Source organism: Dromiciops gliroides, chromosome 2 (genome assembly GCF_019393635.1).
Source record: "Dromiciops gliroides isolate mDroGli1 chromosome 2, mDroGli1.pri, whole genome shotgun sequence".
Taxonomy (NCBI): domain Eukaryota; kingdom Metazoa; phylum Chordata; class Mammalia; order Microbiotheria; family Microbiotheriidae; genus Dromiciops; species Dromiciops gliroides.
The window spans coordinates 636,491,991-636,557,200 of record NC_057862.1 but is presented as its reverse complement, the minus strand read 5'-3'; the positions used below and the strand labels follow the sequence as shown (position 1 = coordinate 636,557,200).

The following is a 65,210-nucleotide window of genomic DNA, read 5'->3' as shown; positions in this document are numbered from 1 at the left end:
TAAGTTAATAAATAAGCAAATAAGAAATTACTTTTGTTCTATGTCCATTACAGATTGATCTGCTACCTTGCCTTTTCCTTTTCCTTTTTTCTTTCCTTCCTTCCTTTCTCTCTTTCTTTCTTTCCTTCCTTCCTTCTTTCATTCATTCATTCTTTCTTCCTTTCTTCCTTCCTTCCTTCCTCTCTCACTTTTTACCTTTCTTTTTGCCTTTCCTTCCTTCCTTCCTTCCTTCCTTCCTTCCTTCCTTCCTTCCTTCCTTCCTTCCCTCCTTTCCTCCTTTCTTTCTGTCTTTCATTCTTCCTTCTTCCCTTCCCCCATCTCCTTTTCACCTTCTTTCCTTTCCCCTCTGGTTTATTACTATTATGATAATTATAGTGGTTATAAGCATTTACATTGTGTTTTAAGATGTGCAAAGTGCTTTACATAGGTAATTTCACTTGATCCTCACAAACACTTTGTGTACTATTATTATTTCCACTTTACAGCTAAGGAAACTGAGTCTCAAAGAGGTTAAATGACTTGTTCAGAGCCACACAACTGGTAAGAGTATGAGGCAGAACTTGAACATATGTCTCCTTGACTCTAAGTCCTATACTCTATCCACTATAGTATTTAGCTGCCTAACACAAATGATGCATTGAGACTCAGAGTATAGTAGTAGTGAAGCAGTACTGTACTACCAGTACCCAAGATCCCTTCTCTCTTCATGGAGTCCTCATGATCCTCCTCTTGGATGTAGCTCTTTTAATTATTATAGCTAGGATTCCAGGTCTGCTCTTTTCTCCATCTTGACTCTTGATTGCCAATGTTAGTTCCCTCTTGCCTTGAAAATAGTATTTTGCATATTATGAATTTAAATTTAGTGAAACTGAACATTTCCATATAAAAGAACAAAAAATAAGAATTATATGTGAAATTGTGAATCTCTGTTATATATAGCTTATTTTTAAAAGTAGATAACAAATTCAGTATTGCTTCCAAAGCCATCTTACTTGCCTGTCTCCCCAAATTTCCTTCTATACTCCTCTAAGTTGTTCTGTATATTCCTTTTTTGAAAAATGTGACATTATTTAAAAATTTTTTTTTTAATTTTTTGCGGGGCTATGGGGCTTAAGTGACTTGCCCAGGGTCACACAGCTAGAAAGTGTCAAGTGTCTGAGGCCAGATTTGAACTCAGGTATGCCAGAATCCAGGGCTGGTGCTTTATCCACTGTGCCACCTAGCCACCCCTGTACATTCTTATAAACCTCTTTTCTGTATTTCTTTTTTTGTTTTTAATAACCACCATAGTGATTGTAAAGTTATTCTCTCGGCTATTTTCCATCCTATAAAACTCCTCCCTTATAACAAATTAACTTAGTTAAGGAAAATAACTTGAAACAGTGACCATCCCCTGCTTTACCTCTGTCAGAAAATAGGCAGCATACTTTGCCGGTCCTCTAAAATCATGATTGGGCATTGCATTGATCAGAGTTCAAAATGGTTTGTCTTTATAACATTGTGGTTTTTATGTTAACTGTTCTTCTGTCTGCTCATTTCACTTTGCATTAATTCATACATTTCTCCTCATGTCTAAATCCTTCCCTTTTATTAGTTCTTATGGTATAATGATGGTAATGATTCCATTACAATTACATACCTTAATTTTTCAAACATTCCCTAGTGGATGGCCATCCCCTTCGTATCCAATTATTTACTATAACAAAAAGTATTGCTATGAATACTTTTGGATATATGGGTCTTTTTTCTATTTCTTTTATCTCTTTGAGGCATATGTGTAGCATTGATATAATGGGTCCAAGAAAATATAGTTGAGTGACTTTTAGTAACTACACAGTTACACCTATGAATAGGTCTCTTTGAATATGCAGAGGAGAACAATGCAAAATGTCATGCCAGCTATCAAAACAGCTTACCAAACCTTCCTACAAGATAGAAACCACTTCCGGGTTCCACTTTGCCAAAGAGAAGGTGAATTTACTCTTTTATCCCTACTTTGGGAAGTTATGGAATATGAAACAAAAAGATTGTTTTCCTATCACTTCAGAGTTCCTAGCTTGAAAGATTCCAGTTTTTCCCAATAGTAAATCTATTTTCTCTCACTCATTTTGTTTTAATCTATAGTATATGGTATAGTATAGTAGTATAATCTATAGTATAGATTACTATAGTAATCTACTGTTTGATAAACCCAGTTTCAGAAACCCAGTTTGATAAACTCCAGCATCTGGGATAAGAACTCATTATTTGACAAAAACTGCTGGGAAAACTGGATAATAGTGCGACAGAAACTAGGCATAGATCAACACCTTACACCATATACCAAAAGAAGGTCAAAATGGGTTCATGATTTAGACATAAAGGGTGATACCATAGGCAAATTAGGGGAGGAAGGAATAGTTTACCTGTCAGATCTATGGAGAGGGGAAGAATTTATGACCAAACAAGAGATAGAGAACATTATGAAATGCAAAAAGGATAAATTTGATTACATTAAATTAAAAAGCTTTAACGCAAGCAGAAGAAATGCAGTAAATATTAGAACGAAAGCAGAAAGCTGGGAAACAATTTTTATAGCCAATGTTTCTGATAAAACCCTCCTTTCTAAAATACATAGAGGACTAAATCAAATTCATAAGAATACAAGTCATTCCCCAATTGAGAAATGGTCTAGGGGTATGAACAGATAGTTTTCAGAAGAAGAAACTAGCTATTGCCATATGAGAAAATGTTCTGAATCATTATTGATTATTGAAATGCAAATTAAAACAACTCTAAGTAAGGTACCATCTCATACTATCAGATTGGTTAGTGTGACAAGAAAAGGAAAATGCTAGATGTTGGAGAAGATGTTTATTTGTCCCAAGAAGAAGCAAGCATGACTCATGTGGAGACCCCTTCCTAACAAGAAGCTTGAAGACTCCCTCTTTCTGAGGGTATATAAGGGTTTTTTTGTTCACTGGTTACAGGATGTTTTCAGTTTCATTAGCATGATACAAATCAAACCAAAAGCAAATACAGTAACAAGAATGCATGTAATGCAAAGCAGTTTTAACAATTTCAGTTATAACAATTATGGAGGAAATATAGAAGCACCATGATAAGATTACAGGATTCTTAAAAGGAGTTTGTCAAGGATGAGGATGCCCAGATATCCCCACAAGATAGGGACTTACTATCCTGGGGAAAGAAGTTACCAGGTAGACTTATCTGCTAGCAATCTGGTTTCAGGTGAAGGACATTTTGCTCCTATTAATCCAGGGTTTCATAAAAAATACTTTAGGGAAGATGATAAGGCACCTCCATCAAATCCAGGTGATCAATACATTGATATGAATGGTTGGATCTGTTCAGAACTCCAGCAGTAGTGGGTTAGCATCCCAGTTTTCTCACATCCCCTCCAACATCCAACATTTTCCTTTTTTGTTAAGCATATTGGATTTTAGGTGCAGCTGATTCAGGAATTTGTTTTGCTTAGCTGTATATATTCCTCACAGGGTTTTCTTTTCCTTGCTTTCTCAATGGGTGGGGGAGAGGAGACAGGAGAGAGAATTAAAAAATTAAAATACAATAAAATAGAATTTTAAAAAAGGAACCTACCTTCTGCTTACCTCCGCTATGCCAGCCTCATCACAACTAGTGCTTTCCCTCTGAAATAACTTCCAATTTATCTAATCTATGTCTTGTATGTGTATATATTATTGTTTGCATACTCCCCCACCCCCATTGGCATGAGAGCTCCTTGAGGGAAGAGCCTGTGTTTGCTTTTCTTTGTATCCCCAGTTCTAAGAACAATATTTCCATCATAGTGAGTGATTAATTAAAGAAAGTCCCAGATTCTGTTTGATTCTGTTCTTAGTAGTAGGTATGAAAAACATAGAATAAATGGCTCATTCAAATATTCCTTCAGGTGGTCTTCTTGACCACCAAGCCAGGATGTGGGGGTCCTAGTTTGAGAGAGGGGCAACATATGGATAATTTTCAAAAAGGATGATACATTGATAAGTAACTGGAGGTTGCCTGTGCATATGTATCTCCTCTGTGATTTTTCTCTTTGGTGGATTGCCCCACTAATATTTATAGCAGGAAAAGGCAATTAGCTAATTTGTGAATTATGCTTCTATTTATACATTTCAAATGACAATTTTTCCAAAAGTTACAATCTACTTGGATTGGTAGGCTCTATGTCCATTACAGAGGTGTTTCCAATTTTTTAAAAAAAGACAACATTTGGTCAATTTGATTCAACAAATAATTTATAAAATTGTTATAGAGAAACAATTATGATCAAATAAATATATGATAAACAAAAGATAATAAAACAGGCATATGTTTTATGAAATTTTTACCTGAGTATTGTTGGCCTGTTTTATTTGTTGAAGACCACAAAAACCTTTTTATGATTCTAACAATCTGTTGAGTAAAGAAGAGTCAAAAGGAGGTAAATTAAACAGACTGGGCAGAATGAACACCTTAAGCCTTGATATGGGGTTGGGACATATCAAGGAATTTGGGACTGTTAAAGTTTAAACTGGTCTGCTAGCTAAAAGACAAACACACCTTTGGAGGTAAGAGAGATGAGCCTATTAGGTGTGGCAGCTGCCTGCTTGGTGCCAGGGGACAGAGATAACTCCAGAAGTCAGGACCACCACCTCTCACTCAAGCTTTCCCCCACCTCCCAAAGGGAACTTTCCATTGTCAGGTGGTGATCACCCCATCTACCATCTTTAAAAACTTTTGCCTTTCTCCTGTTTGAGGACATAGGTATATCAGAGAATCACATCTTGGTGCCATCTCCCCTTGAGAGAAGTTTTTTATTTCTCTCTTGGTTATTTTCTCTAGAGCCTTAATAAAAGATTATTTTATTTAATTGGATTTGTGTGTGAGAGAGCGTAATTCTTTAAAGAGGAATAACTGAGGACTCCCACCATCACCAATTCCCTTGCGACAGCCTTGAATTTGTCTTAAATGTGAGAGGCATCTAACATTTTTCTTTTCCTGAGGTCTGTTATCAGTTTGGCATTAAGATGACCATGATTTTTCTCATCAAATCTCTTAGTGCCAACTGAATTTCACCTTTACTTTTATCTTAAAGCCAAGTCTCTTGGTCTCAGATTCAGCCTTCTTTCCAACTATATCATTATTTGTTGTCTCTTACGGGGTTAATTCTGGGTAGAAAGCTACTCTGATTCCACTGATTCTATCAGAACATCGATGCAGGGGCAAGGTCAGGAGAAGGGTATTGTCTCAGCAACCACTTACCAGATAAGCTCCCAGGGTACCCTGTCTCTTTGTCCAAAGCAATCAACAGCTCCATCTTTCATCCTCTTTATCCCACTAGTGAGTTTCACTCTGCACTCTCATTATAACCTGCCCTTTTAGACAATCACAGCTCACATTTCTGTATGCTTTAAGATTTACAAAGCACCCTCCTCAAAGAAGTCCTGGGAGGTCGAACACATAGGATCACAGATTTAGAACTTGAAAGAATCCCATCTAGTCCTATTCCTTCATTTTACCCAGGAGAAAGTTGAAACCTGATAGAAGAAGGAAGTTGTCCAAGGTCACTTGGGTAGTCAGAACTTGAACTCCAAATCTAGTGTTTTTTCTACTATACCGTATTTTTCTTGCCCATTTTATAGATGTGGAAACTGAGAGGTTCCCAAATGGAATCATCTTCCCATGGTTGTACAGTGAATTAGAGGTCTCCTCAGAAAGGGGATAATAACCTTGAAATGGCCAAGAAAGATGACCTTGGAAAGAGGAAGCCAAGGGATAACCCAGAGCTTGGATATCCTGTCTTAAGAAACAAGGAAGTTAGTATGTGGTCACTAAGTTCATAACTTTATGGACTGATTCTTTTTTGCTCACATTGCTCAATGATGGACATGTCACCCAATGGATAATATGGGTCAGGGTGAGGTAGACAGCGACCTTTCAAAGTGGCTTTTGGACCTGACGACTGTTTTTCACCTAAAAAAAGTCAATAGATTCTCTAGTGTTTTTATAACACCTACATTTCTCAATATCACTTTTATAGTTAATCTACCCTTGGGTTGAAAGTCTGGGTCTTTTTTTTTCCCAAGGGGATAAGTTTCTGTAATTCTCATCCTTATTTTACTACAGACTCTGTGAGATTTAAGAAGTAGGGCCACACCACATGCCCAGTCTAAGTATGCATGGATTAATCCCTTGCCACTTACTTGCGTAGGAACAGAAGAAAGATGAGGACCACAGAATCATAGTTGGGTGGGACCTCAGAAATCATCTGATGGAATTGATACCTGGGCAAGTATCTCTGCTATAATATACCAGAGAAGTGGCCATCTAATTTCTGCTGAAACAGTTACAGAGCCAGGGAACTTAGTATCTCCAGAAGTAGCTATTGTATTATAGGATAACAAGAATTATTGAGGTCATACGCAGTCCTAGAGCTGGAAGGGAAGTTAGAGGCTACTTAGTCCAATGCCCTCATTTTAAAAATGAGAAAATCCAATCTCAGAAGGTCAAGTGATTTGCCCAAGCTAACAGAGGTAGTAAACTTTAGAGTCTGGATTTGAACCCAAGACTTCTGACTCCAAAACCAGTACTCTTTCCATTGTAATGATCTGGTTTTTAAGGTCTTTCCTATAATGAGTTGCTATTTCCCTCCCTCTAACTTCCACCCATTGGTTGTAGTTCTGCTTTCTAGTTCTGCCAAGCAAAACAAGACATTAGGATCACACTATTTATTGTGCATAACAGCCCTTTGAATACTTGAAGACTGGAATCAAGTTTCCTCTGAATCTTCTCTTATCCAGACTAAATAGCTCTAATTCTTTTGGCTAGTCTTGAGTCTTCTTAGAGGCAGTGAGGTGGTATAGTGGATAGAACACTGCCCCAAGAATCAAGGAAATGTGAGTTTGAATCTGGCCTCAGATACTTGGTATGTGAACCTGGGCAAAATCACTTCACCCCTGCCTCAGTTTCCCCCTCTGTAAAATGGGAGGTAATAATAGTATAAACAACCTCTCAGGGTTGTTGTGAGGATCAAATGATATAAAATTTGCTATAATAAATGCTCATCCCTTCTCTTCTTTTGGTTAATTGTGAATCTTTTCCCCATCTTAGCTACTTTTCCTGAGACAAGGAGCTGATTTTGTAAATTTGTCAGAATCCGTTGTTCTTTGTATAATATGGTGCCCAGATCTGTATTTACTAACACCACAGAAGGAGTCTGCCTCAGGCAGAAGACAGTGAGATATTTATTTGTTGTGTTTGGGGTTAAATATCTCTATTGATTTAGCCTAAAAGAACATTAAAGTCTTTGGCAACCAAGCTTCACTAATCACCCATAATGAACTATTACCTAAACACCCCAAGGCCATTTCGTAGGATCTCTTGTCTAAGTCACATCTTCTCCAAATAGGAACAAAATGTGTTGGTTCCTCCCTTCTCCTCCTCTTTTTTCCTCTTTGGGAACAAAATAAAATAAAAACCACACATACAAAAACAAAGACTACTTTGGAATGATCCCTTTTGGCTTCTAAGAAACTAAATCCCACCAAACCAAGTGCAAGAACTGGAGTCAAAGGATCTGAGTTTGAATCCTGGCTTTATAACCCTTTCTACCTGTGTGTCCTTGGACGTACTGCCTTTCCCTTCTCTCTGACATAAGAGGATCCAGACATCTTTTTTTCCTCTCAAGGTGTCTTCATGCTGCTCCTCATGAATAGAATTATCTGCCATGTGTTTTGCTCTACTAGGCTCCCTGGATTTGTTCCTCTTTGCCCTTCAACTCAGCGCTGCAGCTGAAGTCTGGACCTGTTTAATGCTGACTGTGATGATTCTTGTTGTTGTTTGTTTGTTTTTTTATGGTGGGCAATGGGGGTTAATTGTCTTGCCCAGGGTCACACAGCTAGTAAGTGTCAAGTGTCTGAGGCTGGATTTGAACTCAGGTATTCCTGAATCCAGGGCTGGTGCTTTATCCACTGCACCACTTAGCTTGCCCCTGTGATAACTCTTAATAGGTAGAATGCTCTATTTCTACTGCCTTTAAGGGGAGGGATAGAGAGAGAAATCCCCTCCTACTCACAACAGGATTCCAGAAGGGGTGCGAGGGAAAAGGCAAAGAGATTTTCCCTCTCAAGATCTGGTCTCCTCTGGCATAGCTGACTCTTCTTTCAACTGCTAGAGCTCTTCCTGTCTCAACTGATTCTAGAGCAGCTAAGACTGCTTTTCAAAAGGCTATCATGGATGTGGCTGATCCTTCAGCCAGCCAAGGAATAAAAAATCTATATTATTCCATTGGTTCTGATTGAGGACACAAAAACGCCAATTATTTATTTGACAAAGAACTCCCTATTTGACAAGAACAGCTTGGAAAAATTCATAGCAATATTATTTTGCAGCAGCAAAGAATTGGAAACAAAATTGATGCCTATGGATGGGAACTGGCCAAATTGTGACAATGAAAATAATGAATATTATTTATATTATTTTATTATATGTCATATATAATATTATTAGATATTATATTTATTTTATTTTTATAAATTTATATTTATAATATTAAAGCAATGAATAAAATAAATATATAGAATTATTGAAAGACTTTTGGCAACTGAGGAAAATGAAGGAAGCAGATCCAGGAAACCAGTACAAACAATGATGACAACAATGCAAATGGAAATGACAGAAGCATCAGGAGATGCTGTGGTTTGGGAGGAGGGAAGTAGGCATAGAAGAAAGAAATCAGTGTTAGTAAAGTGGCCTGACTCTCCCCATAGTGTCTAGAGAAGGCTCTCCACAAGATTCATTGAAATGTTAATTAAGTTTTTTCTCTGGGATTCTTTTTTTTCCCCCCTTTGGGGACTCTTTTTTTCTGGAGTACAAACTCCTTCGGAAAATTCCCAAGTATTAACTCTCTTCAAACAATATAATCATCTAGATTTTGAAATTGTGCAGTCCTTGGGTATAGTAAACAAGCACATGATTTAGAGTTCTAAAATTGGGTCCAAATCTTCATGCTACTGTTTAATAGCTTAATAATAAAATAATGATAATAATAGGAATAGCTTGGCTATCATTCTACCTCCCTGGTAGTTTTCTCATCTGTAAAATAAGAGAATTAGTTTAGATGCTTTTTAAGCTTATTTCTAGTTCTAAATCCTATTGTAATGGGGGAAAGTAACCAATGAGGTCCCAGTTTCTAGAGAATATACATTATGCTCTGCTACCAGCTCACATGGAAGCTTGTCAAACCTGCTTCCCATAAGGTATAATGGAGGAGCTTTTTTCCAATCTACTTCTGAGCATACACAAATATCCTCTCAACTTTCTTGTAGACTTACTGCATGATAATATAAAAACTATTAACTGACTGATGAACTGCAGCTTGTGTGGACACAAAAGGCTTGAACAGATGAACTCTCTCATTGATGGTGGTGAGTGAGTGAGGCAAAAACTGCTATAAGCCTCTTGGTGGGGGGCACCCTCATGTATTAGTGAATGTATGGTCCCTTTATTTCTTTTGTCTCCATCGTCTTTATATATATATATTTTGATCTTAACTGAATGAGTATCACAAATGACCTTGTGGGCTTTGAGAGGTCAAAAGAGCATCAGTCAGAGCTGGCAAAGACAGTAACTGGGTCTAATGAGGAGTCAGCCCTGAGGAGTAAGCTAGCCCAGCAGTCCAGCAATAGAAACAATATGTCTTGCAAGCAAAGGAGCAACTTGTCTGTTGGCTATGTCACTCCCCTAATTGAACTTGGTTGGGTGGGAATGTATTATAAACACAACTTTAAGAGACCAGTGTCTCTTACCAGTGTAGGGGACAGTTTAATCCCAATTTGTGATGTTTTTTATCTATCTTTTCTATGCCTTTTCAGGAAATATCCCTTTGTAAAAACTAACTGATGTGAACTAGTTAATTGATATTGAAGCAATATTAGCTAGAAATCAACAAGTGGGAATCACACTAAATGGGGGCTCATGGACAACAATACTAGAAAACCATGTCTACATCCTCAGGATTGCCCTCCTAGGATCCTGAGGGGAATTATAGCTATTTGATATCTGGGGATTTGACCTGCTGATGAGAATAGAATTTGGGAGAGTGAACTACATAGAATCTGTGATACATTATTATTTTACGAATATTATGAGGTAGGGAGGAAAGTAATTATTGTCCCCATTTTACAAATGAAAAAAACTGAGGCCCAAAGAGGGAATATGACTCAACACAGGACATGTAGCAAGTTAGTAGCCAGGCTGGAAGCCCATGCCTCCTAACTCCCAAACCAGGGATCCTTTCTATAGACCACATATACTTTAGGTAGGAAGTTTTTGTATTTCATTCTTTCAACAGACTTTTACCCTAAAATCCATTATTTTCTTTTGATATTTTATATTTATTTTTGTTACCATTGATTGGAAGGTCATGAATTACTTAAAACTTTTTAAAAATTATACACAATAGATGTTAACAAAGACAAATATTTCTAATAAGAGGTAAAAACCTTTATAGAAACTATAAACATTTAACAAACATTTAATAGAGGTAAAAGCATTTAACAATGTAAAAAGTAAGTAAGTTAATAAATAAGCAAATAAGAAATTACTTTTGTTCCATGTCCATTAAAGATTGATCTGCTACCTTTACGTTTACTCTTCCTTTTTTCTCTCTTTCTTTCTTTCTTTCTTTCTTTCTTTCTTTCTTTCTTTCTTTTCTCTTTCTTTCTTCCATTCTTCCTTCTTTCTTCCCTTCCCCCATCTGCTTTTCTCCTTCTTTCCTTTCCCCTCTGGTTTATTTCCCAAAATACTACTACCACTTTTGAGCAGGGTCCTCAGAGGGTAGCTGCCACTCCTAAGTTTTATAGAACCCTTTGAGTGTGTATTAATAAAACTATTGATCATGATCCCCTATTGATGTGCTTTGCATTAACAATCAGCTAGTAGATACAATTACCTAAAAAAACCAAACAACACAGTAACTATGAAAATAGAATGGTAAAAACAGTAGCCATAAAACATTTCCCCACGAACCTGTGATACATTCTCATAATAATTACAATAATAAGAAGAAGCATTACTGTTATTACTCTTATGATAATTATAGTGGTTATAAGCATTTATATTGTGTTTTAAGATGTACAAAGTGCTTTATATAGGTAATTTCACTTGATCCTCACAAAAACTTTATGTACTATTATTATTTCCACTTTACAGATAAGGAAACTGAGTCTCAAAGAGGTTAAATGACTTGTTCAGAGCCGCACAACTGGTAAGAGTATGAGGCAGAACTTGAACATATGTCTTCTTGACTCTTCTTGACTCTATACTCTATCCACTACACTATTTAGCTGCCTAACAGAAATGATTCACTGAGACTCAGAGTACAGTAGTAGTGAAGCAGTACTGTACTACCAGGACCCAAGATCCCTTCTCTCTTCATTGAGTCCTCATGATCCTCCCCTTGGATGTAGCACTTTTTATTATTATAGATAGCATCCCAGGTCTGCTCTTTTCTGCATCTTGGCTCTTGATTGCCAATGTTAGTTCCGTCATGCCTTGAAAATAGCATTTTGCATATTATGAACTTAACAAATTTAGTGAAACTGAAGATTTTCATATAAAAAGAACAAAAAAAGAGAATTATATGTGAAATTATGAATCTCTGTTATATATTGCTTTGTTTGGGGGACGGGGCAATGGGGGTTAAGTGACTTGCCCTGGGTCACATAGCTAGTAAGTGTCAAGTGTCTGAGACTGGATTTGATCTCAGGTACTCCTGAATCCTGGGATGGTGCTTTATCCACTGTGCCACCTAGATACCCCATATATAGCTTATTTTAAAAAATAGATAACAAATTCAATATTTCTTCCCAAGCCTTCTCAATTGCCTGTCTCCCCAAATTTCCTTCTATACTCCTCTGGGTTGTTCTGTACATCCTTATAAACCTCTTTACTATATTACTTTTTTTTTAAAAATAAGCACCATAGTGATTATAAAGTTACCCTCTCTTGGCTATTCTCCATCCTATAAAGCTCCTCCCTTATAACAAATTAACTTAGTTAAGGAAAACAATTAAAACAGTGACCATGCCCTTCTTTACCTCTATCAGAAAATAGGCAGCATGCTTTGCCATTCCTCTAAAAACATAATTGGGCATTGTATTGATCAGAGTTCAAAATAGTTTGACTTTACAACATTGTGGTTTTTATATTAACTGTTCTTCTGGTTCTGCTCACTTCACTTTGCATTAATTCATACATTTCTCCTCATGTCTAAATCCTTCCCTTGTTTAGTTCTTATGGTATAATGATATTCTATTATATTTACATACCTTAATTTTTCAACCATTCCCTAGTGGATGTGCATCCCCTTGGTATCCAGTTATTTGCTATAACAAAAAGTATTGCTATGAATAGTTTTGTACATATGGGCCCTTTTCCTCTTTCTTTTCTCTCTTTGAGGCATATGTCTAGCATTCATATAATGAGTCCAGGAAAATATAGAGTTAAGTGACTTTTGGTAAATATACAGTTACACCTATGAAAAGGTCTCTTTGAATATGCAGAGGAGAACAATGCGAAATGTCATGCCAACTATGAAAACAGCTCACCAAACCTTCATACAAGATAGAAACCACTTCCGGATTCAACGTTGCCAAGCAGAAAGTGAATTTACTCTTTTGTCCCTACTTTGGGAAGTTATGGAATATAAAACAATAAGATTCTTTTTCCTATCACTTCAGAGTTCCTAGCTGGAAAGATTCCAGTTATTCCCAATAGTAAATCTATTTTCTCTCACTCATTTTGTTTTAATCTCTGTCTTTCTGTGTCTCTCTCACTGTCTGTTTCTGACTCTCAGTTTCTGTATCTTTCATTGTCTGTTTCTCTCTACATTTATCCCTTTCTCCTTTTCTCTCCCTTTCTCCCTCCCTTCTTTCTCTTTTCCTCCCTCTTTTCTTCTCTCCCCCATCTCTCTTCCTCTCTCTGTCCCTCCCTACTTCCTTCTCTCCCTCTTTCTTCCTCTACTGCCCTTCCTTCCTCCTACCCTCCTTTCATCTTTTCCTCTAACTCCCTCTTTTCCTCTCTACCTCCTTCCCCCTTCTCTCTCTACTTTTCTCTCTCTTCTTCTCCCTCCCTCTCTTACTCTGTCTCTCTCTTTCTCTCTCTTTGTATCTGTCTCTGTCTGTCTCTCTCTCTCACAGCAGTCACTGCCCTTCACTTTCATCCATCCTGAGTAAATCAGCATGACTGTGAACAACCACATTTTCATCTATTGCCAGCTTTAAATACTAATTCAACAGAAATGTAAATAAGTGTTAGATAAGCCTCACACTTTGGATTTGACATCTCTTCTCCCAAGTTGGGACAGAAGGAAAAAGGAGCAGGGAAAATTATTGTTTGGCATCATCAGTTCTCCTGAATGGAAAGTTCCACAATAACTAGCCTGCCTAGAAAGGCCACTCATCTTGATGTCAGGCTGAACACCTGCTTGGGGTGGGCAAAGGCAGTGGTGGCAATGTCTAGGTGTTGTTGATGTGACAGCTGCCCCATTTACCTCCATACTCGCTCAATTCTCTCTCAAAATTCAAGTACAGGATGTCTGAGTTTGCCTTCCTGCCTATACACTTCTTGCCTCTCATAAGACTTCTCCTTCAAGACAAGGGGACAGTAACATTGGCTCATTATGACATAATTCCTTCTGGTCAATGGATAAAAGTGAACCAAAAGGGGGTGGCTAGGTGGTGCAGTGGATAAAGCACCAGCTCTGGATTCAGGAGTACCTGAGTTCAAATCTGGCCTCAGACACTTGACACTTATTAGCTGTGTGACCCTGGGCAAGTCACTTAACCCCCATTGCCCCGACAAAAAAAAAAATTAAATTAAAAAAAAAAAGTGAACCAAAGATTTCTGTCCATCCAACAGGGTTCTTCTCAGCTGCTTTAAATCCTTTGGTAGAGGGAGTGGCTATATCTTGGATATGTGATGAAATAATGGGATTAACAGATACTCAAAGACCCACCTGGAGATTAATCTATACTGATTGAATCAAGTGAGAGTGATTGACTGCTGATTAAGCCTACTTCAAGTTAATTGGATTGTAATCACACCTGGCTATCCCTTAAGAAGGTATTGTTATCAGAAGCTAGACTGTGAACTCAAGAACACCTTCAAAACCAATGGATTTGGATGATGCCAACCAATCAGCTTGAAGCAGTGTGTAAGGACCGCCTCTGTTCCAGACCTATAAAAAGCTTCCACAATCAGCTTGCTAGAGAGTTCCTGATTAAAGCAGGCTTGTGGAGGAGGACTTGAGGAAGAACCCAACCAGGCTGGAACTCTAGGCTAGGTAGGACTTCTTTTTCTTAACTTTCTGAACTCTTTGTAAATATCTGTATGCTTCAATAAGTATTTAATGTCCAAAGACTAGTGCTGGAAGCTTCTAATTTAAGGCGGCCACAATTTAGATTTTAAACATCACAGATATCAGATCTTATTAAAGATTTTCCCTGATGATTTGGTTCCCTTCTAATTTTAACTATATTGATTTTGTTTATGCAAAAATCATTAATTTCTTCTTTTTTTAGCAACAAACATTTATTTTATTTTCCAGTTATATGTAAGGGTACTTTTCAACATTCATTTTCATAAGATTTAGAGTTCCAAATTTTTCTCCCTCCCTCCCTTTCCTTCTGCCCTCCACAAGATCACAACCAGGTTATATTTGTATAATCCACAAGTGTTCTTTTTATCACTTTTTTCTATGGGGGTGGAGAATAAGCTTCCTCATTAGTTCCTTGGGATTGTCTTGGATCATTGCACTGCTGAGAGTAGTTAAGTCATTCACAATTGCTCATTGAACAATACTGCTGTCACTACACACAATGTCCTCTCTGCTCTGCTCACTTCACTATACATCGATGTTCATTAGTCTTTCCAGGTTTTTCCGGGATCATCCTGTTTGTCATTTCCTATAGCACAAGACCATTCCACTACAATCATATAACACAGCTTTTTCCATCGTTCCTCAATTGATGGACATTCCCTTGATTCTCAATTCTTAGCCTCCACCCAGAGTTGCTATAAATATTTTTTGTACAATTTTCCTGTTTCTTTCATGTAGGATTTGACCTCTGCCCTTCCCCCTCCCCCAGTGAGTTCCCTTCACCCCTCAATTTAACCCTAAAGATGTCATTATCTAGCTAAGTGGCACAGTGGACAAAGCATCACCCCTGGACCCAGGGGGAATCCTAGCCAAAACCCGGCCTCAGACACAAGACAGTCACCCAGTGTATGACCCCAGGCATGTCCCCCAGCTCCAGTTTTTTATGGTTCTCTAGGGTCTTGTATTTGAAAGTCAAATTTACCATTCAGTTCAGGTCTTTTCATCACAAATATCTGAAATATCTTTCATTAAAGTCCCACTTTTTCTGCTGAAAGATAATGCTGAGTTTTGCTGGGTAGGTGATTCTTGGTTGTAATCCCATTTCCTTTGCCCTTTGGAATATCATATTCCATGCCCTCTGGTCCTTTAATGTAGAAGCTGCTAGATCTCGTGCTATCCTGACTGGGACTCCACAGTACTTGAATTCTTTCTTTTTGGCAGCTTGCAATATTTTCTCCTTTACCTGAGAGCTCTGGAATTTGGCTATAATATTCCTAGGAGTTTTCCTTTTGGGGTCTCTTTCTGGAGGTGGTTTGCTTCTCTGGTGAGGCCTTCCTGGGACTGGATCTGTGTCAGGGTGACTGTGGAGTTGGGCTTGACCCCTGTATTGGCACAGCAGCTCCCTCCTTCTGACCTTCCAAGCCGTTCTTGGGTAGAAGATGATTTCAGCATATTCTTCCGTGAGTTTTGCTGCTCCAGGCATTTTCCTATGGCGTTATTTGGATGTTTTTGGAGCGATCGTGTCATGAGTTTGGGAGCTCACTGCCTTTCCTCAAAAATCATTAACTTCACATGATAAAAGTTGTCTAATCTCCTGTAACACTCTTTAACCCTTGTTTGGTAGAGAGCTCTTCAAATATCCATAATTATTGAGATCTCCTTTCTTATTCCTTTAATTTGTGATATAAACCTTTATGTTGATCCTGAATCATGGATCCATCTGGATCTTTTGGGGATTATGGTGTGAGATGCTCATCTAAACCTAATTACTACCAGATGGTTTTCTACTTTTTTTTCTAACAGTTTTTTTGTAGAATAATGAGCCCTTACCTCAGTAGTTGAAGTCCTTGAGTTTATTGAACACTAGAAGAAAGTGTCCATTTTCTTTTTGATCTTGTGTACCTAATCTGGTTCAACGGCCAACTTTCCTTTTTTTTTATACTATTGCCATATAGTTTTGATAATTACTGCTTCATAAGTAGCAATGTAGTCTGAGATTTGGTACTGGCAAGGCCCCTTTCCTTTCTACTTTTTGTTATGATTTCCCCTAAGATTTTCAACCTTATGCTAGTATCGTTAAAGGTTTTTAAGTTTACCTAGAGGTTCCCTTGTAAAAGCTCTTATAATTATTAAGTGCTATGTGGATGTGCAGGACAATGGATTGGTTCAGTAGATAGAACTCCATACCTGGTGTCAGGAGGACCTGAGTTCAAATCTGGTCCCACACACAATCTGTATAACCCTGAACAATTCATTTAACCCTATTTGCCTCAGTTTCCTCATCTACAAAATGAGCTGGAGAAAGAAATGGCAAACTACTCCAGTATCTCAGCCAAGAAAACACCAGATGAGTTCACAAAGAGACACAACTAAAACGCCCCCAAAACAACAACATATGAAGGCATATCACCATATAAATAATCTATCGTTCAATATATACCACTTAGCACTAAGCCTCAGGCTTCAGGAGAGATTGAATTAAATTACCTTAATTTACTGTTTAGTTTTCAGTAAAGTAGAAAAAAATTTTTTCAGGGCAATGAGGGTTAAGTGACTTGCCCAGGATCACACAGCTAGTAAGTGTCAAGTGTCTGAGGCTGGATTTGAACTCAGGTACTCCTGAATCCAGGGCTGGTGCTTTACCACTGTATGTGTATATATACTATATATGATTCTATGGTATTGTAAATTAAAAACAAAAAATAAAGGAGTTGTTAAATATTGAAACCTCTTGGTGATTTTTGGCCCACCCTATACAAATATGGAAAAAAGGTGAGGGAATGGGGCACCATAGATAGATAGATAGATAGATAGATAGATAGATAGATAGATAGATAGATAGATAGATAGATGGATGACAGATATATGATAGAAAGATGGATAGATGGATAGATATATGATAGTAGATAGTAGATAGATAGATGGATAGATGATAAACAGATAGATGATCTCTAGGTGATAGATTATAGATAGAAGATAGATAGATGGATCAATAGATGATAGATAGATATTGTTGTATGTATAGACATGTATATATCTAGCTTTATATAGCACTTGTAAGCTTTTCAAAGTGCTTTACATATATGACCTCATTTGATTCTCACAACAACCCTGTGAAGCAGGTGCTATTATTATCTACAATTTACAGTTGAGGAAACTGAGACTGGAAGGTTAAATGACTTGCTCAGGCTCACATAGCTAGCTTGTGTCTGAGGAACCATACACAGACGTATATGGAATAGGTCACATATATGCATATATATGCATGCAGATGCACATACATTTGTATGTCTGTATACATTATGTATACATATATTTATATGCATATATACATGTACACACACTATATCCACCTGTATGAATATATATGATTTATATACATATACCCCTATACAAATGGACATATAGATATCTATATGGACATATGCATGTCCATATATGGTTATATTCATTGTGTATTGGGCCTGCATATACATGTGTGCATGTATATGTATACAAATAACCTACAGGCCTGTCCACACACACATACACAAATACACAGACACAGAGGCCTATAATTGTCTACTCAACTGCATATCATAGTCTTAACTATAAGCATTCTTTAATCCATTTTTTTTCCTGTATGGGCACTTAGAGCAAACTTGTTGGAGTGATTATGAATAAATGAATAAAAAAGCCCTGATTAAGTGGATACACAAAACTACACACCCATAATGTGCTCATGAGGAGGTTGTAATATATTAGAGACAAGAAATCATGAACAAGTAGAAAAAAGTATCTCATAAAAGAAATAAGATTAAAACATGAGATGGGCTGATGGAGTGCTAAGCATAAGAGATAACTAATTGGCAGCCTGTGGATTTCACTGTTATCTTGTTGATGGATACAGTGCCATGCAGGGCAGCCTGCAATATTCTCAGTGGGTCCCAGAAAGGCAAACCTGTGGGATAACATGGACAAGAGTAGCACAAGATAGGCAGACATTGATGGTTGTGATTTGGTCCATTAAAGTTAATTATCCACATTGATGAAATTACAGATTCATTCAAAGACTTTGAGTATGAAAGTCTGGGCAGATCTTTTCTATCTTTCATCGATTTGTCATACATCTTTCCATTTCAATCTGTCTTGGGGCAGCCAAGATCAGCCAAGGTCTCCTTTGTGGTATTGGCCCAGTCTCTTTATCTCTGTAGACCTCAGTTTACATAAAAGAAATGTATGAGATTTAAATGTCCTCAAGAATATTTTGCTTAACTGGGTCTCTCAAAAAATTTGTTTATAAGGTTGTTTTTCCCTCTACCACTCACTGATTTTTATGAAATTATCCTTAGAATCATTGAAATGTATATTTAAAGCTGCACAGGACCTCAGGGGCCATCTAGTCCATTCACCTCCTTTTGTGGTTGAGGAAACTCAGGTCCGGGGATACTGAGTGACTTTGTCCATTGTAGCATAGATAATAAGCCTCAAAAGCAGCATTTGAACCTGAGTCCCCTGACTGCAGAATCAGTGCTCTTTCCCATGGAACACACTGACCATTTTTTTCTGATAACCTTCTACTATTCTTCTCTATAATATTTTGAAAAATAATTTCTCCTCTAAACCAATATTATTTTTAGCTACTAGCTTTCTCTCTTTCTCAAGTAAATCAAATATTTGTTGACTATACTGTTTTAAGATCTTTGTAATATTACAATATTGTACCATATTACATTGGCATTTAATTCACATTATTTTAACTCTAATAGGAAATAGTTGTAGTCAGTGTTGAGAATCTTCCTTCCTTCCTTCCTCCCTCCCTTCCTTCCTTCCTTCCTCCCTTCCTCCCTCCCTCCACCTACTCATTTTTTCATTCTATTTATTCATTGCTGAGACCTGGGAAAGGTCTTAAGAAGGCCAAGGTGTCCCATTGTATCTGGGTCCACCTCCAGTCATCCAGATTTATATCATGCCACTGGATCCAGAGGGCTCTAGAGCAGAGAGTTAGGTTGGTAACCTTGCACAGCCCTCCCTCCCTGAAATCCAATTCACTTGCAAGTAATGACATCACCTCCTGTGTCATGCTCCTCTTCAAGAATGAAGGACAATCAACAACAAGACAGGATAAATTTGGGATAGTCAGGGGGAAGGCACTAAGATTAAGGAGAATTGGGGATAGTTTCTTTGCTATTTAGAGCTTTAGCTGACACTTGAAGGAGACCAGGGAAGCTTGAGTTGGAGATGAGGAGAGACATAGCTCCACGCTGAGACTTGAAGGAACCTGGGGGAGCAAGAGGTAGAGAAGAGGAGGAAGAGTGTTACAGGCACTGGGGGGCAGCACTTACAACTAACATTTAGATAGCACCTACTAAGTGCCAACCACCATACTATGTACTTTACAATGATCATCTCATTTGATCCTCATCACAACCATGGGAGTCAGATGCCCATAAGGCAGAAACCGCCATCTCTTGAGGTCACCCATTCAACTTTGGGGCTGCTGTGATTGTTGGGATATTTTCCTGACAGCAAGCCCAAATGTGTCTTGTTGCAACTCCCCCCACCTCCATCCATCGTCCCAATGCCATTGCTCCTGGTTCTGTCCCTCTGGGTCCAAATAGGATAAAGTTCACTCCCACTCCCATGTGTTATTCTTCAAATACTCAGGCCAAGGCGTACTTACCCCCTATATCAAAGAAATAGGATCTGAGTTCCTAAGGGTGATGCCTTCTGTAAGGAGATTTGCGTTTTAACCTTATCAGTTATGACCAAGCTCACTTTCCTCATCTATAAAATGACCTAGAAAAGGAAATGGTAAACAAACCACTCCAGTACGTGTACCAAAAAAACCTCAAAATGTGGTCATGAAGAGTCAGACACAATGGAAAAATGACTGAACAACACCACGACTGCCAGATAACACCCCATATATATAAAAGAGTTGGATTAGATTATGCCTAGCATCCATTCTATTTCTAACTCTCTGATTCTATACCCTAAATTCCATAGACTATTCTATGGAATACACTAAGCCCAAGGATGAGACCATTTTTTCCAAGCTACTCTTTTTTTTTTTCTTGGTGAGGCAATTGGGATTAAGTGACTTGCCCAGGGTCACACAGCAAGTAAGTGTCAAGTGTCTGAGTCTGAATTTGAACTCAGGTCCTCTTGACTCCAGGACCAGTGCTTTATCCACTGCACCACCTAGCTGCCCCTCCAAGCTACACTTGAGCCCCATTGAAAGAACCAGCAGAATTCCTGTTCCTAAATCTGCTAGAAATGTCACCATTATATGGTGGCATCCCTTGGCTAATCACCTGTCATGTCAACTGTAGAATAGGATTTTGCTTTAGGTACAGGTTAGACTAGCAGTCTCTGCAGTCCCTTCCACTTCTGCAATACTATGACCCTGCTAGTAGTCAATGGAGAGTAGAAGCTGCCAAAAGGAGGCTCCAAGAAAACAAACATTATGGCTCTCAGAACCTTCCTTGGGTTGTTTGCTTTTCATTGCCATCATGCCAAGAATTGTTCCCCAGGCAGTGGGAACCTGTTTCAATAGCTGTTCCAGGAACTGGGACTACCCTTCAATGGATTCAGCTTAACTATATCCAGTTTCCACCAAGCTAGAATGCAGCTAGGACTGCATCTGAATGGAAAGAGTAAAGGGACCTTTCCAAGAGCATTCAAGTCCTGTGGGAGAGTTAATAGGGTGCTGAGGTTGGGATCAGGAAGACTGGAGTTCAAAGACTAACTCAAATGGTTGGTTGATTGGAGGAACAAGATGACCTCAGAATGTTGGGGTCAGGGTACAGCATATCCTATTGTGATTGATTAGACAAATACAAGCTTGGAAGGTTCTACCATGGGTCAGTCACAAATAGTTCATAGGAATATTAGGAGTGGACATGGTTCTAGATAAGCACATCTCATGTGTCTCTTGAGTTACTGCAATTCTGCATCACTCAGAGCACAGCCCTTTCTTTGATGTGAGCACACCTTGCTGGGTGGTCCTTTGCCAGTGTCTCCCATGTCACAAAATTGATTCCAAAGTTCTTCAGAGAGACCTTGAGAGTGTCCTCATCTTGTTTCTTCTGATCATCATGTGAGTACCTGCCTTACGTAACTTCTCTGTAAAAAGGTCTTTTAGGCAAACATACATCTGGCATTTGAGCAACATGGCCAGCTAGCTGCATGACTCTGGGCAATTTCAATTAACCTCTGTATACCTCAGTTACTTCATCTCTAAAAGGGAAATAATAATAGCCCTCCCCTCCCAGGGTTAGTGTGATGATCTAATGAGATCATTGTAAAGCACATAGTAGGGTGACTGGCACATAGTAGGTGCTATATAAATGCTAGTTATTGTTATGAACTGTAATTAATAAAGATTCGTTCAAACAGGATAAAAAAATAAAATTCTTCATAGTAAGCATTATGATTCTCTTTTCTCAGAAAACTATAGTGGCCTTGTAATTGCTTAAAACCAAGATGATATTTCACATACACACACACACACACACACACACACACACACACACACACACACACGGCAATCAAGATAAGTGACCTGCCAGACACAGCTAGTAAGTTTCTAAGGCTGGGTTTGAACTCAGATCCTTCAGATTTCAGGGCCAGTTCTCTATCCACTGCACCACCTAGCTGTTCCTAAATTAGACACTCTTTAAATTCTTGTCTAGCTTGGATACTCTCTGATACTCACCATAACACTGGGAGGTCAGTGGTGTCATTTTATTATTGAAACTGAGTTCATAGTAAAAAAAAGGCATTCTAACAGGCAAAGGGGCATTTAGCTAGTGGGTGACGAGTCAAGTATTTATGAAGGACACACCATCCATCAGGCACTCAAGCACTGGGGATAAAAAGAGAGGTTTAAAAACTGTCTTCCTGGAGCTCACAATCTAATGAAGGGAGATAACCTGCAAACACCTATGTAGATATAACATATCTACAAAGCAAATTGGAAATGATTAAAAACAAGAAGGCACCATCATTAAGGGGCACCCAGCAAAGGCTTCTTGCAAAAGGTGAGATTTTAGCTGACACTTGAAGGGAGCCCAGAGGTGCAAATGAGGAGGGAAGGCATTCCAGCCTGGGGAACTGCCAGAGAAAATGCCCAGAGTCCAGAGATGGTTTGTCTTGTTTCAGGAACACCAAAGAGGTAGCAATGACCAGATCAAAGAGTACACAAAAGGGAGTAAAGTGTAGGAAAAGGTGGGCAGGGTCCAAAATCTGAAGGTCTTTAAAAGCCAAACAAAGGTTATTCTATTTGAACCTAGATGTAATAGGGAACCACTAGAGTTTATCAACTAAGGGTTGACATTGTCAGATATGAGTGGAGGATGGGTTGGAGTGGAAAGAAAACTGAGGCAAGGGAAATTAAACCACAGGCTATTTTCAAGTTCCAGATATGAGATGACCTGTCCACTTAGCCGCACTTAGGATCTATATCACCTGTATCCTGCCTTATTCCTCTGAATACAACATCAATTATGTCTTGTTTTCTTAAGCAGAAGCTTCTTAATGACAAAAGAGGTTTTAACAGCCCAGTATTTCTTAACAAAGGGAATGTTTTATTCTCCCTGTATCCCTGTATCCAGGGATGTGCTGGAGCCAATTTGTACCAGAGCTGGTTGTTAAACTTTCAGCAGGGGAAGTTACACCTTAGAAATTGGCATGCATTATAAATTAGAGCTTGGGTCATTGTTTTGTTGATTTCTAGATTTAACGAAGTTATGGAAAAATGTGAATAATATAACTTAAAAGTGTATCTTGTGGGGCAGCTAGGTGGTGCAGTGGATAGAGCACTGGCCCTGGAGTCAGGAAGACCCGAGTTCAAATCCAGCCTCAGACACTTACCACTTACTACTAGCTGTGTGACCCTGGGCAAGTCACTTGACCCCAATTGCCTCACCAAAAAAAAAAAAAGTGTATCTTATGAGGCGTTCAGAGAGCTGATTGTTAAATATTTCCCAGTACACCCCTGCCTTTATCCTGTTAGTAAAATTTATTGTTATTGTGAAATAGCTTGTTAGTATGACTAATCATAGTAGAGGAAACATTTCCTTTGATTTTGCTATTTTTTGTATATAAAAGAAATCCTCTAGAAAAAACACATTGAGTTTGGGCTCAGGGATATTGTCTCCCCATGCTACTCCTTTGCAAGTAAGGCATCATGTGACTTGTTTTATTATCTTAATGTTTTGTTTTGGGGACCCTCAGTGCACCACATTATCTACTTACAAAAAATGTTGTCTAGAAAATGCTCACTAATGATAATGCAGGATAGAGATGTCTGCTATTTTCACCAGCCCCTGGAAGCAACTCCGTTTCTTAACAAGAGTCTCAGATTTGAAGTCAGAGGACCTGGCTATTTAGTGTCTGCATTACCTTGGATCAGTCCTTTCCCTTCTCTGGGCCTCGATGTTTATTCTTGTTCAATGATTTCTAACATCTCTTTCAGCTCTAAATCAATCATTCAGTCAGTTAATAATCATTAATTTTTACCTACCAAGTGCCCTAGAGATACAAAGGGTGAAAATGAAACCACCTCCACTATAATGCTGTGAAAAGAACTAGGGATTTGTTTTTTTTCTCTGGAGACAGGGTAGACTGGCTGGTCTCATTGTATTCCCATGGTCTCAAAATTGGAAGGTCCCCTTCAAATGAGATGGAATTTGTAAAAGTGTTTTCTTAGCACAGTGCCTGGCATACAGTAAGCACCGTATGGGAGACTCAAAGAGCAGCTAAGTGGAGTGAGGGCAGAATATGGAGCTGTGAAGATATGAGTTCAGATCCTCACTAAGACACTTGACTAGCTCTGTGACTCCTGCAGAGCTATTCAAGTGTCTGAGTCAGGATCTGAGCTCATGCCTTCCTCAGGCTCAGTTTCTTCATCTGTAAAATGGGGATGAGAACAGCACCTACTTCACAGGGCTGATAGGAGACTGTCACAAGAGAGTGACATATACAAAGCTTTTTGTGAACCTTCAAGCAGTATATGAATGCTAACTACTTCTAGCTATTGTTGTCTTTATTAAACGAGATGATGTATGGGCATGTGCTTTGTTGATAGAAAAAGCATAATTATTTATTTTAATGTCAGAGTAAGTTAGATGATGGAGATGGCAAATTGCTGCCCCAGGGATTGTGCCACCCCTGATCCCCCACCCAAGCCACTGCTTCCCTCACCATCCAGTCTCCACTGCTTACAAGGAGCTCCAAAGACAAAAGGCATCTCGTCACCATGGTCTGCTTTCACAAAATCTGGCCTGACATCCTTAAGTATGCTTGGACGGTGCTGAAATTCATAAAAGTAGACTGGAGAGCTGTGACCTAGGCAAGCATGAGAAATGCCCACAGTTACTGACATGTTGAACACAGGACAGGGTCACATGCCATTGGTCCCCGGACAGATTCCCTCCTTTGGGGTGGGAGAGGAGTGATGGTAGCTGACCATTGACTGGCAAGCTCCTAAAGGGGGGGGGCCTTAACAAATAGTGTCCCAGAGTGAGGCTGGGGTCTGGTGTAACAGGACATGGGTTGGAATCTTGGCCCTGCTGCAGACCGACTATGAGACCTTGTGGCAATCCCTTTACTTATCTGAGGATGATTTTTCTTTTCTTTTCTTTTTTTTTTTGGTGAGGCAATTGGGGTTAAGTGACTTGCCCAGGGTCACACAGCTAGTAAGTGTTAAGTGTCTGAGGCCGGATTTGAACTCAGGTCCTCCTGAGTCCAGGGCCGGTGCTCTATCTACTGCACCACCTAGCTGCCCCGATGATTTTTCAATTATACGGATGAGTAAAAAAAAAAATTAACTTATCCTGATCTGTAAATTTTATAACTGTGGGATATATGAAAAATTGTATCTTGGCTGTAAGTCCCTTCATGGTCACCATTCAACTGTAAAAAATATTTTAACTAACTGAGCCTAATCTGTGGACTTTTGACTGACTGGCTATATGACGACTATTAATTGCCTAAGCCAGTCTGTTAGGGCCATTTAAAAATTCCCGCAACTGCTTCTCTCAAAGTGATATGCCAACTATGTCTTTCCATTTAACAGCAAAGGGTTTATGTAGATGAATAAAGTTAGGGATAAAGGCAACGGAAGTAAAATTCGACCTCTCAGAGTCTCTGTAGCATCCTTCTCTACCATGTAACTTCAAGCCCCCTCTCTTTCTGTACTGTTTCTATAGCGTCCTTCCCTGTGTCTCCTTAGCGCCCTCAGACTGGAATTGCTAGGACAAAGAGTATGCATGGTTTCATAGCCCTTTGGACATAGTTCCAAATTGCTCTACAGAATGGTTGAATCAGTTTACAACCCCACCAATGTGCATTAATGTCTCATTTCCCCATATCCCCAACAATATTTGTCATTTTCCTCTCCTGTCCTATTTGCCAATTAAATAGGTATGAGGTAGTATGCCAGAATTGTTTTGATTTGCATCTTTCTGATCAATAATGTTGCAACATTTTTTCATATGACTATAGATAGCTTTGATTATTTCATCTGAAAACTTTTCATATTTTCTGATAATTTATCAATTGGGGAATGGCTCATTATTTTATACAAATGTGACTCAGTTCTCTATATGTTTGAGAAATGAGGTCTTTATGAAGGAAACTTACTTCAAAAATTGTTTTCAGTTACTATTGCTAACTGTATTTCCCTCCATCTTATTCCCTTCCCATGCCATTTCTTCTATTTTCTATCTCCTTTCGTCCTGTTTCTTCTCAAAAGTGTTTTGTTAGGGCAGCTAGGTGGTGAAGTGGATAGAGAACCCATAGGAAATGTTGCTCCTATGCTGAGCAATGACTCTTGATTTTAACCAGACTGATAAAGGGAAGAGGGACTTTTTCCATTATTCATTATGAGAGAAAGAGGCACACATATACACGCACAGACAGAGACAGAGAGACAGAGACAGAAAAGAGACCACACAGAGAATGTGGGGGAGGAGAGAGAGGAGAGAGACAGAGACAGAGAAAGAGGAGAGAGAAACAGAGAGAAAATAGAGGAGGCTAGAGAGGAGAGAGGTAGGGAAGAGAGAAAGAGAGGGGAGGGATGGAGAGAGAGAGGGAGAGAGAAAATGAGAATGTCCTTCAAGGGAAATGAGCCTGTTAGGGAGAGATAAATAGTGATGACTATCTGCTGAGGTAAAGAACTATTTTGCCTAAAGAATATAGGTTCTGAGCTCACTACCCAACACCCTCTTATTTTTTTATGTTTTTTTTAGATGACAAATCCAATGTAGTTTATTTTTATTTTTTTCTCTGTTTAGAATTTTCCAAATTACATGTAAAAACAAATTTTGACATAATTAAAAAAAACCCTTTGTGTTCCAACTTCTTTTCCTCCCCCCCCTTGCCATCCCCACCCCCCAAAACTCAAGCAATTCAATAGAAGTTATACATGAGTAGTCATGGAAAACATCTCTACATTAGCTAGGTTGTGAGAGAAAATAGATAAAAACAAAACTTCAGATTAAGTAACTGTCAAAAATGGTTCTTCAATCTGTTTTCAGATACCATTAGTTATTTCTCTGTAGATGGATTGCAATTTTCATAAGTCCTTCAGAGTTATATTGGATCATTGCTTTGCTGAAAATAACCATGTGCTTCCTAGCAGATCTTATACTATTGCTGTTATTTTGTATACAGTATATTTCACTCTCATGTAGATCTTTCCAGATTTTTCTGATAGCATTCTGTTCATCATAACTTTTATATAGTACCTTAAACTTGACAAAGAATTTTCTTCACAAAGCCCAGTAAAGTAGCTACCATATGTTTTTGCCATTATACTCAATCATCATAACTATTTCCCCCCATCCTAGTCCCTTCCCATGATATTTACTCTATTTTATATCTTCTTTTACCATATTCCTCTTCAAAAGTGTTTTGCTTCTGACTCCTCACCCTCTTATACTAGCAAGTCAGGCCCCCAGAGCTGGGCGGCTTACATCTCCTCCTTAGGGTTGGGATGTCTTTCTAATTATAACTCATAAGCCCCCATTCAATGTATTCTCTCCTTATAAAAGAACAATGAAGTTAACCTCTCTTTGGTATTGATTAACCAGCGAATGTCAATTAACTTTTAAAAGAAATCTTTACCGAGAAGATATAGCAAGGACCAAAGTACAGATAATCATCCCCTCACCAACGGAAGAGTACACTCTTCCCTCTACTTACCTACTCAGTCTTTGGAGAGAATGGCCTCAAACTTTAAGTGGTGACTAGCATACTTTACCCCTACCATATTCACTCCTACAGGTGACATCACTAATCAGTGGGTTGCTTCTTTGCTTGCAAGACATGGTGACCCAGATTGCAGGTCAATTCACCATTGGTTCATGCCCAGCTGGTTGCTTCTCAGCCCTAACTCCTTGCTGCTGTGCCTAACAGCAGACTCCACTATGGACCTGAGTCAACCTCTTGGGTTTCTTCTGATATTTGGAAGTTTATCAAATCATAAGTTGGTCCATTCTATATCTGATACTCAGTAACCTAAGATAAGAAAAGAATAAACACGGGACAGCTAGGTGGTGCAGTGGATAAAGCACTGGCCCTGGATTCAGGAGGACCTGAGTTCAAATGTGGCCTTAGATGCTTGACACTTACTAGCTGTGTGACCCTGGGCAAGTCACTTAACATTCATTGCCCCACCAAAAAAAGATAAGATTTAAAAAAAAGAATAGAATAGACACAGACACAGAAACAAGAGCATCATTCATCCATTCATTAATTCATTCATTCATTCCTTAATTCATGCCAATATGGTGGCCTGGTTGGGAAGATAAAAACAATTGCAGCTGTGTTTGTGGCTGCTGCTACTACCTCTCTCTCTCTCTCTCTCTCTCTCTCTCTCTTTCTCTCTCTGGAGGCTTGTAGTATTTCTTATTCCTTCTCACTCAAAAGCTGTTAGGGAAGAGAGAGGAAAAGGTTTCTCTCTTTAAGCCTTTTGTATGCACTGCCATTTCCAGTTCAGTAGCCAATTAACAAGCTTTTCATTCCCACAAGTAAATGGATAGGGCACAGTTAGAGGGTACCTGGTCATGTTCTGAATCAGGGAAAAAGGCACCTTCATCATGCATTTCTGGAAGCAGGTTCACCAAGCCTCTATGCAGGTTAATACCTGGTGAGGCATAGTGAGCATGCTCTAGGGACTGGGCCCTCATAATTCACTTCCCCAATTACATGCCTATTATCCTTTTAACTTTATTCTCTGTATAAATATAATTATATCACTTTTCCATGCACAGAAATCCTAGGATGCATAGCAAAAACTCTTTGGGTAAAACTCCAAGGCTGTATACATGGTCCATGATGGAACTGGCATATGGAGAATTCTGAGAAGAGAATGGGAAGGAGGCAGAGTTCCATCTGAGGAAGAGGATCCTGTTTGTTGAAGAAATTTTGTTCCTCTCCAGCACCTGCACTAAGGGGGACTGTGAGAACCAATGACCTCAGAAATGTTATTGAAATTAAGGACTATATTCAGCTGAATGAGGTAACCTTCTTACAGGTACACATTTACTCCTTCCCCTGCACTGCATTCTTAGAAAAAGGTAAAGATGAATGATCCCTCTCAGTCTCTCAAGCAATAAGCTTGCTCTGCTCCCTGTGATTATTGCAATAAGGCAAGTCATACAAATCTTTTGTTTCCCAGTGCATATAAAAGTTATGGTTGCACTGTTCTGTAGTCTGTTAAATATGCAATAGTATTGCGTCTAAAAATGTGCATACCTTAATTAAAAATACTTTATTACTAAAAATAATGCTAACCATTATCTGAGATTTCAGAAAGTGGTCATCTTTTTGCTGGTGGAAGGTCTTGCCTTAATGTTGAGGCTGCTGAGTGCTCAGAGTATGGTTGCTAAAGGTTGGGGTGGCTGTGGCAGTTTCTTAAAATAAGACAACAGTGATGTTTACCACATGGATGGACTTTTCCTTTCTCTTGAACACTTGGAGGATATTGTAGGGTTATTAATTGGCCTAATTTCAATATTGTTGTGTCTCAGGGAATAGGGAGGCCCAGGGAGAGGGAGAAAGACAGGAACAGCCCAGTTGGTGGAGCAGTCAGAACATACACCATATTTATCAAATAAGTTCACTGTCTCACATGGACATGGTTCATGACTCCCAAAAACCATTACAATAGTAGAAACCAGGATCACTGATCACAGATCACCATAACAGATATGATGATGACGAAAAAGTTTAGAATATTACAAGAATTATTAACACCTGGCACAGAGATATGGAGTGAACAAAAGCTGTTGCTTAATGAAGTGTTACCACAAACCTTCAATTTGTAAAAACAACAACAAAATCTCAAACCCTCAATATCTGCAAAGCACAATAAAGTGAAATGCCATAAAATGGGTTATTCCTGTATGTACAAATGAGCCACGTATAAGATGAATTGGAGATAATCAACAGATAGGCAACTTGGCTTTGTCAAGTATTAAAGGGGCTCAAGAAAGGCTTCTAGTAGAAAGTAGGATTTTGATAGGAAACCAGGAGATGGAGATGAGGAAGGAGAGAATTCCAGGCATGGAGGACAACGAGTGAAAATGCCTGGAGTTGGGAGATGGAGTACTTCACCTGTAGTTCAGGAAGGAGTCCAGGGTCATTGGATGTTCTAATCCATCCTCCTTGCCTTGAAGCAGAAAAACTATTTTTAGCATGTTAGCTTGGGCGATGTGTACATTTTGGGAGTGCTGGAGGTAGGGAGAGGTAGAATTAGTCTAGAATGAACACATAGATTCAGTCAGTGCTCAGTTTTGGGGACAGATGTGAAAGTATTTGGGAGAACAGTAAGCCATTCTGTGCCCATCACATTTTAACACAATCCAACATAATAAATGGGAGAGGTAAACAAGACCAGAGAGAATGTTACATGTGAACATGCAGTCATCTTTGATGTGTGCATCCAACTTTATAAGTCCAAGCTTATAAGCAGTGAGAAAGAGACAAAGTCAGGAGAGGGATCAGCAGGCTTTATCTCACCCTGAATCCCTCTACCTATGACATGCATCCTGTATCTGCTACAAGGGAGCCACTTAAGCTTCATTAAGCTTAAAGCACATTGGACTCTTTTACACAATAAATTTCCCAGGATCCTATGCTGAGTGTCTAAATTAAGGGGTATGGAGGTTGTTGTTTTTGTTGTTTATCCTTTGTTCTCCAAGGGGTCTATGATATCAGGAGGTGATGTCATGAATTGCAGTGAAGTGGAGTTAAGTGAGGGAGGGCTGTGCAAGGTCACCAACCCCACTATCTCCTCCAGAGCCATCTGGATCCAGTGGCAATATATATGTGTGTGTGTGTGTGTGTGTGTGTGTGTGTGTATGTATATCAGGATGATTGGAGATGACCCTGGATATTTAAGGCAAATGGGATTAAGTGACTTGCCCAGGATCACACATCTAGTAAGTGTCTGAAGTGAGATTTGAACTTGGATCCTCCCAATTTGGGGGCCAGTGCTCTATCTACTGTGCCAGCTAATTGCTGCAGGTACTGAGGGAAGAGACCTAAGAGGAAGAAGAGAGAGAGGCAGGAGGCAAAATAATGACTTTCATAATCTAATATTTCATCTCCTAGTTCAGGACTCAGAACACCAAGGAATTAAAATGCTTCTTTTGAGCTGAAAACCAAAGATATAGTCACTGTCATTCACCAGCTGAGAATGTTTCGCTGGACATGTACAGTGAGGAAAACAAATAATGGTAATGCAACATCAGGGCACCATCTGGTGGCTATATCATACATTGCATGCTGTTCATGTAGACCCCCTCTCCCCCTTCACTGGATTTGTAAATTAAAGCATTTATTAGGAGCTATTTTGCCCAATTACATGCCAATAAATCTGACAATCTAAGGGAAATGTGGATGAATATTAAAAATACAAATTGCCCAGATTAACAGAAGAAGAAATAGAATAATTAAATAATCCCATTTTAGAAAAAGAAATTGAATAAGCCATCAATGACTCCCTAAGAAAAATCCCCAGGGCCAGATAAATTTATAAATGAGTTCTACCAAACATCTAAAGAACAATTATCCCAATACAATATATGCTATTTGGAACAAGTAGTCCTTCCAAATTCATTTTGTGACCCAAATATGGTAATGATACCTAAACCAGTAACAACTAAAAGAGAAGGAAAAAAAGTATAGATAAATTTTCTTAATGAAAGCTGACACAAAGATTTTAAATGAAATACTAGCAAGGAATATATAGCAATATATCATCACAAGGATCACACACTATGACCATATGGGATTTATACCAGGAATGTAGGCTGGTTCAATATTAGGAAAACTATCCATATAATTGACCAGGTCAGTAACAAAACCAACAGAAATCATATGATTATCTCAATAGATGCAGAAAAACCTGTGAGAAACTTATTATTAATAATGGGGCTTTGGGGGGACCCCCCCTTTTAACTCAGGAATCTTAGCTGATCTCTTTCAAAGCCAGCCCAAAGGTACAATAGAGATCAGACTAACTCAGTCAAGTGGAGATAGAAACCACACCTATGTAAAAGTGCCTTTGCCCTAAGGGGGTTTGCCTTTGCACCAGACCCTGGTGTCAGCAAGGTACAGTTCATTTTAACATGGACCACTCTCAGGTCAAGTAAACCAATAGAATTTAATGATGTTTGCCAATTAGATTTGATCAGTGTTTAAGAGCCACCTCTAATGGAAGAGGAAAAGAGACTGAGATCATGAGGTGAACACCATTCTGGGTGGCATGATGGGTGAGAAAGGCTGTCTGGTAGTCAAGCTCTCTCTTTTAGGTAATGTAGGACTTCTGAACTCTGCTTGGAGCCATGTGCTCTCTCTTAGAGACAGTATGGTGCTGGGGGTTTTCTGGCTTGTGTTAAATTCGGTCAATGCTCTGTCTTGCACCAGAGATGAGCAGGAGGAATTTGGAGAAACCTGGAAGGATTTGCATGAACTGATGATTAGTGAGATGAGCAGAACCAGAAGAACATTGTACACATTATCATCAACATTGTGTGTTGATCAACTGTGATGGACTAGATTCTTCTCACCAATGCAATGCTACAGGAGAGTTCCAGGGGACTCATGATGGAAAGGGATCTCCAAATCCAGGAAAAAAAAGAACTGTGGAGTATGGATGCTGATCAAACAACACTATTTCTTTTGTTTGGGTGGGCTATTGTTTTTCTATTTTGAGGTTTTTCCTTATTGCTCTGTTTCTTCTCTTATAACATGACTAATGCAGAAATATGTTTAATGTGTTATATATATATATGTATGTATATGTATACATACATATATACATATGCACATACACATATACATACATATATGCATATGCATATGCACATACACATATACATATATACACATATATACATATACATACACACACTCACACACACACATATATAAAACCTGTATCTGATTACCTGCTGTCTAGGGGAGGGGGGAAGGAGGGGAGGGAGGGAGAAAAATTTGAAATTGGAAATCCTATATAAGCAAATGTTGAAAACTATCTTTACATGTAACTGGAAAAAAATCAAATACTTTTGTCAGCAAAAAGGCTTGCTATCACTTTTGTAAGCTAATTTGTTGCAATGGCAATTTGGTATTGATAATTATGTCCAACCCTACAGTGATTTGTGAGGCTTTGTTAATTGAGGTGAAAGCTGTCCTGGGACCCTGAATACTTATTTTCTTTGAGTTTCATTCTTAGATTTAGTTTGTCCTTCTTATAACTCTCATAGCATATTTCTATTATCAAGGTAGACAAAGTAGAAGTTTATTATTGCAATATTGAATCTATTGGTTATTAAATTAATATTAAAGCATCTAAATTACTATACTAAGCTGTTAGAAAGATCTTGCTGTTTGGATCTGAATTTATTTGTATTAAACAATAGTTAAATTAGTGCCTGAACTTGTCATATGTATAAGATATGTTAGTGAACAATAGTAACTTATAAGCTGCCTTATATCACCTTAATGGAGAATCTGGTTATACCTATGTTTGTTATTTAACCTAGAATTAGGACATGTGTGGAATCACACGCAAACTGGTTGAGTCATCTTTGAGATGTTCTCATTGTTTAAAGGAATTCTGAGGACAATATCCTATGTTTATGTTTACATGGTTAATAACTGAACCTGCTTTATTATATACTATTATGTAAAACATTTTCTATTCTGTTCTCTGTGTGATTGGAATGACACCACCTGCTGGAGACTTACTGTAGAAAAGCTCCACCATGAAGTGAAGGTCTTTTGAGGGCAAGACCAGGAGTCTTTTCTTTGGTGTCAGGAAGTGATGTTTGCTGGTGGGAGGAAGAAGGGGGGAGCATGGCACTCTGACTGGGGCTCTTTCCTGAGGACTCTGGTGGAGAGCAGAGCTAGAAATGCGCTCTCCCTTTAATAGATAGATGAATGCAGGCCTTTCTCTCTCTCTTTACCAAATTCTTATTCTCCTTAATAAATGCTTAAAAGTCTATCTCTTTCTAAAGCTTATAATTTATTGGTAACCACTTATTAGAGATTTTAGACAGACTAGCTAGAATTTTAGCCCTTAACAGATGGCTGACCATGAAGAGGAAAGCTGAAACCTCCATCTTCTGACCTTCAGGTTGGGTAAGAAATTTCCCCTATCCTGCCCCTTTAAACTGCTAAGTACCAGTTGTTTTCCCTTTAAATTTTTTTCAAATGGACCTTTTAAACTCCCTAATTACCCTATTTTTGAGTTTAGTCTGTTTAACCAGACAATGGGGGATAAGATCATGTTAATGCTTTGTCTTTGTGGATTTTTTATTTTTATTTTTGTTAGAAGAGCCAGCAAGGTGCTCACACAAGGGAATATCTCCCCCTCTCCCAGCCATGCTTTTTCAGAGAAACCTCTTACTCCTGCATTTTTTCAAATTCTAATGCTAAGAGATTCTCTAATTTTCCATGCCTGGAGGCAACGACCCAACCTCTAGAAGCTTTTAATCCCCTAGAGCCTGGAGGCAAAGAGGGGGAAGGGGAATCCAGGCCTGAGTTCAAAATCAAGTCTGATTCAAATTGCCCTGGTCCCTCCCCTCCTCACCAGACCCCATCTTCTACTCCTCCCATGGCCAAGCCCATTGCTTCCCCTGCCTGGGAAGTCCAGAGATCTGATGTGCATGCATAGCTTTCTCTACTGCATTTGCAGCTTCAGGCTCAGCCCTTCCACAGCCTGGCTGTGCTTCTGACTTGACCTTAGAAAACCCTTTAAATTCCAGATATGCTCCTTTTGTTCATAATTTTGCTAATCTGCTTTTGTCTTTAATTAGTAACCTTATAAAGCATTTATATGGTGAAAGGACTGACAGATTATAGAGGGGTTAAAGAAGAAAAACTTAAGCTGAATAGTTCAAGAGTCCACTTCTTTTGCCATGGAAGGGTACATATTTTACAGAAATGTAGAAGTAAGCAGCAAGGTATTAATATGAGTATTGGGGATTTTAGATACCGGAATCAAAAGTGTTCTGAATTCACTCAGAGTAATAGTATCAGTTCAGAGGTTACATAGTATGTCTATGCTATTACATATACATTTTGAAATTAATGGTCTGGGTTTATTTTCATAGAGATTTTCATGCTTTTGTGATTGTTTTATACTTAGCTTTTTTAAAAAAGAGAGAATATTTGTAAAAAGCTTTTTATAGTCGTGATCAAGTTTATATTTTATAATAGTCTTATTAATGTTAAGTTCATATTCATTTAGATTTCCCTAGTTTGAATTTCATTGTCTTTTATTCTTTCATGTGTATTTTCTTCTATTCATTCATCTATATTTTGAAACATTGCAAGATGGTTTTGATTTCATAATACAATGTTAATTCTGGGAGTATTGTGCTCCCATATTCTGAGTTGTTTGTTTTTGTTATTTTTTTTCTCTCAAATGATTATTTGATCAAACTCTGTAGAGCATTTCCCTGGCAAATTGTTTGCCAAGGCAAGTGTAAATTGCTTCTAGAAGTATTATTTTTGATAAGCCTATTCCAAAAAAAAAAAAAAAAAGAGGGGGACATTCGTAAAAGTTTTCTTTGAGATTGTGTTGTGTTTTAACTAGTATTTAAATATGTTCTGATTTTTCACAAAAGTAATTGTATACTTAGTATAAAGAAAGGTATTATTTGAAATTGTTGCATAAATGTATATTATATTCTGAGTCAAGGTACATTCACATTTTTTGCAATCATTTATTATCCTCAATTTTTAAATCCATATGAGACTTGGATTATGGGAACTTATCATTTAAGACATTAATTGCCTTTATTCTGAGTTATCAGATGCCAGTTGGCCAAGATGTCATCCAGTCACAAAAGGAATTCATGCAAGAGCAGACATTGAACTGTCACATGAGGGGAGACAGGCATGAAGTCAAGGTATGTCCGAGGGAACGGCTTTTGACAAGTGTTGAGGTTGGATTCTCTTGGTTTAATATTTTATTTTATTTTTCCCCACAATACTGTACAGATGGCTGGAAGTTTTGATCCCACCCATCTCATTCTTCACCTGGCTTCTATGCCCCCTCCTATATGCCTGATGCTGTGGACATCTCAATCCCATGCATCTGATTAAGTCTGACTCAGTTTCCCTCAATATGTTCGGTGGCATGGACATATATTCCACCTACCTATTTTAAGCCTGGCATACTGCATGGGCAGTATATATTGCTCAAGTGTGGGAATGCTCATATCCCATCATTTCTCTGTTCTTTTATGGTAAACCCCATAATTATCTCAGGTGTCGTGATAAATACAGTGTTGAATTTGGCCTTGACACCTGTTACCAATTATATTAGATTTTTAAAATTTCTCATAATGGCATGAGGACAATTAGGCAGATGATGCAAAAAAGTGATGAAACAAAGATAAAAATTATTTTTAGAAATTAATATCGCAGCAATTGTCTTCTCAATTTACCCTCCACAAGGGGGGACTATAGTAATATTAATTTTAAAGAATGTTTCAATTTTTGTTTTATTATATGTTTCATGTGTAACAACTAAGATTCTGAATTCCCTTAGACATGTTTTTGAGAACATTCATTTTTTGATTTGATTACTGACAAAGCTATTTTAAAGTTGTGTTAAGCTCAATTTTGTAGGAAATTTTCCTGGCTGATTACCAGCATCCACACATCAACCCCTGAAAAGACTTCCATTCCACGACTACACCTAGAGAACATGTGAGAAAAGACTTTCAGAGACTTTAAATGAACAGTTTTGTGTTGTTGTTGTTGTTGTTGTTTTTTCTTTACTCTTTCTGTTATAATATACACCATCTATAACATGTACTCTCTGCAGAGGCCCTCCCTTTGCAAGACCAATTTCAAAGTGCCAGTTCATGAGGACAAAAAATTGCCCCTCTGGACAAAACTTTCCTCTCTCCCTTTTCTATATTGTTATTAACATATTGTTAGTTAGCATAGGATATTATATTCTGTTATTTTTGACTGTTTCATCAAGGAAACACCCCGTTTCTTGAAGAAACAAAGCAGGAATTATGTTAAGGGTTAAAATTCTAGTTAGTCTGTCTAAAATCTCTAATAAGTGGTTGCCAATAAATTATAAGCTTTAGAAAGAGATAGACTTTTAAGCATTTATTAAGGAGAATAAGAATTTGGTAAAGAGAGAGAGAAAGGCCTACATTCATCTATCTATTAAAGGGAGAGTGCATTTCTAGCTCTGCTCTCCACCAGAGTCCTCAGGAAAGAGCCCCAGTCAGAGTGCCATGCTCCCCCCTTCTTCCTCCCACCAGCAAACGTCACTTCCTGATGCCAAAGAAAAGACTCCTGGTGTTGCCCTCAAAGACCTTCACTTCATGGCACAACTTTTCTACAGTGAGTCTCCAGCAGGTGGCTTCATTCCAATCGTTACATCTGTATGCCATTTGTGATTGTTTGCACTTATTTAAACTCTTTTGTTGTTGGTTATTAAGTATCTTAAAGCAAATTCATTTGTTGAATGTTAACTTAGGCATGAAAAGCATCTATTTAACATAAATACAAGTGTAGTTAATACCTGCTATCTAGGATATGTGATCCTTGAGAAGTGAGTTTACTTGAAGTACTGATTATTGGAACTTGCTGTCTAAGACATTATGGAACTGTTAGCTGTTATAATTCTGAGTCTGACTCAAGGTATAATCATCAATGAATGTTGAACCATATGACCCATGATGCCAGCAATCCTATGGGGTTTTTACATGTGTGCACTGCAGGGGGAGTTCTCTGGGGGAAGGCTGGGAGAACAACTTTTGGCAAAGGCTGAGGTAGGATTCTCTTGACTCAATTTTCCCAATATGACACATGGAATATTGTGAGTGATATTTTCCCCACCCCTTAAATATCAGTGATTTAACTCTTGTAATAATCTTAAGTTAGGGGGGCAGCTAGGTGGTGCAATGGATAGAGCACTGGCCCTGGATTCAGGAGTACATGAGTTCAAATCCAGCTTCAGACACTTGACATTTATTAGCTGAGTGACCTTGGGTAAGTCACTTAACCCTCATTGCCCAACCAAAAAAAAATTAATAATCTTAAGTTAGTATGGATATTATATCATTTGTTCTTTATGTGTTCTTGGTAGTTTCCTTAGTAATTTAAGCTAATGCAGTACTTATAAACTTATCTCTTGACCATTGTCTCTCTCCATGGTGGTTACATGTTCAACCAAGTGTCATACCGGCTAGGTTGTAATGTCCCTTTTGGAAAGGTGCATTGTGGTTAACCATAATACTAGAAATATTTTCTTCTAAGCTAAAGGAACCAATCAGAATTGAGACTCAGGGGGGCAGCTAGGTGACACAGTGGATAGAGCACCGGCCCTGGAGTCAAGAGTACCTGAGTTCAAATCCGGCCTCAGACACTTAACACTTACTAGCTGTGTGACCCTGGGTAAGTCACTTAACCCCAATTGCCTCGCTAAAAAAAAAAATAATAATAAATAAAATAAAAAGAAAAATTGAGACTCAGGACCATAGCATTCTGTAACACAATATGTGACATAGTCTGGGCTGGATCAGCAAGCTGGCTGAGTGCCAGTCACATTTGGTGATCCTGTCCATGCCACTAAATGCTCATGTGTACGATTTGTTTACTGGTGACCATGTTTCAATGTACTCTCTCTGTACAATTTGGAATATGATCTGAGGGTGCAATGGGAGGAGCCCGTAGGGTATAAAAGCACTGGGATCCCTATACTTGTGGCCTTTGGGTACTAGATCTGAGATTGGCTTTATTTTGAGATAGGTACCCTCTCTCAATAAACCTATCCTTCTACAGCTTAGAGACTTCGCTGTTCCTTTTCCTTCATCAGACTTAGAAATTTTCTTGACAGTATAAACTATTTATTCCACCTGGCTTGTTTCAAGCCTGGCACACTCCAATTGGCTATCTATATAACTTTTTCCTGGAGAGGACATGAAGTTTAGGTAAGGGTTATTCCCAAAAGCTTTGTTCCTTTCTTTTACAGCAAATTCCTTTAGTCATGTCATGTGATCATCATGAACACAATATTGGATCTTCATCCCTTTGGTTAACACTGTAATATCTGGGTGAGATGTAGGTATAAGATTCAAACTATTTAGCCTAGTAATTCTAGTCTTTTTTATATTTTAAAACAATTAAAGTGTATAAGAATCTGACTTTGTCATATGTCTGTCATTAACTATGCATTTTATTTTATTTTGCAGGCAATGGGGGTTAAGTGACTTGCCCAGGGTCACACAGCTAGTAAGCGTCAAGTGTCTGAATCCGGATTTGAACTCAGGTACTCCTGAATCCAGGGCCGGTGCTTTAACCACTGCGCCATCTAGTTGCCCATTAGCTATGCATTTTAAAACTGAATCAGAAACTTCTTAAGTTTGTTTTGAAGAAAAGAATTTTAATGCAGCTAGTTTTCTTAGAGCAGGGTAACTACTTTGTGGCCTCCAACTCTTTCAAGCACCCCCATTTCCAACTGCTGTAACTTTTCAGTTTCAAGTCTTCCCAGTCCTCCTTAAAAAGTATTGTCTTTACTCAAGCAGATTGAGGAACATGCCATAAATCTGTTCCTCCTCAGGAGCTGAAGTTTAGATTTCTTCTCCCAGCCATACCTCTGTGTGCCAAATAAAAACTTTTACTTAAACTTTGATTGGATCGTGTGTGTGAGAAATTCTTTGATAGAGGGATATTTTCAGATCCAGTTTCACAGTGTCACCACCTAGCTCATCAGATCGTTGTGCTGATTGAATAAATGATGCCTGTAAAATACAGTAGAAACATTCAATAGACACTTACTAAGCTCTCACTGTATACAGTGCTCTCTGATGGGGCTGCTTAAAATAGTGTAATGAGGTATTTATTAACATCATCATCATTATTGCTATTGTTATTTTGGTTGTAAATTTTTACTTATTTATTTCAGTTGTTTGGTTTGTTGTTCTAAACACACACACATATAATGTTTACTAAGCTCTTAAAGTGAAGTCTTTAAATGCTTTGGTCTTCAATGTGTTAAGTTATTTCAGTGTTGGAAAAATCAAAACTCCAAATGCACTTTATTTCCTTCATAATATGACTCAACAGTTTCACGAAAGAATTTTTCCAAAAACTCCATTTTTTCCTGTTTGAATTTCCTTCCACTTTTTATAGTCAAGTTGAGCTCTAGGTATGACTCTGATTGGTCATAGAGAGGCCAGGTGGGCAGCCCTTCTCCATTGGGATCCCTGGAAATGAGAGGAAAAGGAATGAATGGGATAGAGAAGGGAGAAGAGAGAAGAATGTACCATGTCTTTCATAAGCTACCAGAAACACAGGTTGTTTCCCTGCTGGCTCATTAACTGGTCTATTCCAACCCCACACCAGTTGGCTTGCCACCCCAAAGAATGACTTTTCCTTGAGTCTAGATGAGGGGGGAGATTTTAAGGGTTACCATCCATACCTACCCCTTTCTACTTCCCTTTTATTTGTCATCTTGTCCTGTTATAATATAGACTTCTCGAGAATAGGAAACTTCTTGTTTCCTTGGTTTTGTGTCCCCAGTACTTAGTATAGTTTCAGGCTATATACCCTATATATTCCTATATGGAAGTATTTCATAAATACTTAAGCTATTCCAATGTAGGAAGTTGTGTAAAGTAATTGGCATGGGGCTAAGAGCAAATCACAATTTTCTCCTGCAAGAAACAAAATCAAAGATGACCAGATAACAGGAAAGATATATCTAGGAATCAAGGGACTAGTAAAGTTTAGATTGATCAACTAGATATCAGGACAGACATAGCTACGAGGCAAGAGGGGGATAAAATTCTATAGCAGGAAAGTCAATTACGTATGGCCACAACCTGACCAGAGCTAGAAGACAGAGATAACATCAGAGGTCAGGATCATCATTTTGTGAGATTTAAAATTGGATATTAGATCATAAATCTCCCCTACTTAACCCTTCCCCAAACCTTGTGTCCTCTCTTGTGCAGCTCCAGCAGTAAGTGACGGCTATCTTCCTGACAAATTTCAGCATTAGGAGAGGCCAAAAGTAAGTCATCAACATACTGTACTAGTATGGAGCCCTTAAAGGTAATAGAGGCCAGATCCTGCTGTAAAATTTGGGAAAATAATGTGGGACTGTCTACAAATCCCTGTGGGAGTCTAGTCCAGGTCCACTGTCTATTTTTCCAGGTAAAAGCAAATAAATATTGGAAGTCCTCATGTACTGGTATGGAGAAAAAGGCAGAGCAAAGGTCTACCACTGTGAAACATGTAGATTCATAGGGAATCGATGAAATTATCGTAGCCGGGTTTGGAACTATGGAATGTCTAGGAATAACATAATTATTAATCGCTCTAAGATCTTGCACAAAACGATAAACAGGTTTACCATCTGGCCCAGGCTTGGGTTTTTTAACTGGCAAAATGGGAGTATTGCATGGAGAGTGATGACATGGAATAATAATACCCTGGCTTTTCAAAGCCTCAATTATAGGGGTGATCCCTTCTATTGCTTCCCTAGACAATGGATACTGTGGAATGGAGGGGGGTGGTCCCCCCTTAACTTTAAAGGTAACAGGCATGGCAGACTTAAGGAGCCCCACCTCATTAGGGGATGAGGCCCATAAAGACTCAGGAATGTCAGAGGGGATTTTGGATACCTCCCCTGCTGTTCCTTGAGCTTCTGTAAGTAAAATTGGTAATAAATGAACAGTATCCTCTGGCAATTGTAAGGAGACAGCCCCATCTGGAGCACAAGATATGGTTGCTCTAAGCTTGCAAAGGAGATCACGACCTAATAAATTTACAGGGGCATCAGGCATGAGTAAAAATGAATGTTCCACTGTTAAGGGCCCCATAGATACCATGCGAGGATTCAATTTTGCCACTCTCTGGCTCTTTCCTGAGACTCCCACTACATTCAAAAATCCTACAGGTCTACACCCAGCATCTGGTTTGCTTACTAATACTGATTTAGAGGCTCCTGTGTCTAGCAGACAATCATAATAAGTCTCCCCCACTTTTAAGGTGACATGTGGTTCATTACTCTGGGGAGGTGAATGGACTGGCACAAGTGCATTCAAAAAATCCGGATCTGGGAATATATGGCTTTCATTATCTATGTTCCATTCCTCCCCAAGACACCATCATTCCTGTGTCCTCTTCTGAGGGGGGTCTTGGTTACCATTATTCTGGTACTGCCTTTCTGTATTCCTCCAAAAAGATCTATTTCTATTTTGATTTCGCCTGTAATTAGAATTAGAATTTCTTCTCCAAGTCCTACATTCTCTCAATTCATGCCCCTCCTTACGACAGTAACAACACACCTTAGTGTCCTTGTTCCGGTGTCCACATGGCTGACTAGGAATCGCTGGTGCCAGAATGCTCTGTTTAGGGTGATCTGGATCTTCCTCACGTGAGTCAAAGACATAATTTGCAAGTTCCTTAATTCTATCTACTGAGAGATTTCTCCAGTCTGGACATTGTTTCAGAAAGTATCTGCGTATTTCTGGCAGTGAATTATAAACAAATGTGTTGAGAATGATACAGGAATCTCTTAAATCTACTGGATCCAATCTGGTGTACTGTCTAGCGGCCTCACAAAGTCTATCATAAAATCTGTTTGGTCTTTCATTAGCCTCCTGAGGTAGGCTTAAAAATTTCTGCCAGTTTTCCGGTTTTCTAGAGCAAGATTCCATTCCCTTCAGAAGTGTTTCTCTAGCATCTTTTAATCTTTGGAAATCCCTATCATCATTATAATTCCACTCTGGATCCTTTAGAGGCCATTCCACATCGGCCTTACCTTTCGCAACAAGGGCATTTCCTGCTGAGATAATATCTGTAATCTCAGTTGGGGACAGTAAAGTTTCCAAAAGGCAAGTAACATCAGCCCAACTGGGTTGATATGCATTAAATATAGTCCTTAACTGTGAAATTACAGTGTTTGGATTTTTCTCAAAACTAGGGATGATTGATTTCCATGCGCTCAAGTCACTTGGTCTAAAGGGGCTATATTTTCTGACTTGAATTGGCACTCCCTTCTTACTATGTTCTATAGCTTCCTGCAGAGGGAGTAGTTTCTGCTGATCTGATTCTGAACTTGGATCATCTCTAGTAGAAACAGCCATTTTGAGGTCTCTCTCCATATGTGAGAGTTTCCCCCACATCATAACAATGATAATAACAAAAACAATGATAATAACAAAAACAAAAAAAAAACAACAAAAAAAAATAAAATCCTTAGTCGTATGAACTATGGATGTGGTATTAAAAGGTATTTCAATTGCAGGCATAAAATTTCTACTTATATTAAACGTATTTTCCCAAAGATTCTCACGTATACTATTATACAAAAAACCTTTTGCTGCCTGAATGAGGAAAAAACCAATAATGTTATGAAGGACCATTGAGTAAACTATTCCTCTAAGTCGGGATGTTATGCTGTCCCAATACATTCCGATGAGAAAAATCAAAGGGATGGTAGAATATTCTAGCATCTTGCCCTTTAAACTGGGCTGGCTTTTCTGTTTAAAGCAAGACTTTTAGAGGCTTAAAGTCTTTAAGGGAGATTAGACAAAGGGAAAGTCCGCGGGGGGGGGGGGGGGGGGGGGGTATTTGGAAAATCCACCGAATTAGCCGGCTTATGGCCAAACTAGGGAGGGTGGGAGGGTCCTTAAGGTCCCTTCGGGGTCGCCAAACTGTGAGATTTAAAATTGGATATTAGATCATAAATCTCCCCTACTTAACCCTTCCCTTAACTCATCTCCCAGACTAGTAAATGGAAGAAGCTTCTGGTTTTCTAGATAGAGCCTTTATTGTATATAAGGTGTTGTTGATTAGAAGGATAGGAAAACAGAAATACAGTACAAATCGTCTTAAATCTAGGCTTAGTCTATATTCCTTATAAAAACTCACCAAACCGATTTAGGCCACCTTTGGAGTGAGTCAGACCGTCTGTGCCGCGCCGCCCGGCGTCCCGCCAAGCCGGCAAAAAAGGCTACTCTCCTTCTCTCCACCCCGGAAGTCCCAAAAAACCCGGCAGGCAGTCTGACATGCGCAGCAGGCGCCCTGTACCTGGCAGGCAGTCTGACATGCGCAGCAGGCGGACTACCCGGCAGGCAGTCTGACATGCGCAGCAGGCAGACTGTTCATCTCCTCCCCAAAAGGGTGGTCCTTGAAAAACTGGCGTCTTTCAATTTCAAAAGAAACCTCCTCAACTCTCAGGAATATGATAAGCATCCAAGTTTTCTCCACCCCACTTCTATCCACTGAGTCACCTAGCTGCCTAATAGAATTGGTTTCCTTTTAAATCCAATGAATTCTATTTTATGCATTTAGAAACAAAATTCTGAGTAGTCCCACAGAGTTCACCAGACTATCAAAAGGGATAACACTCAAAAAGGTAAGAACCCTTGGTTGCTAGGCATCAGGCATCATCATTGTGGCTGGTGTTCCTTGACCTGGCCATTGAAAGTTTGAGTTGGGAGCAGGGATAGAGGGATTGTGCAAAGAGAGCCAGGGGTTGTAGGGAGTGTGGTTCTGGTGTGTTTTGGAGAGTGATTCTTGTTTGGAGTCATTTTAGTGGTTGTATGTGGGATAGCAAGACAGTGTGTGAAGCCTGGTAGTCCACATGGGAACTATAACCTGAGGTTATGAAACAGGGGTCCAGGGTTGGATAGGGCTTATGCCCTGGTTGGTGGTCCCTTCCACCCCTTCATCTGTAGTACTGTGAACTGTGTTGAGATGCGGTAAGGTCTGATACTGCTTCATCTTGCTTTTCTGAATCACGGACTCACAAGAACTTAGCTTATTTTCTATCATGGGGGAGGGCAGGGAGTATGGGAGGGTGTTGAGTGGAAACAGGGTGATCTTAGGCAAAAGGAATTCTGGCACTGTGGAATTTCAGCCCAGAATAAGCAGGCTTAATCATTAAAATCATGATAACTTGAAGCCAATAAAACTACACTTGGGGGTAAAGAAAAAGCAGGATAAAGGGCTTGCACAATAAACAGTCAAAATTCCTACCAGGAACTAAGCAGAGCAGCAAGGTTGCTTTGCACCCAATTAAAGACAAGGGAATGCCAACAGTAGCATGATGGGATTACATGGGAGGTGACTGAGATAATAGGTGAATGCTTGGAAATGTCAATTTGTTATACTCAAAGTATAGATGGATGCAGTGTAACTAATTGTGTAGTGTATAACCTATTCTAATAAGTCCTAATCTAAAAAAGGCAGCTCAGACACTCAGTTGTGTGACCCTGGGCAAGTCACTTTACTGCTGCCTAACTCAGTTTCCTCAACTGTAAAATGAGGGTCATGATAGCACCTATCTCCCAGGGATGTTGTGAGAAGCCAAGGAGATCATATTTATAAAGTGCTTAGCACAGAACCTGGCACCTAATAGGTGATTAATAAATGTTTCTTGTCTTCCCTTTCTTTTCCCTGTACCTCCTCATTCAGGCATGGGCTTGAAAAGCCACACTTAAGTCAGATTTTGGAGGGGTAAGAACTAATCACAAAATTACACAATTTCAGAGTTGAAAGAGGGACCTCACTGGCCATCTAGTTCAATCTCTACTTGAAAAAAGCACTATAACATAGCTAACCAATGGTCCTTCAGCTTTTGCTTCAAGATTTCCCCTTAATGGGATCTTATTGCTACTGCTTCCTAAGACATTCCACATCCAATAATAGGTAGCATCTATAAAGCATTTTGGAGGCAGCCCTGTAGTTCAATGGATAAAACCCTGGAGTCAGGAAATTCCCAATTCAAATTCAGCCTCAGGAACTTCCTAACCCTATGACCCTGGGTAAGTCACTTGATCTCTGAATATTACCAAACACTGGAGGAGAAAATGACATACCATTCCAGTATCTTTGTGACTGGAATCCCCAATTGGGTCACAAAGAGTCTGATATGACTTAAATGATTGGACAACAATAGCAAAATAAAGCACTTTAACATTTACCAGATAATTTGCATATACTATCTCATCTGATCCTTGCAACAACTCTGTGAGGTAGGTGTTATTATTACTATTATCTCCTTCTTATAGATGAAGAAACTGAGGTTGACAAAGGTTACCTATCTGACATTATTATCTTTATTAGTGTTATATTGTACCTTGATTATACCTGGTTCATGATGTTCATATGAAAGCTTGTTTTTGGGGTGGGGGGGTTAGAACAAACATTTAATACACAGCATCTTGAATGACTTATACTACTGTGCTATTTTCCCAAAGATCTCTATAGTGGAAAGTGTTGTATCTCCATTCTGTGAAAAGAATCCTAGTATATACTGTGCACATTGAATAAAAATGTGAAAAGTGAAAAAAAAAACTTGCCCAGAATCATATAGCTATTAACTGTTTGAAGGAGGATTTAAATTCTTATCTTCCTGACTCTAAATCCAGCACTCTATCCACTATACCCCCTAGCATCCTCTATATAGGGCATTTTGATTGTTAGGAGGTTTATAAAATGTCAATTTTGTGATTATTTGTGAAGTCATTCGGGGATGTAGGGGGAGAGAACAAGAATTTATTAGGTGCCTACTATCTGCAAGTCACTGTCCTAAATGATTTACAGATATTTCATTTATTCTCACAATGACCCTGGAAGGTACGTTCTATTATTATCTTTGTTTTACAGTTGAGGAAACTGAGGCAAACAGAGATTAAATGACTTGCCTAGGGTCACATAGCTAGCTGTTGTCTGAGGTTGTATTTGAACTCAGACTTTCCTGACTCCAGGACTAGCATTCTATTGATTAAGTCCCCTCACTGCCTTTATATGCTTTCCTTTAGTCAATAATGAGCCATTTTGAAAGCCCATTGCTGACCAGGTATTACCTAAACCAAGGAGGTCAGACAATTAATAATTGGGACAATAAGGTAGTTGATGCCATGGGCACCAGTCTCCCTCTTCCTCTGATACTTCCTTCTGATACTTTGATACTTCCTTTGTAGTATCAAAAGAGAACTAAGGGGGCGGCTAGGTGGCGCAGTGGATAAAGCACCGGCCCTGGATTCAGGAGTTCCTGAGTTCAAATCTGGCCTCAGATACTTGACACTTACTAGCTGTGCGACCCTGGGCAAGCCACTTAACCCCATTGCCCCGTTAAAAAAAAAAAAGAGACAGAACTGGGGAATGTTCTTGGGCTGATCCTGTCTACATTTGCCTTGGAACTTTGGAACTAAGTGTTTTCAGAAGGGAGAGCCAGAAGATACCTCTTTGTGGAAAAGGGTTTTTTGGGGGAGGTGGCACTCGTTACCCAGATAGATTTCCTTGGGTGTCTATAAATGGGCTCTCCATGTGCTGTATGTCTCCCTGGGGAAAATCTCATGCGTTTTACAAGATGGTAGGATAAGCTGCCAGAGGAACAGCAGATGCCAGAGGGCAACACAGCAGAGATACAGTGTCACAAGGTAAGAAGTAACCATGTCACTATCTTCTGAGCCCTTCTTAGTTCTCTGAAGTATATGTGTGGGATGCAGGAACTTGCAGTCAGATATCACAGGACACTGGCATTTGGGGCTACTAATGGAACATGGCTGCAAAGAGAAAAAAATCCAGGACCCACAAGAACCCTTTCAAAGGATTTTTGCTAGGTAGCGAAGGTTCAGATTTCAATTTTCTCTACAGCTGAGATTGAAAGCTCAAGCTGTGGTAGACTTCAGAGATGGAGTCCTCTTCTCCACTACCTAGAACAATGATCATCTTTGAGGTTACAGTGGCTTTGTCCCTGTACTTTAGAGCAGAAACAAAGGGGGAATGGGAGTCTCTGAGACAATGATTCTGTCCTGTTTTGTAGCCCCAAGGCCATGGATCCAAATATCCTAAGACCTTCCTGAGAGCCCATTCAACAATCAAAAGGTTCCTCCTTTGTGTAGGGTGATTGTCTCCATCTTACTTACCCCTTCCGAAAGAAATTGGCCCAGTATCTCATCATTAGTCTGCTTAGATGTTTCTCCCCCTCAGTGGCATCTAGAAAAGCTAGAAACAGAATCATTTCTCATGTAGCCAAACCCAACTGGCACCATGAAGAGCCTGATGCAATAACAAACCATTGGAGCTTCCTGCCACACATCTCAGAAACACCTGAGTCTGACCAAAAGATTTGTTGTTCATTGTACTCACTGCAGGTAATGGGAGATTCTGACTAAGTTTTCCATGAAAACTCTGCTACCCAGATATGTAGGGTAGGAAATAGTTTTTGAATCATAAAATTATGCAATAGAGTATATGATGAGCTGTCCTGCATGCTTCTGGCTTACTGTGTCCACCAGGGTCAAAATTTGATATTGATATTGTGTTTTATAATCCTGTCCCTTCTGTAGATCACTGTCAGTGATTTTATTCTGAAACCCCACATAAGAAACCTTAGCCACCTTTCTACTTCTATAAGAAGAAGCTCATGAATTCCAGAGTTCAATCTTTCTCTCTCAGAATTCAGATGCCAAAAGGTCAGTTTCTCTATTGATCACTTTTAATTAAAGAAAAAACTCTGAGCCAAAGTTTAGAAGTCCAATGATCTCATAAAACATCCCAATTCCAACGGAATTGGTATCTCAACATCGCCTGAAAAACACTTTGTGCCAAGCTAAGCTTGTTATCATCCAATATAACTTCAGTTTCTCAGCAAAGCCATGGCTTTTGTGTGTTATCTCTGAGGAACAAAAAAGCTTCCGCTTTCCCAACTTAGTCTTGTCCTTGCTAATGAAACGTGGTCTTGTATTATTCCCAGGCAGGCATGAGTAGTCTGCTACTCCCAGTCCACTATCACTGGCCTGGAGATATACAAGCTGGGTCCCATAAATTCAAAAAGCATTCCCCAGAAATGGAGAGGGGGAGCCCTGATTCCACATTCCTGTGTATGCCCTCTTTCCTTAGTGTAACCAATTATGATCCCTCACCCCCATGAAGCCGCCAATGTTTTAGCCAACAGTATGATCCCCTGACTTAATCTGTGGTGCTTTGTTCTACGTTTATAAAAAAAAAAAGAGTTGCGCTCCAATTCTTTGTCTTTTGGCTAATCGATGCAATCATCAGACCTGCTTTATAGGCTGATTATGCTCCTGCAGATATACTATTACTTTTCTCAGAGACATATGTCTCACTTTACTTTTTTGTCTGGGGTGCTGGGATGCTGACCATGTAGAAGAAAGGGTCAAATTCTTTTCCTCACACTCTGACCCATCCCAGTGCTTCCTCAGGAAGATCTACTTAAAGCTTAGGTCTGGCTCATTTCTAGGGTCTCCCCCCAAATCAGAGTAGACTGGTATTCAATATACAATGTAAATCATGTATGAGGCCAGGATTTATTTCCTACATACAAAAGAAAAGCTTAATAGAAAGGGCTTTCACAAAAATACATTAACAGAAAGACTTAAAACAGGTTACAATGACCTAACTATTCTTTTACTCAGCAATTTGGTGCTTTTAGAATGATGAGGAAAATCTCTTATTGGCCACTAAGCAGGAAGAGCATGTGAGTCAGTGGACCTTTGAAAAATAGTGATTCTTCCCTTGTCTCTCTTCCTTTGACCTACTGGGGACATCATGTAACTCTAGGATTTCCCATGATGGTGCCTCTTCTCCCCACTGGAAGTATTGTCATTGTTCCCCATGGCACCTAGAATGGGGCCTAATCTAGGTGGTTTTGAACCTGGACTTCTGGATACTTCTTCTGCTTTCTGTTTCTTTGACTGAATGTGGGTTACCAAGCAGTGATCCTGAGATGGACATTTTCAGGGTAGGAAGCCACCTCATGAGTTTGAGGCCTAGAGACACTAGGTCCTCAGCTGGCAGAAGAGGTGGTCCGTACACCTCCTGTAGAGCTTGTACATCAAAGAAGGTGACCACTGACAAGAGGGATAACCCCAAGACCTGGCCTGACAAGACCTGGTCAGAAGACATGAACCTTGAAGGGTTTCTTTGGACATATCAGATTTGAGGTGAAATGTAACAGCATCTCTTAAGCAGTCTGGAAAGTTACATTAGGCCTTCATGTTTTAAGTATAAACCTCCCAGGAGAGTAAAAGAATAGTTAGGTCATTGTAACCTGTTTTAAGTCTTTCTGTTAATGTCGTGAAAGCCCTTTCTATTAAGTGTTTTTTTCATATGTAGGAAATAAATACTGGCCTCTTACATGATTTACATTGTATACTGAGTACCAGTCTACTCTTTTTTTTTGCGGGGAGAGCCTAGATATGAGTCAGACCTAAACTTTAAGTAAATCGTTGTTAGGTAGCACTGGAATGGGTCAGAGTGTGAGATAAAGAATCTGACCCTTTCTTCTACATGGTCAGGAAATGCCCTCCGGCCTGAACTAAACCTGTTGTGGGAAGGGGGACCCCAAATTTTTTGTTTTCTTTGGATGGGGCAATGGGGGTTAAGTGACTTGCTCAGGGTCACATCTAGTGTATCAAGTGTCAGAGGCCAGATTTACACACAGGTCCTCCTGACTCCAGGGCCAGTGTTTATCCACTGCTCCACCTAGCTGCCTCCCAAAAGATAACTCTCTTCACACTGACTCCTCTGCTCCAAAGTTCCATAATCCTGTCCCTTCTGTAGATCTCTTCCTCTCCCCACCATCCATATCTAGAATCTTCCTGGCTGCAAATGTCCATCTGCCCTATTAGTTGATGCCGACCTTGCCTGTGGCAATAGATCCCATCAGGAGACATCAGCTCTCCCTATAAAACACCTGTCTTTCTTTTACATTTCTCACTGATCCTTTTATATGTGACTAATCTGGAGTACATGTGCTGAACTGGGGAGGAACAATGGAAGCCTGGTATAAACTGGGTCTCAGGTCCGGAGGGCAATATTCCAATGATTACTTGTTCCCTTTTCTTCCCTTACTGAGTCTTCAAGATGATCTAACTCAAGGTTTGGACTTTCCTGCTGATGTACTCTGTTCCTCTGGAGATGAGGGCATGTTCTTCTTTTCTCTTAGAAGCCTGTGATCCTGATGTATCCTGTCCTTTTCTCTCCCCAAACCCATTCTTGATCCCCCACGAAGCTAAATTTAATAGTTTTCCTTTGTAGGAGGTAACCTTTCTCTCTCTCTCTTTCTTTCTTTCTTTCTTTCTTTCTTTCTTTCTTTCTTTCTTTCTTTCTTTCTTTCTTTCTTTCCCTTCCTTCCTTCCTTCCTTCCTTCCTTCCTTCCTTCCTTCCTTCCTTCCTTCCTTCCTTCCTTCCTTCCTTCCTTCCTTCCTTCTTTCTGTCTGTCTGTTTTTCTTTCGCCCGACTCTCCCTATCTTGTTCAACTGTAAGTACAGTGGCTGCACATGGACCCAATCCCCATACTAATCCACATGGGAGCTTTGACCTATTCTTTCCATCTTGGGATTGTTTGACCCTCCTTTGGCAGCCTGGTGGCCTCCTGCCTAGGAGAGTTTACCACATTGGTACTGGACTTAATGTGGACAACCAACTGGTTTAATCCAATGCAGGTCAGAACTCCTAAGCTCAGGCAATCAACCAACCTCAGCTATCCTGGAAGCAGGGATTAAAGGCATATGCCACCACACCTGGCAACTGCTTTTTAGTATTATTGCCTTTCTGTGGAGATCTCTAAATCTCCAAGGGCAGTGGCAATGAAGTGGGACTCCAATATCATTGGGTTACTGTGGCTAATATTACATGTGTGTTGGCTGATTGCCAAATGGGTTTCATAATAATTGAAGTCTCATTCCACTTCTTTCTTCTGGTTATTTATTTGCTATATGAATGCTTTAATTATAAAATCCAACATTTAGTTATCAGTTTAATCTGCCCTGAGAGTGTGCATTCTCCAACTTATAAACACAAACATATAGACATAGACATCTAGTGTATATATATATATATATATATATATATATACACTAAAGATACTAAGTTCCTTAATGACAAAAATTCATCTTATTCCTCACAATTCTAGACACACAGTAAATATTCAGTAATGATTGATTGATATATTTTCCTTACCCAACATGGAGCGCTCATCTGCCATGAAAGGGCCTCCTAAAACAAATGTGAGCTCAGCTGAGTGGTCAGTTTTTACATAAGCAGGTTTGATCTTATCGAAAGCACTTGGCCAATGCTGGAATTCATAAAAGTAGACTGGAGCACCAGAATCTGATGGAAAAGAGCCAAGGAGAGGCTTGGAGTTAGGAGTCTGAGAAGTCATGTTGGGTGGGGGAAGCCCATTTTGCTTCAATGTTGTTTGTTGGTGCTGCCTTCTGTCGTACGTCCTTCATTGTGAAGAGGACCAATGACATCACATAGTGATGCCTTGACTTGGACTAAATTGGATTTCAATGAGGCAGAGCTGCACAAAGTTATCAGCCTTGCTCTTTCCTCCAGGGTCATCAAAGTCCAGTGGCAGGACAAAAGTCAGATTGACTGGAGATAACTCAAGGTGCAGTGGATAACCTATGTCTGAGCAGGTTCTTTTTTTCCTAAACATTTAAAAAAATTTATTTGAAGTTTTGAGTTCCAAATTCTATCCCTCTCTTATTCACTCCCTCCTTACCCTCCCCCCTCCCTGAGGTGGTGAGGAATCAGATATAGTTTATACATGTGCAATTATGTAAAACATTACCATATAAGTCATTTTATATAAAAAGTCTCAAGTAATAAAAAAGAGGAAAATGCAAAGTAGCACGCTTCATTCTGTGTTCATCCAATATCTCTTCATTCTCTGGAGGTAGATCGTATACATTATCATTAATCCGTTGGGATTGTCTTGGATCATTGTATTGCTGAGAGTAGTTAAGTCATTCACAATTGCTGCTGTCAGTGTGCACAATGTTCTCCTGGTTCTGCTCAATTCACTGTACATCAGTTCATATAAGTCTTTCCAGGTTTTTCTGAAATCATCCTTCTCATCATTTCCCACAGCACAATAATATTCCACCATAATCACACACCACAGCTTTTTCAGTCATTCCCCTACTGATGGACATTCTTTTGATCCGCAATTCTTAGCCACCACAAAGAGTTGCCATAAATATATATATATATAATATATAATAATAATATATAATATATATAATATATATATATATATATATATATATATATATATATATTTAGCGAGGCAATTGGGGTTAAGTGACTTGCCCAGGATCACACAGCTAGTTAAGTGTCTGAGGCTGGATTTGAACTCAGGTACTCCTGACTCCAGGGCCAGTGGTCTATCCACTGTGCCACCTAGCTGTCCCCATAAATATTTTTATACATTTTTTTTCCTTTTCTCTTTTTCACAGTTACTATTAACTGTTGCCCTCCATCCTATTCCCTTCCCCATGATATTTACTCTATTATCTATCTTCTTTCACCCCATCATTCCTCAAAAGGGATTTGCTTCTGATTGCGCCCTCCCCCACTCTGCCCTGGATTCTTTCACACTTGCCTCCTTATCCCCTTCCTCTCCTACTTTCCTGCAGGGTTAGATAGATTACTACTCCACCCAACTGAGTGTGCATGTTAATCCTTCCTTGAGCCAACTCTGATGAGATTAAAGTCTTTGAGCCAATTCTGATGAGTGTGAGGTTCATTCACTGACTGCTCCTCCCCCTTCTCTTCCCCCACTCCATTTCCTGCTTCTTTTATGTGGGATTTCACCCCATTCTACTTCTCTCCTTCCCCCTCTCCCAGTGCATTCCTCTCACCCCTCAGTTTTACCCTAAAGATGTCATCATGGGGCAGCTAGGTGACCCAGTGAACAAAGCACCAACCCTGGACCCAGGAGGACCCAAGCTCAAATCCAGCCCCAGTCACAAGACATTCACCCACTGTTCATCCCCAGGCATGTCACCCAACTCCAACCACTCAACGAAAAGTAAAAAGATAAAGAAAAAATTAATGCTTTGCAGATATCATCCCTTCATAATCAATTCCCATAATCAATGCCCTCTGTCTAAATTTATTTCTATCATCTGCCATAATACCGAGAAATCTCTTATGAGTTAGATGTATCATTTTCGCATAAAGGAAGCAGCTTAACCTTTGAAGATTCCTCTTAATTTCTTTCTCCTGTTTTCCTTTTTATGCTTCTCTAGGGTCTTGTATCTGTAAGTCAAATTTTCCATTCAGTTCAGGTCTTTTCATAATGAATATCTGAAAGTCCTCTTTTTCACTGAAGTCCCATTTTTTCTCCTAAGATATTGTACTTACTTTTGCTCGGTAGGTGATTTTTTGGTTGTAATCCCAATTCCTTTGCCCTCTGGAATATTCCAAGTCCTGTGATCCTTTGATATAGAAGCTGCTAGATCTTGTGCTATCCTGATTGTGGCTCCACAGTACTTGAATTGTTTCTTTCTGGCTTCTTGCAATATTTTCTCCTTGACCTGGGACCTCTGGAATTTGGCTATGATATTCATGGGAATTTTCATTTTGCGATATCTTTCAGGAAGTGATCGATGGATTCTTTCAATTTCTATTTTACCTTCTGCTTGTAGAAGAGCAGGGTAATTATCCCTGACAATTTCCTGGGAAATGATGTCTAAGCTCTTATTTTGATTGTGGTTTTCAGGTAGTCTAATAATTGTCAAATTATCTCTCCTGAATCTCTTTTCTAGGTCAGCTGTTTTTCCAAGGAGACATTTCATATTGCTCTGTATTTTTTTTATTCATTTGGATTTGCTTTATTTTGTCTTGATTTCTCATAAAGTCATTTGCTTCTATTTGCTCAATACTAATTTTTAAATAATGATTTTATTCAGAGAGCTTTAGTACCTCCTTTTTCAATTGGCCAATTTGGCTTTTCAAGCTGTTGACTTTTTTTCAAGACCCTCCTTCATCACTCTAATTTCTCTTTCCATTCTTTCCTCTACCTCTCTTACTTTATCTTTAAGGTCCTTTTTGAGTGCTTCTATGGCCTGAGACCAATTCATATTTTTCTTGGAAGCTTTGGATGTAGGAGCCCTGATGTTGCTATCCTCTTCTGAGGGTGTACTTCAATCTTCCCTGTCACTAAAGAAACTTTCTTTGGTCCTCATCTTTTCCTGTCTGCTCATCTTGCCTGTCTTTTACTTGATTTTTTTCAGGGCAATGAGGGTTAAGTGACTTTCCCAAGGTTGCACAGCTAGTAAGTGTCTGAGGCCAGATTTGAACTCAGGTCCTCCTGAATCCAGGGCTGGTGCTTTATCCACTGCACCACCTTGTCACCCCCTTTTACTTGACTTTTTTTTACATATAAGGTATTTTATTTTTTCAGTTACATGTAAAGATAGTTCTCAACTTTTGTTTATATAAGCTTTACAATTTCAGATTTTTCTCCCTCCCTCTCCTCCCTCCCCCCTCCCCTAGACAGCAGGTAATCTGATATAGGTTATATCTATATATCTATATACATATACATATAAATATATATCTATACACACACACATATATATAAATACACATAATAACATTAATCCTATTTCTGCATTAATCCTGTTATAAGAGAAAAAAATCAGAGCAATGATGCAAAACCTCAAAATAGAAAAAAAAAACAGCACCCAAAACAAAACAAATAGTATGGTTCAATCAGCATCTATACTCCACAGTTCTTTTTTTTTTTCTTGGATTTGGAGATCCTCTTCTATCATGAGTTCCCTGGAACTCTTCTGTACCATTGCATTGGTGAGAAGAATATAGTCCATCACAGTAGGTCAACACTCAATGTTGATGATACTGTGTACAATGTTCTTCTGGTTCTGCTCATCTCACTCAACATCAGCTTACGTAAGACCCTCCAGGTTTCTCTGAACTCCTCCTGCTCATCATTTCTTACAGCACAATAGTATTCCATTGTATTCATATACCACAACTTGTCCAGCCATTCCACAATTGCTGGGCACCCCCTCAACTTCCAATTCCTTGCTACCATGTAAAGAGCAGCCATAAATATTTTTGTACACGTGGGTCCCTTTCCCCTTTCCATGATTTCTTTGGGAAAAAGACCTAAAAGTGGTATTGCTGGGTCAAAGGCTATGTACAGCTTTATCGCCCTTTGGGCGCTTTTACTTGACTTTTAACTCCTTCTTAAAGTGGGGCACTACTTTCAGGATGTAGTGTTTCAAGCTTCAGGCAGTCTAAGGTGGTGTTTAAGGAGGGGGAGGTTCTTCTAAAACCTGGCCTGTTCTCTGGTCCATAGATAACCCCAGGCCAACTTGCTCATTAACCAGACAGCAAAACTTTTTGTGCTATGGATGTTAGCTCTGATAATCCTGTACCCCCTCCCCGACCTGGGCCACTGACACTTGAGCCTCCTTCCTTGTTTCCAGCAGGGGTAAAACACCCAAGTTCTGCTTCAGTGCTAGCAGAGAACCCTGTAATCTCCCCTTGACCAACCACTCAGCCCTCTCACTAGATCGTGAGCTTAGTTCCAGACGACACTGGCACTACAGTTAATTTAGAGGCTCCTGGGGTCTCTTTCTCTGGCAAGGCCAGCCTGGGACTGGATCTGTGTCAGCATGACCATGGGGTTGGGCTCCACTCCTGCCCTGGCATAGGAGCCCCTTCCTACTGACATTCTAAGCTGTTTTTGGATGGAAAATAGTCTTAGCCCACTCTCTTGAGGGTTCCACTGCTCCAGGAATTGTCCTATGGCATTATTTGGAGGTATTTTTGAGCAATCGTGTCATGAGTTCCAAGAGCTTACTGCTTTTCCTCCACCATCTTGGCTCTGCCCTGGAAATTCTTGACCAGGTTCTAAACACTCCACAGCACCTGCTTCAGTCTCCTTCATAGCCATTGGAACAAATTGTTCTCATCCTCCCAATTCTATCAGGGGAAGTCTTCACATGCTTGGGGTAGACATTCTCCTAACTCATCAATAGATTCAAGGCCCATCGGTTACCCTCAACCTGATTTAGCCTGTCTGCCTGGATGGTTTTTCCTGGGTGGCCACTGCTCATGCTAAAACTTCTTGGAGCCACAGGTGAGAGTTGAATGAAAGGTAGACACCAAAGGTAGATGAGTATCTCTGAAAAGGTCTTGGCAAACCCTCACACTAGAAGTGCTAGTTACCCCTGAACACCTGTTTTTGTTGTTAAAGCACCACAAAACTACTTTTGAGGATATTAAGTGAAACCCCCATCTCTCCAATAAGAACAAAGAACTAGTTATTTCTGACATTCAACTTGAAGAGAAATTCTCATGCTCTTGGAACGAAGGAAACAGTCACTGGGCTAAGTGCTTTATAAATATTTCATTTGGTCTTTACAATAATCTGGGAAGTAGATATTATTATTCTCATTTGGCATTGGAGGAAACTGAGGCAGGCAGAGGTTGAGTGACTTACTTAGGGTCATATAGCCAATAAGTTTCTGAGGCCAGATTTGAACTTAAGTCTGCCTGATTCCAAACCCAGAGCTCTGGACCATTGTGCTACCTAGATGCCTCTAAGAAGAACTTGTTTTTATTATAATACCATATAATAATTAATTAATGAACAATATAACAATCCTACTTCAAGGAACCATGCTTTGCTTGGTTTAGATGGACTTGAGGAAGAACCCAACCAGGCTGGAACTCTAGACTAGATAGGCTTTTTCTTAACTTTCTGAACTCCTTGTGAATACCTGAATGCTTTAATAAATGTTTAATGCCCAAAGACTGGTGCTGAAGCTTCTAATTTAAGGCAACCACCATTTAGATTTTAAACATCACCGGAAGAAGAATTAGGAGGCTATTGGAATAGGCCAGGTAATGGGAGCCTGAATTAGGGTGACTGTTGTGTGAATAGAAGTTTTGGATGAGAGAGATATTATAAAGGCAAAAACAGCAATATTTGACAACTAATTCTATCTATGGGGTGGAGGGAGAATGAAGTCAGATGACATTAAGGAGACTGGAATAGTGGTAGTGTCTTTGATGGAAGTAAAATCAAATACTTCTTAGATCCTCCAACGCTCATGAGCTTGCTCTATGATACCAAGGAAGTCACCACCTTCCACGAACCTCAGTTTGAGAAAAAAATACTTCTCCCACTCTAATCTGATGCTTTTGACTCAGGTCCCAAGGTCTGGTTTGGGGGCAGTTTGGAGCCATAAGCCTCAAGCAAGACAAAATCAAGTGAATAGCTCACCTCCATATTCCTTTGATACTTTCAGAGCTGGAAAAACCATGGCCACATCTCCAAACATATCCAGAGTTGCATCCCTAATGGTGAGTGGGTCTGTCTGGTTACCTATGTATTCATCTATGATGAAATGGATCAGTTCAAGGGGGATGCTCTGGGATAAACAGAGAAGAAAACTCAGTAGACTCCACAGCAATCAGTGGCAGAGCCAGTATCTCATCCTTTAGCCTAAGTTTGGGGCAATGATTACTGAGCTTGGAATCAGAGGAGAAAATCCAGTTGTTTGAGTTAAGTAAGGAGCTCAGTGGATAGAGTGCTGAACTTAAAGTCAAGAAGATCTGAATTAAAATCTAGCCTCAGACACTTCCTATTGTGTGACCTTGGCAAGTTTCCTCATCTATAAAATGGGAATAATGATAGCATGTACCTCCTAGTGTTGTAAAAAATGAGATAAAATTCATAAAGCACTTTGCAAATCTCAAAGAACCATAGAAATGCTAGGCAGCTAGGTCGCACCTTAGTACACAGAGTGCTGGACCTAGAATCAGAAAGACTCATCTTCCTGAGTTCAAATCCAGCCTCACTTACTAGCTGCATGACCCTGGGCAAGTCACTTAATTCTGTTTGCCTCAGTTATTCATCTGTGAAATGGAGAAGGAAATGGCAAACCACTCCAGTTTCTTTGCCAAGAAAAACCCCAAATGGGGTCACAGAGTGTTGGACATGACTGAAATGACTAAACAACAACAGTTCTTATTATGCTTGTGTTGTAGTATTAAGTTGATGTAGTGGGTAGAATGCCCAACTTGCAGTTAGAAATACTTTGTGTCAGATTCTGAGACATATTAGTTGTGTGACTCTGGGCAGATTCCTTGCTTCTCCAAATCTCAGCTTTTTGTTGTTGTTTTTCTTTTCTTTTTTTATTTCATTTATTTATCTATCTATCTGCTCATTTATTTATTTATTAATTCATTAATTCATTTATTTGTTTGTTTTTTGTGGGGCAATGAGGGTTAAGTGACTTTCCCAGGGTTACACAGCTAGTAATTGTCAAGTGTCTGAGGTTGGATTTGAACTCAGGTCCTCTTGAATCCAGGGCCAGTGTTTTATCCACTGTACCACCTAGCTGCCCCCCAAACCTCAGTTTTATTATGATATCTTGAGCAAATTACTTCACTGGGCCTCAGGTTTGTTTAGTTCTCAAGGAAGGAGGGTTGTATTAGGTGATCTCTTGGGGTCTAATCTGTCTTACCTGGGTTCAGTTTGTGTCTCGAGACAGAACTGGAAGCCAGCTTGCCCTTGTTATAAGGCATACTCTCCACATCGTCTCCAATTTTTCTGCATTCTTTCCAGTTTTGACATCCTATGTTCTAATGCCCCATTCCAGCTCTCATACTCTTTGTTACAACATTCTAATACTTTAAGATTTCTTTCCTCTCTGATATTCTACATTCTAAGGTCCCTCATCCTTATAATGATTCAGGGGCTAGATAACATAAAAATTATTATCCCCATTTGACATGATGAAATGGAAGCTCTTACAGGTTTAAGTAAATTGACCAAGGACATTTTAAGGTAGAGAGGATTTGAACCTAAGTCTTCTGATTCAGTCCTCTTTCCAAAACACCCAGGTCACCCTAGGGGATGGTCTGTGAACACCGACCACTTCTTTATGCAATCAGTGGCCCTCTGGCTTCCTGGATACTTCAATTTCTGGACCCGATAGTGCTAACCAGTGGGAAGAAATAAACCAGTTTCATGAGAAATGGAACCATGAGAGAGAATCAGGCTGAGGAAGCCAAAGGAAAGACCCACATTCTCACCAGCTTAGTGCTCTGGCTCCTCAGCAAAGTGAGGGAATCCTCTTTTGCCATTCCATTTTCCAGATTTTTGGAGATCCATGCCTGGTGGGAGAGAGTAAATCCCCTGTCAGAAGATTATAGTTTCTCAGCCTTTCCTCTAAGAAGCCCCAACCAACAGAAAGACATGGGAAGACAATGAAATAATGCAGAGTGAAATGAGCAGAACCAAGACAACATTGTACACCCTATGTATAATAGGGTAACAACAATATTGTTGTAAGAACAATTTTGAATAACTAAGTCATTTTGAGAATTATACTCAGATCAACTACAGAGGACCTATGAAGCAAGATGCTATCCACCTCCAGAGAAAGAATAGATAAATGGAAGCATTAAAAGTATACATATGTAGGGAGCAGCTAGATGGCACAGTGGATAAAGCACTGGACCTGTATTCAGGAGTACCTGAGTTCAAATCCGGCCTCAGACACTTGACACTTACTAGCTTTGTGACCGTGGGCAAGTCACTTAACCCCCATTGCCCTGCAAAAAAAAAAAAAGTATACATATGTATGCATGTATTTATACACATATATGTACATACACACATAGATATATACATACATAAACACACAAATACATACATGCATATACATATATATACACACATACATATATATGTCTAATGGTAAACTTCTCTAGGGCATAGTGGGGAGGGAGAGAGAAAAACAAAAGTGCCCAGTAGGGAACAATAGAAAACTTAGAAGGAAGCACAGAAAAGCAGTATAGTATTTATTACATAGTTTTTCAAAAATAGTGAATAGTGTGAAATAGAAACTCATGGTTTAAATTGAATCCTCTTTTGATATTGTGCTGTGTACTTGGAAATGTTATTTTTGTGTCTTTTTGTATTTAAGTTCAAAACAAATAAAAAACATTTATAATGGGGGGAAAAAAGATGTAAGGAAAAATGAAGCCTCAACCAAGAGTGATCAGCTGGGATCCATAGCGGACACCCACTCTCATCTCTAAGGACACATCTAGCATCCTCAATGTACTGACTCAGCTTCCTTACTCCTGCTTCCCAAGGGGCTGAGGATGAACAACCTGAAACATTCTCTTCTTTGAACCATCATTGACTTTAGAACCAAAAGGTGGCTTAGAGAAGTATTTAGTCTAATAGTTTCCAACTTATAGGTCACAAACCCATAGATGTTCTAGAATTATTACAGAGAATATATGAATCCACATAGTAATATTTTCTGTGAAAGTTGCAAATCAACATCACCCATGACATTAAAAGACTCAAAATAATTAACGAATACTTCTTTTGTCCTCAATCTCCTCCTTTGTAAAGTGAGAGTTGGACTAGACAAACCCTTTTAGCTCTAGAATTTTGATTCAAAGAAACATAGCCTTGCACAGCCTGAAAAATTGTCCTTGCACAATATATGAACAGGATTTAAATGCATTGGAATAGATCACTGTTTGTTAAATCCAACATCATAAAATGCTGAGAAAGAAACTCATAATTCATTTTTTAAATGGTTGGGAAATTGGAAAGTATGATGTAAAATGGGGTTATTTTCATCATCACCAACAAGCATGTATTAAGTACCTACTGTGTGCTCGAGCTCAATCAGTAATCAAGTTGCAGAGCTTGGATGGGAATCCAGTTTGCTTAACTGTAAGTTATTCCCAAATACAGGAAATTAGACCCACTTTGTGACTCAGCCTGATGTGGTACAAAAAGCATGGATTGAAGTGGGAGTCAAAAGATGTGGACCTGAGCATTAGCTCTGTCACTAATTTACTATAGTGGGCATTGAATAAACCATATTGCCTCCATCCTGTGACTGACTTTTCTCATAATTATACATCTCAGGCAACCCATATGTCTTATCTGAAAACTGACCCTCTAGTGGTCAATTGGCTAGCGGCTCCATGTTCCTTGATTGTTTACAGACACTTGTGGGAGAGTGAGACACCTCTTTTTCTGATTATAAATGATTGTACCTGTTCACTTTCCCCTTCCCAGCTTGGAAAGTCCCTAATCTTTCCTTCAATTAGAAATCAGATTACTTAATTTTGTATCCTGGTTGTTTTAATTTAACTGGTCTTATTTGATTAAGTGTTGTTAATGTTTAAAAAAATATCTGCCTCCCCCTGTATTCTGAGATCCAGTGCCAAAGTGGAGACAGCCTGATCCTAATTTGTTATGTAACTGGCATGCATTGATTAATAAATTGATATGCTCAAAAGCCAAATCTCTGTTTCCTCAGTCATTTCATCTTTCACCCACCACAGAATCCAGCATTAAAAGCTTAGAAATTCAGTGTTTCTTTTTAATTTTCTTTGGTGACCTTGCTTCTAATTTAACTGAGCAATTAATTCTGTTATATTCAGCCTTCCCAAAAGATATTCCTAGTCACCACCCCTGTCACATCATTTTGAATATCCATCCCCATTATCTACAAAGGGTCTGGATCCAGGTGATGGGGGGGATGGAATGGGGACCCTCCTCAAAGACCCCTGTTTGGTTTAAATCACACTTTCCATTCCTTGATTAAATTTTATTCATCTTTAAGTTGCTCCCTGATTTAATCAAACCCCTCTCTTTTTATGGCCAAGAAAGGTTTAAGTATCAGATAAATTTGTTTAGACTAATTTTTTTCTTCACTCTGGGATTAATTTCAAACTAACTGCTTCCCTTCATGACACTACCAGTCTTTATGGGAGAAAACTATTTAAGCATTATTTACACCTAAAATTCTTACATAATTCTTATTATTCCTTAAACAAATTCTTCAGAGTGGTATCCCAAAACTTACCAAGATATTACAGCATATGTTAAGCTTCTACTAATATCTTATCAGATAGGACAAAGAGAAAGTTGTGAGTTCCTGGATTTACCCAAATTTCCAGGAGTTCTCCCCTGTAATCTTGAAATAACTGATGTCCAAACTCATTAATCTCAAAACCCTCCAAATCTACTAAAATTCTTTTAACAGTTCTGCAAGCCAGGAAAAAGTTTTCTTTCCTTTGATTATCTGTCTTTATCTCTGTAATCCCAACATGGCCATAGGTGAAATGCCAGAGAAAAATAGCTTTCAAGGTTTTTTTCCCTTTCTTTTTAACCTCAAATCCCACTGAAAGTCTAAAGTAGGAGTTAGTTCTGCTTACTGAGACAGGTAGTTTAACACCTGGGAGAACTGCTTCAAGTATGAAACTGTATTAATCTTCCCCAGAACTGTGAAAATATTTTTACAGCAAGTTTCTGTGGTACAGATCTCATCTCTCAAATGCATAGAGAACTGAGTCAAATTTTTAATAACATGAGTCATTCCCCTATTGATAAATGGTCAAAGATATGAACAGGCAGTTTTCAGATGAAGAAATCAAACCATAATTAGTCATCACTACTAAATCACTATTGATTAGAGAAATGAATGTAAACAACAACAAAAAAAAGGAAAATGGAACCACTAACAAATTGACTAGTAGGGGGCCAGTTTTCAATGAAGATATATGGGTTGCCTGAGATGTATAATTGTGAGAAAACTCCTTGCATCAAATTTCAGATCTTTCTGGGTTTCTTGTCAGCATAACCTAGGTCCTTGGTTCGAGATCTCTAAGCAGCAGGTGGTGGGGGTTGGTCCAGCTTCCCAGCCACTCAGGGATAGTTTCAAAGAATGCAATAAGGATTTCCTGCAATTCCCACAATTGAATAAAATTTTTCTCACAAGACAGAAGTTGGACTAGACCCAAAAGGCTATAAAACTGCATATCCTTTGATCCAGCAATACCCTACTAGATCTGTATCCCAAAGAGACCACAAATAAGGGAAAAGGACCCACATGTACAAAATATTTATAGCAGCTCCTTTTGTTGTGGCAAAGAATTAGAAATTGAGGTGATGTCCATCAATTGGATAATGACTAAACAAGTTGTGGTGTATCAATGTAATGGAATACTATTTTGCTGTAAGAAATGATGAGCAGGCAGATTTCAAAAGAACATGGAAAGACTTACATGAATTGATGCTGAAGGGAATGAGCAGAACCAAAAGAACATTATGCACAGTATCAACAACATTGTGTGATGATCAACTGTGAAAGACTAAGCTTCTCATCAATGATCCAAGACAATGCCAAAAGACTCATGATGGAAAATGCTCTCCAGCATCTTGTGGCCCAGATCCAGCCAGGAACAGATACCTCCAAGTCTTTGACAGCAGCAGCCTCTTCTGAGGATTGGCTCGTGGGCCAGTGAGGGGGTTCAGTGGTTGGCCGGGATGAAGTGGCTGTAGTCTCTGCTGGAGTTGGGGCAAAGTGCCCTGGTTCTGAACCAGTGGGCCAAATTGAATAGTGGTGACCCAGTGGGCAATACCACATCAAGCTTCTGACCATAGAGGATAAGATTTCAATCAGATATCTACTTCTGGCTTAAGATGAGTCAGAAAAGAAAACAGTGGACAATAAACAGCTTCTTTGGGGGAGGGGTAGACCAGAATACACCCTCAGAAGAAGATGATAACAAAATCAAAGTTCCAACATCCAAAGCTTCCAAGAAAAATATGAATTGGTCTCAGGCTTTGGAATCACTCAAAGGGACTTTAAAGAGAAAGTAGGAGAGATAGAAGGAAGATTTAGAGAGAGGGGGGAAATAATGGAAAGAGAAATGAGAGAGATGTAAGAGTGTCATGAGAAAAAGTTAACAGCTTGAAAAGCCAAATGGGAAAGGAGATACAAAAGCTGTCTGAAGAAAATAATTGCATAAGAATTATGATTGAACAAATGGAAGCTAGTGACTTTATGAGAAACAAAGACAGAATAAAGGAAATCCAATTGAATGAAAAAAATAGAGGGCAATATGAAATATCTCCTTGGAAAAACAGCGGACCTGGAAAATAGATCCAGGAGAGATCATTTGAAAATCATTGGACTTCCTGAAAATCATGAGGAAAATAAGAGCCTAGACATCATCTTCCAATAAATTATCAGGGGAAATTATCCTGATATTCTAGAAGCAGAAGGTAAAATAGAAATTGATAGACTCCACCAATCATCTCCAGAAAAAGATCCCAAAAGGAAAACTTCCAGGGATATTGTAGCCAAATTCCAGAGCTCCCAGGTAAGGGGGAAAATATTAGAAGCACCTAGAAAAAAGGAATTCAAATACTGTGGAGCCACAGTCAGGATAACAGAAGGTCTAGTAGCTTATGCATTAAAGGAATGGAGGGCATGGAATATGATATTTCAGAGGGCAAAGGAACTGGGATTACAACATAAAATAACCTACCCAGCAAAACTGAGTATAATGTTTGAGGGGGAAAATGGGACTCCAATGAAAAAGAGGACTTTCAGGCATTTGTGATAAAAAGACCTGAACTGAATAGAAAACTTGAATTTCAAATACAAGACCCTAGAGAAGCATAAAAAGGTAACCAGGAAAAAGA

The 65,210-nt window shown here is 39.1% G+C and overlaps 1 long non-coding RNA gene across 1 annotated transcript; it reads left to right on the top strand.

The window, feature by feature from the left end:
* The first annotated feature begins 14,283 nt into the window (after positions 1–14,283).
* LOC122740003 lies at positions 14,284–32,354 on the top strand. Its single transcript, XR_006354702.1, has 3 exons — positions 14,284–14,344; positions 28,642–28,889; positions 32,303–32,354. It is a non-coding gene; the product is annotated as an uncharacterized LOC122740003 (long non-coding RNA).
* The last annotated feature ends 32,856 nt before the right edge of the window (positions 32,355–65,210 follow it).